This window comes from Tamandua tetradactyla, chromosome 8 (genome assembly GCF_023851605.1).
Source record: "Tamandua tetradactyla isolate mTamTet1 chromosome 8, mTamTet1.pri, whole genome shotgun sequence".
Classification (NCBI taxonomy): Eukaryota; Metazoa; Chordata; class Mammalia; order Pilosa; family Myrmecophagidae; genus Tamandua; species Tamandua tetradactyla.
The window spans coordinates 101,435,864-101,507,952 of NC_135334.1; the positions used below are offsets into that span (position 1 = coordinate 101,435,864).

The 72,089-nt window shown below is 35.3% G+C and overlaps 1 long non-coding RNA gene across 1 annotated transcript; it reads left to right on the forward strand.

Moving 5' to 3' along the window:
- The first annotated feature begins 1,817 nt into the window (after window positions 1–1,817).
- LOC143643704 (uncharacterized) lies at window positions 1,818–49,215 on the forward strand. The gene is made up of 3 exons (XR_013156337.1): window positions 1,818–1,945; window positions 3,614–3,736; window positions 49,051–49,215. It is a non-coding gene; the product is annotated as an uncharacterized LOC143643704 (long non-coding RNA).
- The last annotated feature ends 22,874 nt before the right edge of the window (window positions 49,216–72,089 follow it).

Below are 72,089 nucleotides of genomic sequence, written 5' to 3' on the forward strand. Positions count from 1 at the left end.
CCTAATCCTCAATACAATTATAGCACTTAACATTTCTAGGAACTTAGCAACAATGGTATTTTATAAACATGATGGCTAATAGGTTCTATATTAAGATAGCCAGCACCTTAAGAGCAGAGACCATGTCTTAACTTTTTAATATCTGCATATTTAGATTGAAATTTCAATCTAATGACTTTCAGTGGATTCTTGATAAGTGAACAAATAAATGCATGAACAAGTAAATGATCTAGAAGGATAAATGGTCCCCCAATGGTCAAAGTATGGTGTCCACGTAGATGGCTGCATCCCATTCAATATCTTTTTCCACATCCAATTTAATGGCATTCCATCATGGAGAGATCATATTCATTTCAGTGACTGTAGAGGCATTAGCTTTTAATATTAAACACAGACTTTTTCACATTTCATCCTTAATCATGTGTATATTATAATTTGAAGATACTGTGATGGGAAATGTTTTGTTTTTTATCTATCCTTCTATTTTTATGACTAGAGTCATGCGTGTGGAAAATGGACTTGGGATACAGCCATATTTTTCTTCAATAGGGCAGGTAAAAATGTTACCATTTATTTTAAGACCAAATATAAAAACAGGGAAGATTATGAGTGCCTTCTCACGGCAGTGATACACTACTGTATGAAAGCTCTCCGTAATTCACCTACGCTTTTTTGTTTTCCAGACTGTGCACTTAAGGTCCAGACCCTGACAAAATGCAGAGTGGGAGCATGTCATTCGTTGAAAGCTTTGGCTTCCTTTCTCCCACTTTGCCACCCTCAGTTCCTCATGGCTAAATTTACCAGTGGACTCTTCTATAAACTCTTATGTTCCATTTAAGTTTCTGAGTCAATCATGACAGAAGTCTCCTTCCTGCCATCTGTGTGTTCTCACAGACTGCCTATCAGGAAGAGCCTCTAGATTCTTGCCCAGCCATGGGGCAGTTTCCCAACATATTCATTGTATCTATAATCTGTTGTATCTACACAGGAATAGCTATAAAGCCTCCCAATAATGGTCTTTTTTGTAAATAGTGATTACAAGTAAACTATTTTAATTATTTTTCATATTGTAGTAATATTTATTATAGAAATTACTGGGAAACAATAATAATAATAACACTGATAGATTTTTTTTATGATTCTTCACCCAAATTATCTCTAATTCTCCTAAAATTCTATGAGGTACATGTGATTATTACCCTCACTTTACAGGTGAGAAAACTGGAGTAGAATAGAGAATATAGTATTTGCCTAAAATGGTGTAGTTAGCTAACACTTACGGTAGGTATCTGTACTGGTTTAAAACTGTTGTGTATTCCAGAAAAGCCATGTTCTTTCATCCTGATTCAATATTGCTGAGTGGGATCTTTTATTAAGTCATCTCCAAGGAGATATGATCCATCCAATCATGGGTGGGACCTTTTGATTAGGTGTTTTCCATGGAGAGCTAAGAGTGGCTGAGAGAAAGGACCTTTATTTGTGAAATAAATACACTGTCCATCACTAGTTGTCTAATACTGCTAAAGCCATTTTCTGAGCTTGGTTTTCAAAGATATAATTATCCAAATAAAAAGCCATCATTTTTTTGGCCAAAGTCACTCAATCTCTCCATCATATTGTCCCACAGTATTCACAGCTATGCTTGGCTTATACTCATAGCATTAATTATAATAGCATTTTCCAAGGCTAAATACAAATACTTTTTTTCTTTTTAATGTCCTACTTTTCTTGACTTAACCAATTACTCTTTATTGCATCACAATGCATCTTTTTAATGATGCACAGGGTAAACTCATTTCTGTTGTCCTTTGCCAAAAGTATTGTTCACAGTCATGGTGGATATGACAATAAAAGATTTTAGCAGTCATTTGAAGACCTCAGTTTTGATTCATCATTCAGTGTTGCGCAAATGCAATTTATTTTCTTCTTTTGGTGTCTCCCAGAGGTATGTAAAAACTTTTTTAGTATTTGAAAATATTAAACTTTTAAGAAAAGTTTAAATACATGGATGGTATTTTTGAAGTCTTTTACATTTATATGATATATTAGAGCCTTCTGCAGAACAATTTCCTTTGGGATTTGTTTAATAGCTTCTCAAATTATTCCATTGTTAATGGCTTACTGATACACCAGATACAATAGGAAGCCATTTTATCATTTGTAAAAATAAAGCTCTTTAGGAGCGTATTATAGATGCGCTGAGAACTTTTATATGAAAAATGTTCATATGTCTCTTGTGTAATATTATTTGAGCTTCAACACACTTTATATTTCTAAGCCTTATTATCATATAAATGGACATAAAAATATCTAATTCAATGTAGTGCTATATTTTCATCTGTGTTTAACACATTACTCCTGCCTCTACCTCCCCAATAAAAGTGGAAATCATCTCCATAAAGCACATCATTTTGCACATGAAAATCTAATTAGTACACAAAGAGCTTTACCAATTTCCTAGTAATCAGATACATGTTAATACAAAATAATGATATGGTTTTAGTAATATATTAACTTTGAAAATATTTGTAAATAAATCATCCATCTTTAAGGAGACTGATTTTGCTTTCTGAGCTTCCCCAATTGGATTCCCACTGTAAACCTCTGTCCTGGAACTTGATTTGACTTCCTGTGTCACTCAGTCTTCTTTGATTACAAACAACAATAACAACAAAAAACTAACTCTGACCAACTTAGACACAGGGGGTTATTGACAGAGAACATCAGAGCTCACGAGTTCAAGGAGGGGATCGGAACAACAGGTCTGGGAATAGACTGGAAAAAAGGTGGCTCTACAATTATGAGAAGAAGAAACATAAGAATGGTCTTATAAAAGGAAAAATTGGGGCAAAGCACCTTATAGGAATGAATGTGAACCAACTAATTATAACTTCTGCATATTCTGCTAAAGATTAAAATTACATGGTTGCCACACAAAACCTCTCCATAAGTGATTTTATCAACTTTCTTCATGATTTCCCGCAAATGAAGCCAACCAAGATGCCAATAGGTGAAAGCATAAACAAATTATAATACATGCACAAAATCGAATCCTGAGCTGGGATGCCGAATAATGAGCTATGAAATCATGGAAGAGCATGTATGAAACAAATGCACATTGCTAAATAGAAGAAGCCAGTCTGAAAAAAAGGCTACATGCTGTATGAGACCAATATAACATTCTGAAAGGGAGAAAATTATAGAGACAATAAACAAGGCGGCAGTTACCAGGAGTTGGTTTGGAAGGGTGGGTAAACAGATGAAGTGCAAAGGAAGTTTTTAGGGCAGTGTAACAGTTCTGGGTGATCCCATAATGGTGGACCCATGCCACTATGTATTTATTGAACTCATGGCACATTACAGCAAAAAGAGTGAAATTTAATGTAAGCAAATTAAAAAAGAATAATAATATAGAAGGTTGGGAGATCCCAGGATGTAACTCAAACTGTGACAAAATAATCTGTCCTACAAATGTATGAAACAACTTTACTGAAGGAGATGGAAAATATCCTAACCTAAGTAACTCTAGAAATAAATGGAATCTCTAAGACTAAAAGGAAAAGTAACTGTACATCAGCACTTTACTGTAGTTAATAACATTGTTTCCCACCAGCATACAGGTTAACACATCTGAAACCACTACACACGTACACCAGAAAGGAACACTTAAGTAAATGAACAACCAATGGTGGCAGCCAGGTTTCTCACTATGGAGTAAGAAGTTATGATAAGCAAGGTGAGAAGGCTACAATGATCCATGTGATGATGGCTTAGAATGAGAGACGTATGTATGAATTGATGTTGACCTTACTATAGATACATATGGATACATGTACACGTGTTTATAGCTATGTTTACACTTACAGGTTAGTATACAAACATGTATTTCCTTGTTCTGTCAGCTGATAGGACCCAGAACGGCAGTGAGCAATGAGCAAACCTATCATCCAGATTTTGGTTTCTAATACTATTCTCCAATAAATGGCTCCCATATACCTCCCACCCAGCTTCTTAGAGAAAGGATTGAGTTTAGGGCTGAGACAGGAGATGCAAAAGATTATCCTGGGACACCTTGTAGTGCCAGAAGTTAAAGGTGTGTTGAAGAGACACAGGAACCACCTAAAAGAGCTCCCAATGACTAATGTTGGAACAGGTTGAGCCACAGCATAAATTAGGTAGTACTGGACCATAATGCATAAATAGCCATACATTCTTACTGATATAAATAATTAAGTAAATATATAAATAGTGGAAGAGACAATTCATTCCATTCAAATCAATTCCAAATAATTCATGATAATACTCCCCACTTTTTGAATGTGGAATGCAGCTAGTGATGCCCTTCCAAAGAGTAAAATATGGAAAGGGTGGGGGAATAACTTTACAGTAGAGCAATCTGGCAAACACTACCTCAGCCAGGAGATCAAAATTAACACCAATACTGGTTGGTTATATTGATGGTATATGGTATGTATCCTTGAAGTGATATGATGACGATGGATTTATCTATGTATTCTTTCTTCCAAGACCCTAGATGGCAGTTTCATCATAAGAGAAATTAATATTAATAACAATAATCAGACAAATCCCAGTTGAAGAGAGTTCTACAAGATAGCTGACTAGTATGCCTAAAAACTGTCAGGACCATCAGAAATAAGGAAAGTCCACAAAGATGTCCCAGAGGGGTCTTAGCCTATTCTTAGCCAAAAGAATCCTAAAGTGACATGACTTATAAATGTAATGTGTTATTGTTGATGAGATCTTGGAAGAAAATATAAAAGGACTTTACTTAATAGGTAAGTAAATATTAATAATGTATAAACAGCAGTTAATAATGATGTATCAATATTGACTCATTAATTGTGAAAAATTACCATGTTGATGTTACATGTTAATAAATATGGAAAGCTAGGTATGAGTTATATGGGAAATCTCCACACCATCATAACAACTTTTCTGTAAATTCAGAATCACTTTAAAATAAAATATTTATTGAGATAATTCCTTTGATTTAGCTAGGTCATTTGCCCATATGTAGGATAGAGTAGAATAGGGGATGAATGTTCTGTAACCATTGAGGAAATGGTCATCCTTCAGAAGGAAATGAGCATATTGTGGGAAAGGTAGAAGATATGATGTGGAGACAAATTGTAGCAGAGTTTATCTCCAATTACCAGGACAATGTTGTCCTACAAGGGCTGCTTAATGTTTGCTGATTTTACTGATGGTGGTGGTAATACAAATTTCTATATTTTGACATCATTCTTCTAACCATAACAACATTCATTCTCTTTGATTCAGTACTTAATTGTAACTGCTTCTTTTCAGAAGAATATCCTAATTAATTAATCTAGAGTAAAAATAATACTTAGTACATGATATGTCCTAATTTTAGCAGAAACAATGATGAATAAAGCAAGATGTTTTCCCTTCAGTCTCTCAGGAGAGTCAGACAAATAAAACGATGATTATGGTGATAGAAGGTAGCACAGAGGTTGATACCAAGCAGCCTGATGCTTATCACAGTATTAGCTATGATAACCCAAAGCTGAAAACAGCCTATATATTTCAACAAGAGGGATGATTTTATACATTTCCATGAATAGATCCAAAGAAATGGTGCTGGGGATTGAATCATGTCCTCCACAAGACAGGTTCACTCCCGGAGCCTGTGGGTGTGGACTCATTTGTAAATAGGATCTTCTAAGGCCCTATTAAGATGAAGTCATACTGAATTGGGGTGGGTCTTAATCCCATATGGCTAGAGTATTTATTAGCAGAGGAAGTTCAGATGCAGAGCAGTAAAAGGCAGGGGAGGAGAGAGGAGACCGACGGCCACGTTACACAGGATTGCTGAGAAATCAGCACCAGAACGCTACAAACTCCAGAGAAAGCATAGCCTTACTGACCCCTGGATTTTGGACCTCTCATCTTCAAGGCTGTGAACCAGTTAATTCCTGTTGTTTAAGCTGACCTTTCTGTGGTATTTTGTTAGTAGCCCTAGCTGACTAAGATATACAGTATTCAGACATTTAAAAGTATGTTTTAAAAAGCATATATGTAGGGGGGTGCAACAGTGGCTCAGTGGCAGAGTTCTTGCCTGCCATGTCAGAGACCGGGGTTCAATTCCCACTGCCTGCCCATGCAAAAAAAAAAGAATATATATATATGTATGTGTATATATATATGTATGTATATATATGTATGGAAATTATATATTATATGTAATACATATGAGTGTATGTAATCAAAGCATGACAAATATTTAAAATGTGTAGTAATATGTATAGAAAATAGAATGGACACTATAAGGATGACTAAAAAATTTGCATACATATGCAACAATATTAGTTCCCTATTTCTGTAGATGTACTTCATTTTTATCTCCATTTTAAACACTTTTAGCTCACCCCTTGGTTACCTTCTACCTTTTTTTTTTAACAACTCTTTACTGTTTCCACCCTGAATTTTTTTCTGTTTCAATGTTGCCTGCATGCTGCCACCACTTCCTGTTTGTGAGGTCTGAAATGATGTCACGCTCCTGTTTTGAAACGTCCAAGGGTTCCCCTTAAATCTTCAATAGAATACACACTGTGCAGTTGGATTTTTGAAATACCTTCCCACCCTTGCAGCGTTATCTTCCATAAGTGCCCTATGCTGCCCTCTACCCAACGTATTGGCCGGTCTGTTCCACGATCACATTACCCATGTCTCGGTACTGCTTATTTTACTCGGAATGCCCTCCCTCATCATGCCATCCTCACTCAGATTCCTACCTTCCCTTCAAAAATCATATCGAAGTCGTCTCTTTCATTGATGCCTTTCCTTTGTATCCCAGAGAGATTGCTATCTACCTTTTCAATTCGAATACAATTCTGCTTATACCCTCTTTTATCATCTGGATCTGGTTAATAATAAATTTTTCTATAAACACAAAGGACGGCCTTTCTTGGTAAACAATATTTTTTTCTGTAAACACAAAAGCCAGCCTTTCTCTGTACCCACCAACAGCCTCTACCTCAGTGTCTTGGCTTTTTGGTGTCTTTAATTAAGGGACAACTTCAAAAATGTTGACGGAAATTTAGTATCATCAGAAGAAACTTTATTTCCAATTTAAATATCAATAAATTCAGAAGAAAGGTATAAAAAGGAAAAAAGTAGCAGCACCCTGCAGAAGGAAGGAAAGGATTAGAAGAGGAAGCAAGAAAGGGGAAAATATTTAGTGCCTTCTGGGAATCCATGAGTGAGTTTAATTTAGAAAAGATTAGCAAAAGGGGAATATGTCTTATTTATTTATTTACTTATTTTTACCTAACATTAACAAGTGTGAATTACTTTGTAAAAATCTTTCACTGAAATAATGTAAGTTACTTTTTTCTTGCTTCCTTGGGATTTTGCAAGGAAACATATTACTATTATTATTATTGTTTTAATTGTCCTCGTTTATTTTTAAATGTCCTTTTAGTAGAGACATTTTTTATAAAAAGGTTTACATTCTAAGGCATGTGGTTGCTTGTGAGAATCATGTAGTTCTGTGTCGAAAGTAACACTGGTGGGAAAAGCCTTGCAGCTTTTGAGTCAGCGGGTCAGGTTTTGCCCCTGAATCAACCACATATTTCTGGGTCTCCAATGGCTCAAATTCTCTTCTAGAATCCACCAAGGATCCACCGTGATCAAAATTCAGATCTCAGCATGTTAGGATACTGACTTTCCTTTTCTTCTGTCTTACACCTGTTCCTCCACCAACTGATAAGAGTAACACCATATTCAAAGTACCTCCAGCAAATGATGAGATAACACCATATTCAAACCACTCTGCTTAAGAAACAGTAGCTGATAGCTGGCTATGTTTTCCTGTGCACATATATTTCCTGAGTTATCTTTTCCTTTTCAATGTACACGGACATCTCCTTTCACTTCCATTCTGGGGTGCATCTCCACCAGGGTCTTACCTTTTCCATGTTTAGCAATAGCTTTTTACCCCTTTCCCTCACTTTTATCTTAACAAGACTAAAACATTTCATTATAAAGTACGTCAACACTAGAATTTGATACTCCTGTGTGTAGTGTGGGTGTGTGCATGGAATCAATCACTCATTCTTTGCTGTTCATTCTGCCTACTACTCTTTCTAATATTTTCTTTTACCTTCTTTTATCAAAGACTGAGAGCACCCCCTCAAATTCTTTAATGTATCTTCTTTTTGCCACTTGCAAACCAGTTTAGTACTTATTTTCCACAATATGTAGATAGTAATACTAAAATATTAAAAGCTAACATCAAATTATCATTTAATATTTCCCAAGTTTTGTGATCTCTTCATTTTCTCTTCTCAATAATCTAGAATGGATGTACTACTTTAATGTAATCTCAATTGTGCCAGTTTGAATCCAATATGCATCACAGAAAATTCATGTTTTAATCCTGATTCAGACTTCTGAATCAGTCATTTCTTTTAATTCTGATTCAATACTATAGTGCAGACATTTTGGGGTAGAATATCTCCACAGAGACATGACAAACCACTTGTGGGTGTGACCTTTTGATTAGATGGAGATGTGACTTCACTATTCCAGGTGGGTCTTGATTAGTTTACTGGAGTCCTTTAAAAGAGGAAACATTTTGAAGAGAGCTTAGAACAGAAAGATGGATACTGGGAGATGCTTGGAGCTCAGCAGACATTGCTGTATGCCTCATCTAAGCAAGCCAGAAACTGGAAGGCAAGAGATGAAAGCCAGCTCTGGAGAAGCAAAGTGAGGGACCCCCCACTGGAATAGAGGTTGAAAGTAGCAGAGTTCAGGAGCAAGAGACCAGCTGATGCCAGCCATGTCCCTTCCCAGCTGACAGAGGTGTCCCAGACCCATCGGCCTTTCTTGAATTAAAGTTGCTTTCCCTGGATGCCTTAGTTAGGTATTTCTATAGGCTTAGAACTGTAAATTTTCAAACTATTAAATTATCTTTTTAAAAGCCATTCCATTTCTGGTATATTACATTCCATCAACTTAAAAAACTAATACACCAACATTAAAAAGAAATCAACTAATAGGTCAAAATTCTGCATATTTGCCTCTAGCAATCAAGCCAGTACTGATGGATCCAGAGTTCAATGCCTAGCAGCCTGCATCAAAACTTGAATTTTAAGGCTCAGATTAGATAAAACAAGAGAAATCAGTTCTAAAATTTTATGAATGTGAATAACTCATAAATTAGTCATAAAACTTGAAATCATGAATCAAAATCAAAAGTGTGCAAAATAATGTAACCCTCTGGTCTCTGTGGGGACATTTAGGGAAAAGAGACAAACTGAAGTCAAGCAATCAAATCCTTCCCATGAGATGTTAAGCAATCAGTTTCGCCAATCAAATCCAAACAGGCCCAGAACCACATAATCTATATTTGTTTTTCCTGGGAATAGTGTTATCCAATAGAAAGATAATGAAAGCCATGCAAGTAATTTTAAATGAACTAAATTTAAATTCATTTCATGCCAAAAAAAGAGTAAAATTGCTGAAATCAATTTTAATATTGTATTTTCTGTAATTCAATATTGAAAATTTCATTATTTCAACATATACATTATGTAAGAATTATTAAGGCAGACAAATAGGATATCTCAGTTTACTAAATTTTTATCTGCACATTTGATCTGTATTTACATTTAACAAAAATTAAAGTAGAAAAAAGGATTCTGATGTTATATGGACCTAAATATTCTAAAAAGTTTTCTGACAAGTAAACTATCAGTTTTTAAATCTAAATGCATTATAATTTAACAAAATTTAAAGTTCTCTTTCTCATTTGCACTAGTTTTTCTGAAAGTGCAAAATAAATGTATATGCCTAGTGCTACCATACCAGAACTCTAACCTCTGTTCTAGTTCCTCTGCATCCTAGATTCTCTGCATCCCGTGTTCTCTCCTTGCTGCCTCCACCCTTTGAGATATTTCACACAGCTTAAATGGGGGGGATGCCACAGACAAAGTCAAATCTACACATCACTCAGTCTTTTACTTTCTCATCAAAAGTAGACCTGTCAGAGACTTACGTAACTTCAATGATGGACTTCGTACAGTTCAAAGATTATATTAAAAATGAGAAATCAGATGTCTGGTTGGGAAAGCAACTTGCTGGAGGACACACAGTGAATCACTGGCAGAGCCAATAATACAATCAGGAGTTTTGAGCCTCAGGACAATGCCAGCAGGGCTAAGTACCACCAGCTGCTTCTGAAGAGTAGCGCTAGGAAAAGTGCTATCGGAAAATAATTTTCAAAGTAATTATGTGAGCAGAATTTCTAAGCCTCTCTATTAGGCTAAATATTTGGGAGTGGACCTATATCCTACTCTAACTTAATTCTTCCACGCCTGGAACTCCTGAGACAAGGAAAAAGAGAAGTTCATAGAAAAAGTTATACCATTGCCACTCCAGTGCTACTCCTGGACTTTTTATCTGGTCTGATCATCTAATGCTAGAAATGTAAATCAGTCATATTAAGTGTCATGGTCAGGTTCATGTGTCAACTTGGCCAAGTGGTGGTACCTGTTTGTCTGGTTGGGCAAATGCTGGCCTGTCTGTTGCGATGAGGATATTTCATAGAATTAGATCATGGTCATGTCAGCTGCATCCACAGCTGATTCCATTTGTAATCAGCCAAGGGGAGTGTCTTCTTTAATGAGTGATGCTTAATCTAATCACTGAAGTCTTTCAAGGAGGATTCAGAAGATACAGACTCTCTTCCTGCTTTGACGGGTGATCCTCTCCTGTGGAGTTCATTCAGACCCTCCGTCGGAATCCTCGGCTTCACAGCCTGCCCTGCGGATTTTGGACTCTGTGTTCCCCCGGTCACGTGAGACACTTTTATAAATTTTATATACGCAATAAAGAGTGTTTCCTGTTGATTCTGTTTCTCTAAAGAACCCTAACTAATGCATTAAGTAAGTCAATAGTTTTTCCCTCCTACCTCTATAAGGAAGATGAAAATCCAGAAACAGATATTTCAAAAATAGAATTTGTATGAATCCCACATCCTACCCTCCAAATTATACTTAGTGTCTTAAATGTTAGGATTAATCATGGCTAAAGTGTCAAGGAATTTTGAAAAGCTCTTTTCAAATAAATACAATGATATTCCAGAGAATTAGAATTAGAAGTTTCTTTTTCAGCGTAAATCCATTTATTTCAAATTAATTTACATTAGTGGTCAGTGTTACTCACTGTTTCTCAACTCCAAGGAGGGTCAGTCTATATGCTGAGCTCTGCCCACATCTTGAAAGTAAAACTTCAAACATTTCCTTGGTGGTAGGGGGATGTGGTGGTAAGGAGTGAGAAACTTCCTTCCACCCTCTGGAAGTCAATGTATTTCTTCAAATTGTGTATATGTGTACATATGTTTGTATTTTCTCAGGGGATATCCATTACTTATAATTTTAAAGTTGTCCAAACAACAAACTACTTACTTAAAGAGACTAGCATGCTGTTAATTTACATGCTATTAATGTACAGAAACCAGAATGGTCCATATAACTAGTGCATTCTCTATAGTTAAGCCTATTATAGTGTTTGTGGAATTAAAGCTAGCAAATATGGAAATCTCAATGTATTGTGTCAAGCTGCACCATTAGATGCATATATTTCACTGTAAGACAAGATCTACCAAGAGAATAGGGTTGTTTTCATCCAATGGTCATCACACCCTCTCACTTGAATGAGATGGAAAATTTGCCTTTTTTCTTTTCTTTAAGATTCAAAAAGGGAATTTGTTGTAAATCACAGCTTGATTCATTAGTACATTATAAGTATGACTAGGATCACTTTTGTTTATTTTCATGAAATGGCACAGATCATTCTTTCCCTAATTGAATATATATATATATATATTTGAGCACTGACTATGTCCTAGGTATTCTTGGGCTACAACCATGAAAAAAACACAGTGAATTTGTGATAGCATCATTTATGCAAAGCATTCAATCCTTTTTTTTTTTTTTTTTGGAATGTATTTCACTGAACATCAATGGCTTAAATCTGAATATAAATTATGCAAGTATTTAATGATCCTTCAACCCATACAGTCCAATGTCTCAGATGTATACAATGTATACTATAGTTTCAGTCTTTGCTCCTGAGAGCAATGAGATCTTTCAAGTTGAATTAACACAGGAAGAAAATCTATGTACCACTCTTAAATTGGAGATTACTTTAAAAAGTGTTTAATGGCACTCAATGTGAAAGCAGTGGCATAAGTATTTTTATAATGCTAGCTTAGACCACCATGAAATGTTCTACTTATTTATAATGTGTACTCTCCAAGGATTTTGCCTTCACGTGTGAGAGAGCAAATGCTTTTTGGATGTGAAGTGCACAGGTGTCTCTTTAGGAGGTATAATCAGGCATTTAGGGCTTTGCAAAGGTGAGCTCTCAGGGAGATGAGCAGTGAAAAGAAGCCTCAGCAATCTGCTCATTCCTAAATCCACTTCATGAAATCTATGGAAATAGGAGGAAAGCAGGATGTGAAACTGTAATATTCTCCCAAGTAAATAAAATCTGCATTGCAGAGACATCAAAACTAGAAGAGAGGTGGGTTTTTTTTTTAACCTTGAAATGATAATAGAAAAGGCTGTTTTTTGTTTTTTTTGTTTTTTTTATGCAAAGCTGAACCCTGATGGTAGTTTGAGTTTTGGGACTTTGGGTGATTCAGGTTTGTAGGCCTACTCTGCTTGGAATTGAGAAAGAACAAATAAGAATGATTACATCGAATAGATTCAGCACCACTGTTTCAATGCAGTTTTCAAAATTGAAACAGTCCACTGACACAACTGGTGCTTGAAAAGAAATCAGGTTACTGCAAGAAGAATGAAACAGAGAAATCAAATAAGTTGACCAATTTAGCCTCTTTTTTCTTGTGTTGGCTGCCAAAGAATATTTTTAAAGCAATTAAAATAAGTGGGCCAGAGATCGTGCCCTAAAATCTCAAGTATTTGCTTAAGTACATCAATAATGCAAGGTAAAGCATAAGGTTAAAAAGAAGTACACATAAAGTCCTTCACAGTTTAAAGGAAGGCATAATTCACGTCTTATGGGGAGAAGAAAGCAGGCAGTAAGGAAGCCTCTAAAGAGGAGGGAACAGTTGTGCTATACTTTGAAGCATAAGTGCATCTTTGACATCATGAGCAAATGCACAGACGAGAGACTTCAGGACTGTGTCCAATATGGCTATAATATAGGGTATATGAGAAGGTATAGCAGAGCATGACATAAGGATAACGAGTGCTTGTCTAGTTGTAGAGTGCCTCTGTAAGCTAACGAGCTTGGAGTAATTAGGGAGACAAATTTGTCAAAGGTTTGTGTGCAATTTAGCAATATGGCTAGAGTTTTGATTTTGGGCTCACAGCTCGCAGCTTCGTATGAGTGTGACCTGTGCAACTGTACAAAACAATGAATTCAGAAGGCCCATGAGCCTCTGGTGCCACTGTCTTCACATCCATAATAAATTTGTCTTGGAACTTGTGTTTTATAAGTGAATTCCAATGGGAGGATGGAGCATGCATGAGAGGAGAAAACTTACTCACAATATATACCGTTCTTTGCTGTCCCATTTGTCTACCCTGTGATCACAAAATTCTGGTAGGCCAGGATATCCAAAGTTCAACAAGAATCAAAATGAATACAAAGTAAGCATGTTACCTCTGTGACTGAATGAGAAGGGGCATTTACAGCCCCAAGATGACACTGTGCTTTCCATTCAACCAGATCTTATTTCAAACACAAAAAGAAGGCAATGGTTTACAAAGAAACACAAAATATCGAGGTATACTGTCATATCACTTCTTATTCATATTATTTTGAAATGTCTAAGCATTTAAGCTGAAAATGATGAAACAGAAGGAAAGAGATAGCTAGGGGAACTCAAAGATATTTTTAATTTCAATCTTTCGTTCCTCACCAGTAAGTCAAAAGTACAATATGGAGTTGAAAGTGTGTGTGTTAAGAATTAAATAAAAACATGTTTAGAAGATTTTCACTAATATAATAAGCATGAAATACATATGCATGTACGAAGTACAAAATATCACATGTATACTTTTAATGAATCTGCATACATGTTGAATGCTTTCATATTTGCATTTAGAATGACATTGCACAGTAGAAGTCATGCTAATTATTCAAATTGTAACTTAATTATATAGTAAATTGGAAACACCATGAGAAGTGAGAAGATGTAATAAATGTTCATTGCCCTCTTCCTCCTTCTGAATACACCTAAAAATCCTACTAATTTTATTAACAAACAAGAATATTCTGAAATGTAGGAAGATAAGCAGACCAGCTATGGGCCTGAGGACTCAAGAAACAACATGGTGGTGAGTTACCCAGGTTTTCTTTTTGTCTCATATATTCTAGATTTGAAGCTATAAAAAACAAACGAGCAAACAAACAGCAAGAACAACAAAAAAAACTAGAAGCATAGAAACATCAAAGGATGCAGGAAAAGGAAAAAAATAAATAAATAAAAGCCCAGACAAAAGCCAGCTATTTTATTCAAACAAAGTAAAACAAAAGCCAATAAAAGGTCAGTTTAGCAAAACAGACAAATTTATATGTAACTTATCTGGTTCAACTGAATACCAGGAAAAAACAAACAAAAAAACAAAAAACAAAAGATGATTGCTGTCAAAGATGGCCTAGGGCAGATTCAGAACTTTACCAATGACCCAATGGTAACCAGGCCACCCCATCTTTCATGTCAGTATATACCACAATGGGAAATATGAACTAGGAAATGTGAACTGGCTTTCCTGGCTGGGGTGTCATCAGCAGACATGGAATGTGGAGACTGAACCCCACTCCCACTCAGAAGCAACAAAGAACCCTTCACCACATTGGATGTCAAAAGAGATCAAGTGGGAGCATGCTTCTACATTGGAAAGTAATGAGGTTGCACTCACCTTCCACCTACCAGAGCAGTGTGAAACGAAGCCAGCTAAAACAGAAGGTTTAAATAAGATCCAGAAGCTCATACTATAATACCAAAAACATCCAGGTTTCAGTCAAACAGTGCTCATCGTAATAAGAACCAGGAAAATCTCAACTTGAAAGAAAAAAAAAAGATGATAGCACTACAAACAGTGAACTTTAATGCATGCAATTTTTTAAAAATAATAATTTAGGAAGGCAAGGACATCAGAGACAGGAATACAGAACGCTACAGAGCAATCAAATTGTATTATAAATGTAGGAAGCACTCTCACTGAAAAGGGTGGGAGAAAAAGAGAGATTTGACAAGTCACTTTAGAAATGAGTGGAGTCTATAAAACTAAAAGCAAAAGAAACCATACATTAAACACTGTGCATAAGTTGACAAAGTTATTTCCCATGGAGGTATGAGTTTAAAATTCTGAGCGGGGAGGGCAACAGGGACTTACTGCTATATAGGTGCAGAGTTTCTGTTTGAGATGATGAAAAAGTGGGTCTTGCTGTTGGTCGCATAATTTTGTGAATGCAGTTTCTAGCCTCAATTGTGCACTTGGAAGTAGTACAAATAGGAAGTTTTGAGTCATAAATATTTTACTATGCTTTTTTTTAAAGCTTGAAACTGCTATACAAGTATAATAGAACTGAACAATTAAGTGAATGGATGGTGCATGATTAAAGCCAGGTTTCTCACTGCTGGAGTAGGAGGTTAGGGATAAAAACGGGGAAGAAGCTAAAATGATTCGTGTAGTAATAGATTTAGAGTTCAGCATGAACCCATTCATGCTTAGCTCAATATAGAAACAGATGGTACTACATGGAAATATGTGTACATGTGTGCACACATGAATTTCTGTACATATATATATTTCCTTGCTCTGTCGGCTGAGAAAGCATGCAAGCAATGAGATGCCAGCAGCAGCAAACATACTTAGCATGCAGATCTTGATTTCTAATACCATTCTCAAAAAAAAAAAAAAAAAAAGATCCAGGATTCCTTGTACAAAATGACTGATCGCAGGACTGGGGAATAAAATATTCATGATAAGACTGGTCATATGACAGAAATATTTTTAAAGTGCACGAAAGATATGTGATGTTAATGGAGATTATGAAAAGAGGTTGGAGTAGAAATCTCCAGGAATCAGTACTCTACCAAAACAAACATTGAATAGGCAGGCATCCTCTGAATTAACTATTTCAAAAGTCAAGAGTCCAGGAGAGAACTGTACAACATCCAAGGAAGAGTAAGAGTAAGAGCAAGAGGTAAATATCAGTGAATTGCTCCCTTCTTTCAGCAGTTAAAAGTGACCCCCCCCCCCGACCCCCGTTAGAGCAGTGGAGGACAGTTTGAAAGGCTGAATTGGCTGAGTACGTCAAGAAAGCACAGCTTTGGGGAGCCAAGAAAGAATCGCCAGCAGAGTTTGAAGCCAAGCTGAGCTGTGATCCTTTTGTGGGTCCTTGGCCCTGTTCAGGTTGGGAAAGAATAAATTGCGAAACTCCTTTCCAGCGTGCCTCTCCTCCTAGAATTTGCCTTCTGGAAAAAACCAGCTTGAGAAAACTGAAAGCAGTGTATGAAATAATTGAGATAGTTGACCTGGGGCAAAGGTTTACCTTCATTAAACCCAGTAGTGAAACAACTATAAGAGGGAGAAAGTCTGTTTCCTGGAAAATAGAAGCGGCACTCTAACTCCCATTAACAGGGCAACTTCTAAGCCACCAGCAAGCACAAGTCCAGGACAAGACACAGCCTCAGAAAAGATAAAAAGATCCTGAACTTTGGCCTTGAGCACACCTTCCCAAGGTGGGACTGGGACTCAAGAAAATCTCTGTTAAATCACCAGCTGGGTACAAGTTCAGGAAACAGACATCTCAGGGAATAAATAACAGCTTTAACATTTGAAACTATTGAAATGGACAGTGTGAAACCAAAGATTACAAGACAAACAAATATGAAATGATGATCCACCCAAAGGAAGAGGATAAAAATAAAAATAAAACACCAGTGAAGACAGGACTTGAGCACATAACAAACACAGACTTAAAAAATATCTTCAACATAATAATCTTCAATATGCTCATGGAGATGAAGGAAAAATATAGAGAAAGAACTAAAAGATCAGGAAAGCAATGAATGAACACTATGAGTGTTTTAATAAAGAGGTAGAAATTTTAGAAAGGACCAAACAGAACTACTGGAATTAAAGACCATGTAACTGAAATGAAAATTCTTAGGATGGTTTCAGCAGAAGACTGGAGCTGTCAGAAGAAAGAATCAGCAACTTGAAGAAAAGACAATTGAAATGATTCAGGATGAGGAGCAGAAAGCAATAAGAAAAGTGAAAATAGCCCGAGAGACCTCTGGGACACCATCACGTGTACAGATATAACACATTTTGGGAATCTGAGAAGAGAAGGGGACAGAAAGAATATTCAAAGAAATAATTATAGAAAACTTCCCAAATTTAGCAAAAGACATGAATATTCACATTAAAGAAGCCCAGAGAATACTCAACTGGGTAAACCTGAAGGAAAATATGCCTTGCCACATATTGATCAAACTGCCAAATACAAAGGACAAGGAGAGAGCTCTGAAAACTGCAAGAGAAAAGCGGCATGTTATGTACAAGGGCATCCAATTAGAGTGGGTGCTGATTTCTCATCAGAAACCATGGAGGCAAGAAGCAGTGGGTTGAAATACTGCAGCACTGAAAGAAGACAACTGGCAACCAATAATTGCATATCCAGTGAGAGTTTTCTTTCAAAAATGAGGGAGAGATAAAGATATTCTCAGATAAACAAAAACTGAGGGTATTCACTGCCATTAGTCCTGCTTCATAAGCATTGCTAAAAAGAGTGCTTGAGAATGCAAGGGAAGGATGCTACACAATAGTTCAAGGCACTACAAAGCAATAAAGACTTCTAGTAAAGATAACCATACAGGTAATTGTAGATCCTATAATATTTGTATTGTGGTTTTTTTTTTGGTATGTAATTTTACATCTTATAGGTGCTAAAATGTAAATGCATAAAAGTAATGATAAATCTATGGTTTAGGACATACAACACACAAAGTTACAATTTTTAACAAATACAAAAGAAGTGGGAGTTGGAACAGTGCACATATATGCTATTGAAGGTCAGCTGGTATCAAATCATATATGACTATTACAAATTTAGGATGTTAAAATTTAACTCCAGAAAATACATTTAAAAAAAAATCCAAAAAGAAATGAAAGGGAATTAAATATGGTACAACACACAAAAAAAATTCAAATAAATATAAAAGCAGGCATGATGGAAGATTGAAGAACCAAAAGATCTAAGACTTCCAAAGACTGAATAAGAAAGATAGAAAAAGTCCTGCATTATCAGTAGTGACTTTAAATGTAAAGGGATAAAATTTCCAGTCAAAAGTATGACTCATCTATATACTATTTGCAAGAAACTCACCATAAATTAAAAGACATAGTTTGAAAGTAAAACAAATGGAAAAATATATACCATACAGGTAAGACACAAAAGAGAGCTATTAGTCATTCTACTAATATTAGATAAAATAGGTTTTAAATAAAAAAAAACTATTATGAGGGGCAAAGATCATCATGATGTACTGATAAAAGAGTCAATTCAAATAGGAAATGTAACAATTGTAAATATATACGCATAGAGCGGAAGAGCCACAAAATATATCAAACAAATATTAATAGATTTGAAGGGAGAAATTGGCAGGTCCACATCAATAGTAGGAACTTTTAATACATGATTTCAAGAACTGATAGAACATTTAGATAGTAAGTCAATAAAGAAAAAGGAGCCTTAAATGATACTTCAAAGCAACTAGACATAACACATATATAGGACATATATATATATATTACAGACATATATGTTATATATGTATGTTATATATATATAACAGATATATATATATTATTCATCTAATAACAAAAGAATGCATATTCTTCTCTAGTGTACATGGATCATTCAAGATAGACCATATCTTAGGTCACAAAGCAAGACTTAATGAATTCAAAAATATTGGAATCATGCAATATATCTTCTCCAACCACAATGGAATGAAGCTAGAAGTCAATAATGGAGGGAGAAATGGAAAATTCACAAATATGTGAACATTAAAAAAAATCTCTTAAACAACAGATTTGTTAAAGAAACAATCACAAAGCTAATTAGGAAATATCTGGAGGCAAATGAAAATGAAAATGCTTCATACCAAAACTTACATTTATTGAGATTCAATATGAGAGAACTATCTTAGATGAAAGAAAGAAAAAGAGATCAAAACAACTCTGAGATCCTTCTACGGCTGGTGTCAACACTGGTATCTTCACATGAGAGAATCACAACAGAGATCTTAGTGAATAAAGAGCCAAAAGGGCCATTTGTTCACTGCTGGTCACATCTGAGACTAAGTCATTCGCTTTAGCTTTGAACTCCAGAGAGCATAAATTCAATTTCTTCTTCTGCTAATTCCTAATGGTGTTATTTTGGGCAAGCTGCTTCATTATTCTCAATTTCTCCTCATCTACAAAATAGAAAGCCCTGAATCTCAAACTTTATGTGCTTAAAATTTACCTGAAAAACATGTCTTAAGAAATGTGCAGGTTCCATTCTGTCGCATTAGAATATGGTAGGCCTGGGATAGGGCTCAGGAATATAAATATTTTTAAGAAAGAAACATTGATCATTCTTCCATAAATTTTTTATGGTCGCATTGCCATTCATAGCTTTCAAACTTATTGTGATGATTTTATACAGCATAGTTACTATTATTAGCTCCATCTCACAAAAATCATGGCCTGAAATTTTAATATTAAAGATTTGTTTGATGGTTTGAAGCTGTATCTACCTCCGGAAAGCATGCTCTTAAGCCTATTCCGTTCCTGCGGCTGTGGACGCTTTGTATATTGGACCTTTTGGTAAGTAGGGTCTTAAGTTGAGATGGGACCCACCTTATCCAGAGTGTGTCTTAAACCTCTTACTGGAATCCTTTATAAGAGGATAAAAGACAGAGAGAACATACAGAAAAAAGACACAGTGAAGTTAATAAAGAGAAGCCAGAAGTCAAAGCAACCCAAGAGAAAAGGGCCAGTAGATACCTTGATGCAGGGGAGCCGAGGATAGCCAGTAGTTGATCTTCAGGGAGAAAGTATTGCCTTTTGATATCTTGATTTGGACAAGTTCATGTCCTCAGAACTCTACGCTTGTAGGTGAAGAAATCCCCATGGTAAAAGCCACCCCGTTCCCTCTATATTGCATTTTGTTAGCTTTAGCAAACTAAAATAATTTGCAAACCATGGACAAGGTTCTGAGATTAGTATCATAGACCATACTTACTCTTAGATACCTTCCTAGGTTCTACATGCTTCATGTACCCTCTTCAGGACCAGCAAAGAAATTTACAAATTAGCCTTGGTCCTTTGATTCTTTTTAGGAGACTTAGAACATTTGAATGGATCATTGAGAGCTTAAGGGTATATTACCTTTTCAGTTTGAGGTGTGTTTAAATTACTTTAAAATGACTTGTTAGTCTCAGAGCTTTGCTTAAATGATAATATTGAAATCAAAGAAAGAAAGAAAGGAATAAACCTGATCCATCCCATTTTCCTTCAGCTCATAAATGTGTCTCATATTGTATAACAGCATATCCACAATTAAATAAATTGTATTTTTTAATTTTAACTTAGGGATTAAAACAAGGATCAATTTAAGCAGGGTTTGCAATGTTCTTAACTCCTAGATGCAGAAAAAATTTAATTTTTATTTAATGCACTAGGAAAACGAAAAGCAACAGTGGGCTTTGCTTAGCACTGAGAGCCACTCTCAGTTTCCTATTGTCACAATAGCGGGCACATCCCAGGCCAGAGAGTTTATTCAACAGCATGGTACATTCTGGGGTAAATGAAGTGAGAGAGATTTTGTAGAAAATAATAAGTCCTAGAGCAAAGAAGAGAAACTTCTGCCAACCTTTTCAAGTTAAAATTGAATTTTGGCAGAGAATTGTGAAATCCTAGTTTGCTATTATTTTCATGTTTATATTATAGCATTTGCAAGCTTGAATGAGTTGTTGGCAGATGTGTTTGGTTGAAAACAATTCTCTAGGCCATTTGTGCTTTGCTCTGTGGGGCACAGGGACCACATACCATCTTTACTCTGGGCTACACTTTTTAAGGCCATCTGAATAAGTTGATGGCATACACAGCATTCTCACAACTGGCATGTTTTCAAGAAGCAACTGTTTTGCCTCCAGATATTGCAGACCTGATAGATTGTTTCCAAGGTATTTGGATCAATTGCCATTTTCCCTTCAGATATCTATCATTTATCACCTTAATTTAGAGTATGTCATAATGTTACTCTAATTTTATTTTCTCATTGGAAACGAAGGTTAATTTAATTTGGGGGAAACATTGGAAATATGAAGTATGCTTAAATTTATGGTAGAGAAATGGTCAAAGCAGTTATGTACAAATATGAAACCCCACTTGATGTGTGGTTGCCTACATCATTAAACCACCCCCCCCACCATAAAAATATTAGATCTCTCCTCTGTGACCCTATAGTCCTTGGTATATGCCAGTAGTATAACCAATACCACTTAATTATTTTTTATAAGATTCCTCTTCTTGCACTAGATTGTTAGCATTTATGATTAGTGACCATGAACATTATGTATTAACTTCAGCTCCTAGCAAAATATTTGCCTCTAGCATATATTCAGTATTTGTTAAGTAGAATTACACTATATTCAAGGTACATGGGACTGTAGATTGTAACAAGTTCAAATCTTCCACTTTACAGATGAGAAAACCAAGGATCAGAGAATGAGTGTGATTTGCCTGTAGTTACCTGGACACTTAGTGGTGAATCTGCACCAGAACCCAAAGGTCCTGTACTACCTCTGATTCTAGCACTTGTACTATAGGGGATCCATAAATAGATGCAGTTGTTTCATAAATAACTGCATCTAGTACTTCATCTTGTGATTTTTCTTCTTCCTCTTCATCATTTGCCAATTTCTGATTGCTTTTCTGAATAGTAAAACAGTATTAGATCAGTGATTTTTCATAAATATGAAAATCCTATTTAGGATACAGTGGGAGTGTCAATGAAAATTTTGCTCAAAATGCAAGCATATTTCTAAGCAATAAGGTACTTGATTCCAATTATTTTCCTTTGGAATATTCTTAATATTGTGTTTTTTGTCTAGCTTCCAATCTCTCCTATTTCTTCATTAAATGAAAAAGGGCACTGGAGATTTTCCTGACATAGATAGTTCTTGCTGGTAGAAATTTTGTTTGCTTGATTATACACATTATATGCTGAGATCTTAAAATGTATTTGAGAAAGTTCTTAAGAGGTTAAATTGATTTCTTTCGCAGTGTAGAACAGACTGATAAATATCAAAAACAAGATTAGGACAGTAGATGGTCTAGAATCAAACTCAGACAAGACTTGGTATTGGATCACTAAAACAACATTCTATTTGCTTTATTTAAAAACCAAAAACAAGGGTGCATGCGTGGTTCAGTCGTGGATGCTCGTCTTTCATGCTGGAGACCCAGGTTCAATTCCCGGACCATGCACCAAAATAAAAAAACAAACAAGCAAAAGACAACAGACAAACATTAGTTTTCATTTTTAAAGGATGGGAAAAAAACAAATGAAAATGAAAGAACCAATTAATTGGTAGAAAAATGATTTCGAAAAATGAGAAACATAAGAAAGTAGTGATTTTTCTGTGAAGCCCCCTCTTTTTTTCTATGCTTTGAGTTAAGATGTCCTTTCATTTTTTGAGATATTTGTAAAAGATGACAATTGATAAGATATGTGCTTATTGTTTTTATGTGAAATTTCAGAGTTAGCCATTACAATATTTATTATTCTTGTTTAATTTTGTTCTGTGTTCATTAACTTACCCAAATTATTAGAGTGGGAAGGATGTGGAGCTTGGCACAACTCCAAAGCTTATTTCATTCCCCCTCAATGGAGTCTGATTGGCTGTTAGGTCCAAGCCCTTATGCTAGCATTTGTATTCATCACTTCACTGTTATTTTCTATGCACAGAGTACTAGCCTCATCTACATACATTTATTACATGGCTTTTCTTGCTACCACTTTAGCACATTTTGGTAGAGGGCAATTAACTGCCGTAAATATACAGTAATAAACTGTTTATTCTTATGTCACTGGTGAAAATGTGTATGAGAGAGGATATGTAATCAGTTCCTTAAAAGAAGCATAAATGGATCATCCCATTTTATGGTTTACAAACCCAGCTGAATTCATTCTGGATTCCTTCTGAAATTTCTTCAATAGCTGAAAAAGCAAAAACAAAACCAAACACAGACAGTGCCAAATCCTGGCAAGTATGTAGGGCAAAAGGGACTCTAATCTGTTGCTGGCAGGAACGGAAAATGGCACAGCCCTTTTGGAAGACAGTGTGGCGTTTCTAAGTTAAATATATGAACAACATCTGCCCAGCAATATTACTCCTAAGTATTTTCCCACGTGAATTGAAGACTTCTGTCCAGACAACAACCTGTATGTGATTGCTTATTATGGCAATTTTATTCATAGCTCCAAATCCTGGAAACAACCAAGATGCCCATCATTAGGTAAATAGATATATCTATACAGTAAAATGCTATTTATCAATAAAAATAAAGGAGCTATCGATTCACATAATATTGTAGTTTAATTTTAAATGGATTTTATGAAGTGAAAGGAGTTAAACCCAAACCACCACAGGTGTTATGATTCATTCATATGATATCCTGGAAAGGTAAAAATTATAGGGACATAAGACAGACAGTGGTTGCCTGGGTTTGGGAAATGGGGAGTGGTTGACTACAAGGCATCCACATGAAGGAATGTTTAGGGTAATGTAATTGCTCTGTACAGAACTATAGAGCTGGACATATGAAACTATGCATTTGTCAAACTGTAGGACAGTATATCTCAAAAGTGAACTTTAATGTATTCAAATAAAACAAAAAAACAAAAAATGTAGAGTGTCCCGGGGTTGAATGCAGACTATCACAAATAAATCTAATGACATTACAAACTTACGATATAACCTCAGTGAAGGGGATGAGGTAAAAAAGCTGAATTAAGTAAGTAACTTTGGGGAACAATTTTAGATTGCAAAATAAAGGCTAAAGACAACAAGAATTGTGCAAAACCCTGTTCTCTGGTTGTTGAATTGTTTCTCACAGGGGTAGTGGGTAGCAAATAAGAAACTATTTTACTTGCATGTTAGGGTCGAGCAAGTAAGTGAATAAATTGTAGATAATGAGAGAGAGTTTTATTGCAGTAAGAGAAAAAAATCACAAATAAATAGAGGAGGAAAGCTACAATGAACCCTGGGGTTTTGGATTGGAGTCTGAGACATCAGTATGAAATCATGTTTTATTTAATATACACAAATGGATATAGTAGTAATTATAAATGTGTGTATACATAGGCTAAAATGTGTGTGTATACACACACACACACACATATTTATACACACACATTTTAGCTGATGTATATAGCATTAGATCTGTCCATTAAAAGGGTCTTGAATCAATGTCATTGCAATGTTAACTTCTTGGGGGCAGAAGAAGGAAATAATTATATCACATTACCACTCACTGAAACTATGCTAGAGAAAGCGTACAAAAAATTTTAAACAGAAAACTACCTAGTCATAGTATCAAGAAAGAGGAAAGAGACATTTCATTTCTTTCAAATTATAACAAGGTGATGTTCTTATAATTGGAAGTTGTGTCATAGTTCCTAGGCTTGGGTTTCTTTTGAAATCTCTATTCTTTTGAAAACCAGCATAAGTTCATGAGGAAACCAGATTATGTTTCGCTTAATTTGGTGTATGTTTGGGGGTGGTTTTGCATGGCCCAGAAATCAGACCCGGGCCTCCTGCATGTAAGGCAAGCATTTTACCACGGAACCACCCGTGCACCCACAGTTTTGGTGAATTTTTAAAACAAATCATTTCAGTGCTATTCTGTCTATCTGTATGTTTTAAAACTATATTAAAGTTAAAAGCCCTCAGATGAATACTGTTCTAGTTTGGTAGCTGCCAGAATGCAATATACCAGAAACGGAATGGCTTTTAAAAAGAGGAATTTAATAAGTTGCTAGTTTACAGTTCTAGGGCTGAGAAAATATCCCAATTAAAACAAGTCTATAGAAATGTCCAATCAAAGGCATCCATCCAGGGAAAGATACCTTGGTTCAAGAAGGCCAATAAAATTCAGGGTTTCTCTGTAGTGAGAAGGCACATGGCAAACACAATCACAGTTTCTCTCTTGGCTGGAAGGGCACATGGTGAACACGGTCAGAGTTCCTCTTTCATCTGGAAGGGCACATGGAGAACACAGCGTCATCTGCTAGCTTCTTCTCCTGGCTTCCTGTTTCATGAAGCTCCCCAGGAGGCGTTTTCCTTCTTCATCTCCAAAGTGCTGGCTGATGGACTCTCTGCTTCATGGTACTGCAGCATTCTTTGCCCTATCTGAATCTCCTTCATTCTCCAAAATGTTTCCTCTTTTATAGGACTCCAGAAACTTCTCCAGATCCACCCAAATGGGTGGAGACATGTCATCATCTAATCCATTTTAACAATCACTCTTAATTAAATCACATCATCCAGGGAAATAATCTGATTAGTTTCAAACATACAGCATTGAATAGGGCCTATTCTAACTTTATGAAATGGGATTTTGATTAAAACATGGCTTTTCTAGGGGTCATACATCCTTTCAAACCAGCACATATACCTGTATCTTACAGAATGAAATGGAAGTTCTCCATATGCTTCTTGCCTGTATCCCACAAATTTTATCTAAAATCTAAGGTGGTTTATATAATTCTCCTACGCTATGAAGCATTTCAACTAATACTGTGATGATAGATATGTCCAATTCAAAATCCCACTCAGATACTATGAACACCAAATTCACTAGCCTGTATAGTAGGGAATTATTGTTCTTTTTCAGATCATAGAATATAATCCCTATTACTCTTCCCAATTTGTGAATCAACCATCCTAGTTCATCTATACATTTCCTTCAAGGATAACAATATCCCTTATTGGATCAACCAGTGGGAGGTGATTATTAAAGGTATATATATATATTTTTCAGTGTTCTTCAGAGGCCATACTGAGCCTGGCTCTCAATGTGTTGTTCTAATACTTGAGGTCAAACAGTTACTTCTCTGTGTAAATGTGTCTATGCATTTAGTAGTGCCTCTGATTTAATGGAGGAGATATAGCATTTAATGATTTAATGGTTTAATGGAGGCAGTATAGCATCACAGTTCAGTGGGAAGCTTTGAAGTCAGGCTGCTTGCATTCCATTCTTACCTCCTGCTTATTAACTGATTAATCTCATGGAAATTTCCTAAGTGTTCTCTGCCTCAGTTTCCACACCTATAAATTGAGACTAATAAGAGTGCCTGCCTACCTCATTATAATAGTAGTGACTCCTTTTGTGGATTAAATGAGATGATGAAGGAAAAGCCCTGGGGATATTATAAGCCTTCAATAAATTTTAGTACTTGCGGTCATTAGCAGGAGCTACATTTACATATGCACACACACACACTTGCTCCCTCATGTAGGAAAATAATACACGGGAATTCACATATGTAGAGGTTTGAAAGCAAGCACTTAAATGAACTTGGCTGCATGACTAAGACAAATGCGTGTATGTGCCTATGCCCTGCTATCTATTCAAAATGCGCATATGGGTAAACAAATATTTAAGAACATATATGCACAGACTTTCATATAGTCAGTATAGTCAGCAAATAGTAGAGTGTGTAGGAAGGATAAGAGCAGAGCTTAATTGTCTTGTCACCAAAGGAACCATACCAGTCTTTATTTTATGACATGCAGAAAAAAGCCTGAATAAGTCTATATAGTTCCACGCTGCATTCATGAGCATTTTTTTTTTGCTTCACTGAACTATTTTATTTCATAAGAGGAATGAATCAAAGACATTATGATAATCCTTTATAACCCCTGGGATAGTAGTAGTGTTTATTCAATTGTTTTTCAAAGCCATTTTTCTCCCACACAGATATCATTTCTGTCTCCTGTTGTAAATCACAAACCCTCGTTCTAACTATGAGGTTTTGCTTATTTTCCCAAGAATTTTTAAAAAATAATTTTTCAAACTCTTGTGGGATAAGTTAGTTTACCAGATATATCCCTTTCTTATTATAATATACAATAAATAATATTGAGGGAAAACATTTATTTCCCCTTATTTGAGGACATGATATTTTAATAAGATATACTTCAGACTACAATTCCAAAGAGAGATGAGAATTTTTTTGATTGGTTAGATATAGGAGCAAAATTTTAAAATTATATGCTCCATTTAACATTTTTAGGGAAAAATAAACTGCAAATGTTTCAAATGGCTTTACTGCCTAGATTTTATGATGCAAGTACAGTTCCCAGTACTACTTTTTCTGGGACCTTTAACACACCAATAAAAAATTAATCAAAACAACCATATTTCCATTTTTTTGGTCAAAGGGGATCTATAGCTTCCATATCTTTTTCAAATAAGATTTTTCATTCTTATTCGGGAAATTAAATATTAACATTCCTTTTCAAACACCATCCCAACTTCAAAGCTTCAGAGCCTAGTAAGCTTCTTTAATTTTTTCTCCTTTATTCAGTTTTTTTAAAGGACATTTTATGGCTAGACCCCTTCCTCGTGTGTATTAAACTTTCTCTGAAAAGAATAAATTAGATAGGGTTTTGTGAAAGTTTTGGAACTCACAAAATCCATCGAAACTTAAACTGAAAAGTTTTTAAACATCTTGAACTACTGAAATGATCTCTTCAATTTTCATTTTATTTCACCCTTACACCTTTAATCTATGCACACATAAAGTCATAATGACTCTTTGAAAACATATATCAAATCATGGCACCCTCTCCTTAAAACTCTCCAATGGCCTCCCGTTCCATTGATTCAACGATCCTTCTCAGGGCTTGCTATGCCCTACTGCACATCTCATGACTTCACCTACTATTCTCACGGTGGCTCACTCAACTCCAGTCACAATGCCTTCCTTTCTCTATCTGAAACTTCCACAAACCTCCTGTCTTAGGGTAATTACAATCTTCTTTCCCCTTGACTGCTGGAATCATGCTGGAATTGCTTTAAAATGCTTTCAGTCCAAGCCCTGGCTTTGCCCCTTGCAGGGTAATTAGCCTTGTGAGCTCAAGCAAGTTACTGAGACTTGCTGAAATTATCCTATCCTGTAAACTGAGGAGATCCTTATCTACCCTCCTTACTTCATAGGGTTGCTGCAGGTAACAAATGAGTTAATAAACATGAAAATGCACTATCAACCTCTCACCACTGTTCTGAAAGGATTAAATTAAAAGGCATGGTCAATGACATAAGTACAGCTAAGATATGTATGTAATCCAGTTTAGTATGAGATTTAATGTCTTTTATTTAAATATAAGAAAGCAGTGAATAATTTTCTTAGAAGTACATTTTTTACACACTGATTTTCTGGATGCAATTGACAGTAACATTTTTTTTTTCTGGTGTAATCAAAGGTTATTTTGAGAAATACATGTAGCAATTTCATTGAACATTGGCATCCTGAAGAGTTAAAAGTCACTGGAAAATTATCATAATTATTTATTTGCTATCCTAAAAGTCATTGGAAGATGTTATGATGCCTATCATGTACCATCTAAATTGTGCTATCCTTTAAATTGTAGCTTCTAAAGTGAATTTACTTTTAACTTTTGTTCTTCACTGTGGTTTACTGTATGCTAAAGAAGTTTTGACATGGTATGGATTATTTTACTAAAAGTATTTTAAAGTATAAAAAAAGTCTATTTTGACATGCTCGGTATTGTAGCAGATTTTATTTTCATGTGTGTGTATGGGTGTGTGTTTGCCAAGTCCTGTTCAAATAATAAAAAGGTCAGATGTATTCACAATAATAGTGGATTGACTTGTTTAAAGAATGCAAGGTCACAGGCCAATGGCAAAAGTAGATATATGTATGACAAATGGACAAGGAAGGGTCAGAAAAGTGGTGGGTGAGAGAAATTCAAATTTAATATGTTATGAACATATGCATGGTGGCATTTTATTCTCAATCTTTAAATCGCCAGAATATTCCAGATGAGGTATAAATGTAAATGAACAGGATAAAAGAGACTGAATGCATATAAAATCAAAGAAAGAAGAACTATGCTTATCAGAAAGACGCAAGGATTTGAAGTATGGATAGGTCAGTTTTAATAAATAAAAAGTACATAAATATATATGAATACATATATATGTGGGTATACACACACACACATATATATATATACACACACACACACACACACACACATATTCAAGTTAATCATACTACTCATGTCACCCACCCAAAGAATTTAGTTGACTTATGCAAGGTCACATTAAATTAGAATTGGGACCCAAATGGGAAAATCTGTATTCTCTTTTCTATGATATCATTGAAGAGTTAGATATACCACCTTCATCTAAATAATCACAAGTTAGTATTAAAAATATAGATTTGGGGGTCATGCGCTAGATTTACTAAAAAAGAATTTTCTGGGGCTAGATTCTAGGAAGCTACATTTTTATTATAGACTCATAATAAATCCATGCACACTCATTTTTAATAATCACAGCCTTATACTGCCATACTTCCTATGTAATTATTATTTTTTTAAGTATTTTCCTTTTTTTATGCACTCTAATTTTTTACACAAACTTTTCCCTGCTCCCAGGAAAAAGCAGTGGACTCACAAGCTTTACAGAAAAAAAATTTTATATGTATTTTTTCACTTCTCCTAGTACAGGCAGTTTTCAGCCAATACCAATGCAAATTTTTTTCACTTCCCTCTCCTGGTTTTACAGAGCAAACAGCAAGCCAGACTGTGTTACCAAATTTGCAAATTGGCTACATAATGGGCTTTATGTTCTCTTCCTGTCTGAATGTGTAGTAATATTGAAGGTGGTAAATTATGGCTGAAAATAATAATAATCATTCTAATAATCATCTAACTGGGCTTCATCCAAGACTTTGTGATGAGATCCCCATAGCAACGGTCCCTTTTGGAAGCTCTGGTTTCTGTCACATTATTGTTTTTGCTTTTGTAAACCATAATGAACTGTGATTTTATTTCACATCCAAAATAAAGGACTTTGAATTTGGCATTGTATTTTATTGCTTTTGCTTTGAGATGTCTGTTTGGGGAGAGAAGAAGGAACTGCAGCGCTGATCATGAAAGGTGAATCTGAGGACTATTAAAGTAAAATTTGTTAAATGCTAAAATTCATTGCACTCATGCAAATATAAGATGAATACCTGAAAAGATTTTATGTAATTCATTGATTAAGAATCAGTAATATATCATGTCCAGTTCAAAGAGCACTGCAGAAGCTAAATATGCATAGGATATTTAACAAAGAAGTATTAATTGAGAGTTCTGGCTTATATACAAATTGGGTTAATGTCCAACAGGATCATAAACAATAATCTCCAATGTTATTTTATCTGTTCAAACAGACAGACATTATTCTCATCTCCACCTGACAAAAAATCTGCATGTTAACATCTGTCCTTACACAATTGCAAAGTAGCCCAGTCAATATAAATTCAAAGCTGCAAGCCCAGAATTGCAAAGGAAAAAATACTCAGTAATCTCTTTGTTTATTTCCAAGTTTCAGATAATTTTTCTGACTGGAGTAAATCAGCTGCGGGAGCCAAATGTTTGCCTTCATCTAATTCAGAGAGACTTGTGAAGTAACAAGTTTGGCCAATATCAGTAGTTGTAAAGGGATATGCAATGACAGGTGGCAATGAGCTGGCTGTTGGATGGATCATCAAAGGACCTGAATTTGGACAATTTCTTGAATATTGTATATAATGTTTGAATCAGGCCTCTGTATCTACAAGGAAGATTAAACAGTGCACCTGGACTGAAATTTAGCAGAGAAGTTCTGTTTTGATTCCTTAAAAGAAACACAATTTTACAAGCAAGTCTTTTTTCAACCTCAGAAACTGAGGAACCATACATATGGACAATTCTCAGTTGAAACATTGACTTAAATCTTTAAAAAGGGAAGGAAAATTAAAGAAAATATTGTGAAAAATCAATTGATGTTTCTCTTGGTTTTCATTCTTCCACTGGCTCCTAATTACTTAAACTCCTTCCCAAGGTAGGCACAAGCTTCTGCATGATTTGGCTTCTGGCTGTTTCTTGATCACTTCTCTTGCCACTAATGGCTCACTGCTCTCCAGCCATAAGGGCTAGACTCATGTTTCTAAGATACATAACATAGCCACTTCAGGATTATGGATAACATGCAAAAGTTGCTATGGGCCACGAACTTTTCTAAGCACATTGTGTAAACTATTCACCCAAATTCTACTACAACACAATGACACAATGCAATAATTTGTTACTTCCTCACTCTATAGATGAGGAAATGAAGCAAAGAGAAGCCAAGTCGCTTGCCCAAAGTTACACACACAGTAAGTGTCAAAGCTGGGATTCAAACCCAGGCAGTCTGAGTCCAGAGCCACTGTGCCTCTCTAAAAATCAGATCATGGCCCTCACTTGCAAGACATAATCCAGTGGTTTATCATCTGATTTAAAATATAATCAGTCCTCAGAACAGTTGAGAAGGGCCTTTTGTGATTGGGCCTCTCCCTTGCTTTGGCATCATGTCTTGTTATTCTCTTCTATACTCACCAAGATCCAGGCACATGATCTTTTGCTTTTTCTTGTCCATTGAAGTCTGCTTCTGCCTGGGGCTTTATACTTTAATATTCTGCCTGGAATGCTCCTCTCCCAGAATCACTTACCTTATTTCTTCACTTCACTGGCACCATGGCTCATTTGTTACTTTGTCAATGAAGTGTTCCTCAGAAGCCATACCAACATCTGCCCTCTTACCACTTTTGCTTCTTAAACTATTCTTCAGTGTCAAGAAGATGCAGAGCTGGGTTCAGACCAAAGGAGCATGAGGAAATTAATGAGACAAGAACAACAAATAGTAGCATTTTGTTTATATGGGAAACCCTATGTGGCACTCGAAATGTATCAGGCATTGTTCTAAAAACTGCACATAGCTTAGTTAATACTCACCACAACTGTATTTTGCAGTTATTGCTATCCAAGTTTTCTGATGCAGATACTGAGGCATAATGAGGTTAAGTGTTTTTCCCAATATCGAAAAGTTAATATGATTCCCGGCCCATACACTTCCCCAAAACAAACAAACAAAATTTCAATAGGACGAGCCACGGTGACTCAGCAAGTGAGAATGCTCGCCTGCCATGCCAGAGGACCCGGGTTCGATTCCCGGTACCTGCCCATGTAAAAAAAAAAATTCGATAAATGGTGCTGCGATAACAAGATAGTCACATGAAAAAAGAATGCAATGTGACCCCGCCATACAGCATACACACACACACACACACACACACAAGAAATGGATGCAGTCAGTATTCAAACCCATACAATCTGGTCTCAGAATTATAGTGCAGGAAATTAAATGATAAATAAATAAATAAACACAAAATAAATAAATGATGGAAAATGAAAGAGGATTTAACTGAAAAATATCTTGAATTTGGATACTGTTCGGTCATATTAAGGTAAAGTTGAAGCTTCAAATTAGAATTAATTTTAGGAAATCAGTTTAATACAAATCCATCATTCTAATTCCTTGTGAATATATCATTTATATTTTCCTCAATAAATGGTCATTTTGTGCCTCAGAGGCTCATGTTACCTACCTTAGTCATGATAGCAACACGATAGAAACACCCCTGCAACAGGCATAGCTCCCGTCCTTCTAAATGCCCACCTACACTATGACACAACAAATGAGAATTTAGTTAAATACAGTCTCAGTGATCCAGGCAGCTTTCTTTCCCTGAGCTGAGGTGTCATTTATTATTTATATTTGGTATAAGGGTATTAAATACCAACATGTTCTATTAACCATTAAATTAACAAGATTTAACATCAATCTCTTTAGCTCAGTTTAATCTCTATTTTATCTAGATATTTATCAATCCCTCTCATTGACCTTGTGTTTAATTATGTTTTATTTTTTAATTGACATGGCTCCCGATGTGAAATGTAAGTTAATAACATGAAGATACCATGAAAAGGTCTAATCTACAAATTAGTGAGGACTGAGAGAGGAAATACGTAGTTCAAGGACCCTAATGTTTAGTCCACTGAAAGGAAGTAAAATGACTCCTAGTGAATTGTTGTCTTCATTGAGTAAAATAATTCATAATAGCAACTATAATCACCATCACACAATATCTCAGTGTGTGTATTTAATAACAGACATCGAAAGTTCAAACATGAATGAGCTATTCCTTTTGCTTTGAATACAGTCAGAGTAAAAAGTTAGCCTGTGTCTTAACCTGTATAGGAGGTACCCAGTAGATGTTTACTGAATGAATGAAGTAAGATTGAACAAATAAAATTAAAAATTCTTTTTTCCTTTTGTTTTTTCTTCAGAGTCAATTACTGACTTGAATAGGAGGTGACATTGAATGGCCAGAATCTTGCCTCTTCACTTTCCTTTGTTCTTTTTATTTCTAGCTTCTTAAATTATTTAAAAAACCTTCCAGGTTTCAGAGCTGGTTTAATCCTGGGGAAAATAGGTTTCAAAAATGAAAACAAAGAAATATATATTTTTGTTGTTATTTTATGGTATATAAAACTAAGGCACAGTGAAAATGGGGGAAAATGAAAATAAAGGAATAATTTATGTTTCGTTGTGGTTTTATCTCAGGCACTTGAGGATATTACTGTAAATGGACGAATTAGGGAGTAGGGGAAAGGCCTAAGTGGAATATTAAAAAAATGAGGGTAGGCATTGAAAAGAAAAAGCATCTTAGGCTCCTAGGATGAGGACCAAGTGGGGAGATAATTTAGCTTATCTTTCCTAAAGTTTCCATCCACCAGGAGAACAGCTTTTTGCTAAATATGGCAACCATAGGTTAAAAAAAAAAAATCCCATGGAGGACTTTTCTCTTGCCCTGAGTTCTACTCAGTTATGACAACTTTAGGGCTATTTGGTAAATTCAGTGAAGTAGCACACCCGTTTATCGGTTGTTGCCTCCAAAACCCAAATAAGCTAAAAAAATTCTGTATAGACCCTCTCACCAACTCACCCAACTGGTATAGGGGCAGGGTGAGGGAACAGGGGCATATCATTCCAGCAAAAAAGATAAGACTTGTTTAAAGCATATTATTACAATTTAGCCTTACTGTCTTTTGAAATCATACTTAGCACTTATTCAGTACCTGCTAAGAAAATCTGCTTTTTTACCATGAGCTTGGTGGGAGACGTGGATCTGTACAAGTGTTTTTCTTTGGTTAGATATAAGGAAAACATTCCATTTAGTGTTTTCGATAAAAATGGGTTGTTGAAGGCATGTGAAGTATCACTCTCAGAATCTTCAGGAGGCTATAGTCCCTGTCTGTGGAAAGGATTGTCAGAGCATTCTAGAAATAAACAAGCAATAAAACTTTTTAAATATTCATTTATTCATCATTATGTTTATGAATCAACTTGGTATAAGGAGATAGATGAATGTCTTTGCTAGAAAAAAGAACATGCAGTTATTAAGGAAAGTAATATTTATGGAGAGTATGATTGAGTGCACTAAAGTGTTAGGATAAAACTTAAGGAATACTCCTACAGTATATATATATATATATATATATTTATTTCCTTTTCTATCCCATTTTCTCTTTTCCCTTCTTATTCCTCCCCCCACTTTTTCTTTCCCTCCATTCTTTCTCCATCCTTTATACTTTTGCACAATGTAACACATTTTACAGGGCAAATTAGATATTGGATGCAGGGCAATGACTAGTGAAACAAGTTTAGTGCATTACAATTCGTTGAGAACTGACTCTATGCCAGGCATTGTGGTGCAAAAGAAGAAAAAGTTTGTGATCTAGTTGGGAAGGCTGAGATGTATTTTTCTGAATGATCCATGCTCCCCTGTGCCTGCATTCAGAACCATTTCCTCTGCATGGAATGCTCCTACCCTTGACTTCTGCTGTTACTCAAGTATTGATTCTTCCAGGAGACCTGCTCCGACTCCATCAACGTATGCCAGGCTCACTTAACCTAGGCTCCTGTTTTAATTTATTTATACATCAACAACATACATGTTTCTTTTGATCTACATTTGTATTCTATGAAGAAAAAAAATCAGTCTCGTCATACACGTCTATCCACGTGGGTCTACGTTGTCAACCAGTGTCCCAGATTATCTCCTGCACTAGAAGTTTTTTTTTTAAGTACAGCCCCTTTTTAATATTTTAATATTTCTGTGAATCCATCCTTGGAAATTTTCTCATAGCCATCAGAATCCATTCATATGAGAAAAGACAAATATTTCCTTCTGTCCTTCATGCACAATCTTGACCTCCACATCTTAACCACATTTGCGTTGCATTTAGGTAATAGTTAAAATGATGATGTACACTTTTTAAAATTAAGAGTCATGTCACCAGTAATACAATGAAATCCATGCTCTATTTCTTTGAATGTATTTTTTATTTTGTAATATTTTGTATACAATGAATATTGAATAATATATTAAAAATCCATCTATCTACCATCAGATTTTTAAAAATAAAACATAGATTTAATTAAAATGCATGTTATTTTTAGTTTGTAATATTTTGCATACAACAGAATATTGAATATTATATTAAAAATTCATAAATCTACCATCAGTTATTTTAAAAATAAAACATTACAGACTTAATTAAATGTACTTGAATTATACTGCATTTATCTGTTTTCTTTTTCTGAAGTCATGGATTACTCCCTACTATTATTAGTCATTCTCTTCCAAGTCATAGCAGTTTTGTGGGCATCAGATCCAAATCTTGAAAATTGCTGAAAAAAAGAATGCAACACAATGAAAATCTGTGGTCCAGCAACTAAGCAACCTGCAGTGGTAATTAGAACATTATAAAATAATTATTACGTTGATGAATATATAAGGAATACTATACATTTAAAGTGTAAGAAAATACATTATGTAGTGTTAGAACTTTATTGGTGAATTAAAGTTTCTGTATAGCATATTTATATATTTCTGCTATATCACTTCTTTGAAAAGGCACAATTATTTGAGGAGATTTTCCCCATTGCCTTTTCCTCTTTAATAAGTTTGAAAATGTATCATAGAAGGTGAGGACATCATTAAATGGAAAGTAACTGAAATGCAAGGAAATAAAGCTATTACGTGTGGGGTCCAAACAAATATGTTTCTGTTCCTGATTTAATAGAGTTTTGAAAATATTGTTTACGTTAACAGAAATGCACCTACAATTACTACATACTAGTCTTCAGCAATTACTTTAACATCAAGTCACAGGCAGTTAATACAGAGGTAAGGAACATATCCTGCCAGTAAGCTACATCCTACCTTTCAACAAATTTGATAGACTATTTCAGTTAATCCATTTAATTATATTAAAATATTAATTAATTAATGGATAAATGAATGAATAATAAAACAGACCTATTATTTACTCTAAGATTTAGAATAACAAAAGGGATAGGGAGGAGAGGAAACTACAAATTCTTCATCTAAACCATTCCTTATATGCTATTGAATGAAAATACTGTCCATGGACAATCCTACAGAGATCCCTCCATTATGTTTTGATGTCTGTGTATTTAAGTGCGATGCCAGCCTTCCATTTAGATAATCATTTCTTCAGCTCATTTCCTGAGCATCTCTCCCATGTCCTCTTCCAGATTTAGGCTCGATCACCTTAAAACACCCACTATAAAAGCAAGGTGTTGCATGCTGCTGCCAAAGACAGGTGGGAAAATTTTAGTATTAATTTTACCCTTCTATCTCTGTACTTGAAATGTGTCGAAACTCAGGGTTTCAGGATTTATTTATTTATTTTTTATCCGATAAGAAGGGTAAAGTCTAAAATATAAAATTGTTGCACACTTCACATTTTGTTTTTTAATATCTAGCTCCTCAGAAGCAATAGGTAACTAATTCGTGCTTGCTGCAAAGCCATTTCCCTTTGCTTTTCCTCAGCTGTGTTTTTCTCTGAACTCATCCCCCAGGCTGTCTTCTATCCTGACAGAGCCAGGAAGTCTATTAGCATGGCTTGAATAAAACCGCTGTTCTCTGAAAAATATCTCCCAGGTGTATTCTAGGTGGGATCTAAGGAAGGGCTGTGAGAATCTGAAGTCATTCCCCCATCATCTTGGAAGAGAAGTAATTAATGAGTTGTAGTCCCCTCCAGGCCATTCACAGTTGTCTCAATTCCTCATGCTGAAATCAACCAGAAGGCCCGAAGAATGACAGAGACTAATGGCCTTGTCTGAGCCAGGGCTACATGTTGCTTTTCTGATCTTTGGAAAAACATTGTTGTAAATGCAGTGATCAGGGCTAGGCTAGACATTATCCCTTCTCAAAACTCTTACTCTTCTAAATCAAACCACTCCTCCAATACTAGCAGATTACTTAATTCTAGAATGCCTTTATCTGTATCTTCACTTCTATAGTTTCTAGGTATCTCTTGTTATCACAACTTCTATACCTGTTACTCTAGCTATAAATGTTCCCCTTGCCATGTGCATGGCTACATGTGTATGTTTGTGTGTGCCTGTGTGGTGCATGTGTATGTCGATAAACCCACAAGCACCACTCAGAAATACTACACACACACAAACACACTTTCACTCTATCTATCTATCATCTGTCTATCTAAAACACTTTTGTTAAAGTGGAATTTATAATCAAGATGAGCCTTTTCTTCTATGGTTGTCATTTGTTATCTTGGGAGTCAGAGAACCACACCTGGCTTTGCTGGTCCCAAGTGTTGGGACTCGGCCAAGTCCCTTCATGACTCTTGGCCTTGGCTTCTTGACCAGCCACATGAGCAAGCTGGACAGAATGCTCACTAAGACCCCTTCCAACTCTAAGCTGCTCATTGACCCTGTTCAGCAACATCAAAAAGAAGCATATTTTAGGAGGGAAATTCCTTTAAGAAGGGAAAATATCCACCAGACCAAAGTAACTCCATCATGTTCCTTGGTCTATGCTGTCATGAATCCTGTATTCATTTTCATTTTTCAACATTTGAAAATGTAATCACAGAATTTGCTATAACTCTTTCTTAAGGCTGATTATTCAAATATGTGTGTGTTATGCTATTTTATCAATAGCACAGCTTTAAAATCTTCCTCTCAAGGGAATATGAATCTATTTGGAAGTGGACAAATGGCATAAGAAATGATATTAGGAAGAAGGCATGAGCTGAGAAGACGTGTTATTGATGGGTGTGGTAGTCGGATAACCATCAGGAAAGAAAGGGCACCCTCAAAGGTTTACTCTGAAGAAGGTCTCATGAAGGGATTACTAAAATGTAAACAAGGGTAAAGGCTAGAAGAAATCACTAACCTTATTTGTAAACTAGAACAAGGAACTAACAAGTGATGGGGGCAGAGACAAGCAACATTACTCCTAGATGTAGTAATGGCACAGGATTCCAGTAGCCAGGAGAGAAATGATGGGGAAGAAGCCAAAGCACAGTAGCCAGTGCCTTAGAACACTCTCAGCAGGAGGGGACTGGCAGGGCATGGTAATCAGGACCCTAATATCTACCTCTGACATCCTGCCAGCCTCTATCATTGACTCCCTGGAAGGCAGTTGATGATGTTTCTCAGATAATGGTGGGAGGTAAACAAATTTAAAGGGTAAACAGAAAACAAACTAGCACAGTCTCTTTTGCCACTGTGTCCATTCATAGTTTCTGCCTGGAAGAAGAAACTTCCATAGTGTCCCATCAGAAAAACAGGAAAAACACGAAGTCCCATCAGTCACCACATTCATGATGGAATGATGTCAGTCCCATTACACTTACAGCTGGAATTTAAATTGTAAAGTGAGCTACCACCAGTACCTTTCATAAAAGACAGCAAAGAAAAATATTAAAAATAAATTAATGATACTGATAATAAAAATAACAAACAAAACATAGCTGTTACAATATGTCACCTCTAGCAGGGAATTAGGCTGAATTGGATTATGAGAGTGTCCTTCTTCTACAGCTCATTTCATCTTACTCTTTACCTCTTCCAAAACCTCAGTAAGATTGGCTTTTGTTCTTCTGATTTTCCTGTTGAGGTAACCCCTATTATCGTGGAATCCTTTAATTAGTTGTCCTGTCTTTTGTGGAAGTCTGTAGTTTTCACTGACATTTATTACTGGAAATAACAGTATTAAGATACAAGCAGTGAATCCTATAAAGTCCAGAGATAGTCCTCCTTGCCACCACTGTGGAGTTGCAACCACCCCACTTTGATAATCAGAATCAATTACCCCAGGCAGTACAATAGCCATCATCAATGCCTGTTGATTCAGGTGCATAAAGAAGCTAAACTTATATGCATTCTATCCTTTATTAGATTCAATTCAAAGCTTAAGATTTCTTTGCCTCAACTTCTTATCACTTCTGAGTCTTTCTTACAAATTATCTACACCTTACACTGCTAAGCATTCCTCCTCTAGCTTCTCTTACCTAAACAGAATTCAATTTCATGCAGTTATTCCTAATAACAACAATAACTTTTCTTAGGCTCACGGTAGTATGTGGTGTATTATCTTAACAACTTCTAATAATAATGACTTTTCTAGCATCATTTTATAAATTGTATTCATGGAGATAGAGAATATTTGACTCATAGTAGACACTCATTCATAGAAATTTAATGAATGAGTGGTTTTATGTATTTTATATGATCGTTAGCATCAAGGGAAGTTGTATATTGTAAAATGATTACAAGTCAGGAACATTTAATATCATTTGAAAATGATGATGTGATATTCATTGTTTAAATTTAATTAAATATCATTAAGTATAATCTTGATATATTATTGTGAAGAAAACTGAAATTCAGAGAAAACAAATTATACTTCTTAGCTGCAATACTTAGAAATGGTAACACAGTTTCTTGAAAGCAGTATCTCATGTTGCAAGTTTCATTTTTTTTAAATGACACAAAGTTTCCTACCTATACAAGAATTGATTCTTGCTTCTCTGAGTTATACACATAACAGAACTTTGTGATTTAGAGGAAATTTTATTTAAATGATACTTTAATTCTACCATCAAAGTGATCTGGAAATTTAAGAGAACTTGAGGTTAATGAACTTGAGTGTCATGTTGGACTAAGAGTCTTTAATCACTATAATTCCACACAGGGGAATCTGAAATTGCCTGAGAGTATAAGCTTGATAGTCAGAAGATGTACTATAAAAAAACTAAAGCTATAAATGAGATTTCAGATGTGAGCCAGTAAAGGTGCAGGTAATAATTTAAAACTGTATTTTAAAAACTGTATTCAGGATAATTTGTTAAGAATTACAGTCACTTTTTTAGAATAACTTTCATACAACAAATTATTTTGAAATATGTGGCTAAGAAAATGCTTTTTGTCTGAGCTTGTATTATCTACGCTTTAGTGGAAATTGTAAAAAATTAATGTTATTTGGGAGAGTAGGACCTTGTATGAAATATTTCCACTCTGCATTTGAAAGACTGATAAAGCATAACCTATTATCTGAATCAAGTCCGTGCAGAATTGAACAACCCAAGGCTAAATCATACCAAACAGAGGACACTCAACCCGAGTGATGGAAATGATTTACTTCTATTGTATGAGCTGTATTTCTTGATTTATTTTCTTGGTTCTGAGCAGTTCAAGCTCTCTCAAAGTACCTGCATTACCTAATTCACAAGTAGAATCATCCAGGGAGGTAAATGTGGATAAATCATCACGTTACAGATAACAAATAAAAGAACTGTTGGGAAGTACTGCCACTTACTCAGAAGTTTTGGGTGCTCAGAAAGAGATTACAAATAGCTGACTGAAGTCCCACAGCTGAGAGACAAGTTTCAGTCAAGCCACAGCTTTTTCTATGAAACTCTTTGAGTTTTTCTATCAGAAAGATTCTATTCTGCACAGACAAGCAGGATAAATGGTGCATTCAGTCACATGGTATATTTGACGCCTTTTCTGCATGCCACTTATATTGCCTTGGAATATTTGTAGAAATAATAATGGTAATGAATAAATGACATCTGTTGCTTTTATGTCCCACTCACTGGCTAAGACCTTAACCTGTGAAGAGAATCTTTTTATCTCTTATTTACATATAAGGAAAAAGAATTTAAGAGAGTTGAAATAACTTCTTCAAGTTATCTTTGGAACAAAAGGTTATATTATAACCTTTTGATTATAATTAGATAATTTTCCTAATTCTGTGCGGATTGTGTTATTTGTTCCTCTTTTACCCATTTTAGAGTAAAAGAAACTGTAGCGTGAAGAAAATATTAGTTCTCATGTAGAAATGTGATTATATCATTTAAACAATTTTAATTAGTAGACATATTCTGAAATGTGTTCCAGAGAGTTCCCCACCCTGTGAATAATTGATTCATTTTTCAAAGTGAAGATTAACTCTTAAGATAACTCATTCTTGAAAGAGGAGAAGGCCTCTTAATCTTCAGAATTTGAGTGAATGCTGAGCTAGGATTGAGAGCCGTGAATGCATTTTTATCACGCAACTGAGCCTCAAAAGCTATAATTATTAATTATTAGCATTGATTAGAAATGATGTTGGTCTATATATTTTGGAAAATTGGCTTTAGTGTGCATCATGTTGAGCAATATTATAATGTGAATTTTGAGAATATTAGTTTTGTTTCTACATGATAAGGGCTATAGATTCTAGAGTAGAGTGAAATACAAAAAATTAAACAGGGCAGGATGTATCCTGCAAGCCATGGGAGAAGTTGTGGACGATACCCTGTTGGGTGTAGACCACACTCTGTCTGGAGTAAACAGTAGGATTAAACCTACTGTTGCTGTGAACAAGGGAAAATCAAATCTAACCTAAACCCTGTCTGGTAGGAGAAAGACTCCTTCCTATAAGAAGGAGTCTGGCAGTTTTTACCATCATAATATTCATTGCCAAGGGAACATAACTTTGGGAATTTGTGATTTATTCCATAACAAGCAAATATACCAGGGATTTGAAATAATGGAAACAATTTCAGTAGTGATATATTAAAAGAGCATATAATTGCAAATATTGACTGCCATCATGTACCTACTATATTTTAATGCCCAGTGTAAATTTGAGACAGAAAGGATTACATTTTTATTTTTTAGATGAGAAAACTAAGGCTCACATGAAGTTAAGCTGTCCCTCATTGGTAAAACAGGTATCATTGCATTGATCAGGTACGTTTGAAAGACAGAACCATTCTGTAATTTGAATGGGAAAAGTTAATACAAAAGTATGAAATAATAACAGGACATTTATTAATAAGGTATGAAAAGAAATGTACAGAATACAGAAATGGTAGATATGGGGCACCAGTACCTCCATGACTGAGGCAGAGTAGAACCAAGGATGAAACAGACTTGGAAGAGGACCCCATCAAACCGAGATGCAGGCACTGGTGGGCAGCATTTGCCCACTGGGTAGGGAATATCCAGAAGTGCCCAAGGCAGGGGCTGGCAAGCAAGAATCCACCCATTTTGATGTCAGAAAAACTCTCTGAGAATCCACCTCTGGGATGCCACTGAAATTTTTTAGAAGAGATTTCCAGTAGGTACTCCATACACTACTGGCTGCTGCATCCTGCAGGAGCTAAAAGAGAAGAGGAGCACACCTGAACCATAAGAGAACTCTTTTTTCTTTTTCATTATCCCTCTACCACCCTCTTGTGACAAAGCAAAAATCTGCAGCAGCTGGCAAAGAAGAAATGTTCCTGTGGCCCAGTTCTGTTTTACCAGAGAGCAACTTAAAGGATACTGGCTTCAGAGAAGGAGAAATTGATAACTACTACCCATATTTTAGGGTGTTTTATGAATAAAGGATACTAATATATTTTGAAGATTACAAGATCTTCAAAGATCTACAAAGGAGGGGTATAAATATAATATGGCATGTTATAATTGCTCTTAGTGTGCTAAACTAGTTTCTTCCTTCATTCGAAGTTTTAAGTTACTTCATTTATCAATTTACTCATTTCATTAATCAGTCTCCTATTCAACTGCAAAGCCTATTAGCAAACTAATAACACTGCTTTTTATTCAATAAGGCCACATGACAGAAATCCATGCATTCCTTTATTTTATTCATTCATTTTTACTCATCCATTCACTTGTTTACCCATCAATTAATCAAATTTGTTTATTTTAGCAACAGCAATGTGATATTAATTCATTGATTTGATCATCAGTACACTGATTAACTCTTTAATTCCACAAATATTTTTATTCAACTATTTCGAGGACATTGTCCTGAACACTGACTATTCACCAATAGACAAAATAAATTTAATAAACAAATATGGTCTCCATGGCCAAAAGGAACTGGCATTCTGACAGGTAATAACTATGAGGAAAAATATATAATATATGTATAAATTGAAGTTATGTGATGCATTAGAAAAATTAAGCAGGAACAGGGCATAGAAATTCCAGGAAGTTTTGTAGTTTGAATTCATTGGTCAGGGAAGTCCTCACTAAGAAAGGAATCTTTGTGAAAAACCAGAAAGGAGGTGAGTGTGGGAACAAGCCACAGAGGTATGCAGTAGATTGAACTATATCCCCCAATTCAGACATTTTCTTAATCTCAATCTGCATTCCTATGAGGGTGATCACATTGTAAATAGGATTCTTGAAGCTATTATTTTAGTTATGGTATGGCCCAAAAGAATGAGGGTGAACTATAGCCTGGATTCCTGGAGTCCTTTATAAGCAGAAGTAATCCAGACGTCGAGAAACCACAAGAAGGAGCTAGGAGCTGGAAGTTAACTTCACTGGGAAAGGAATGGAGAGGATAGGATCGGGTAATGGGAAGCAGGTATGCTTGTTTGAAACTATTATGTGTCCCAGAAAAGCCGCGTTTGAATCCTGATCCAATCTTGTGGGCCCAGACCTACTGTTTAGGGTGGACATTTTGGGTTGCATTGTTTCCATGGAGATTGACCTACCCAATTGTGGACGTGAAGTTTGCTTAGATGGATATGTGACTGCCCACTCAAGGCGGGTCTTGATTAGCTTACTGGAGTCCTTTAGAAGGGGAGGCATTTTTTTTGGAGAAAGCAGAGAGCCAACACAAGACCCAGACATGTGGGGATGCAGAAAGTAAATGCCCCAGGAAAGCTGTTTGAAACCAGAAACCAAAAACCTTATCAGACCCGAGACACATGACTTCCCAGCTGACAGAGGTATTTCAGACCCCCGTCAGCCTTTCTTAACTCACAGTATCTTTCCCCAGATGTCTTTTGGACATTTTTATGGCCTTAGAACTGTAAACTTGCAACTTAATAAATTCCCCTATTAAAAATCATTTCATTTCTGGTATATTGCATTCCAGCAGCTTTAGCAAGCCAAAACAGCCTTGGCTTTTCACAAGCCAAGGAGCCAACTGGCAGTACCAGATTATTATAGACTTAGGGGAGAAACCATTTCCTTTCTGGCACCCCAGTTTTGGACTTTCCCTATCAAATCCGTATATATAAACCAAACTATTGTGTGGCATTGTGATAGAAGCTCAGGGAAACTAAAATAATATATTTCCAGGAAGAATCATCCCATCACCAATTACAGGAGTATGACTAGCATGTTTCAGAAAAAGCAGAGCCAACTCTTGTGGGTTTCGTGGAGGAAAAATGCTGATATATAAAGCCGGATAGGACTTGAGGGATGAAGAACACGTAGATTATCATTAGGTTTCTCTTTCTTTTCTAATATCCTCTGAGTGAGCCATTAAAATATTTTGAGAAGAGTGACATGATTTATATTCTAAAACAGCTACTTCATAGGTTGCATTGAGAAAAAACTATTGGCGATCATAGGGGATATGTTAAGAGGCCATTATAATAATTCAGGCAAGAAATGATAGGTAATTGGACTACGTCAGTAAGAGAAATTTAAAGTTTTCTTTGTTGTTTTAGGTTATATACTGCTTCTCTTGTACTCTAGTAGGAGTCACTATTAGTTAAGAATTTTTGGTGATCCTTATCTTAAATAAAATTAAATATTTATTTATCAAAAGAAATGTTAGCTTCTAAAGCAGCAAATTTTGTAGCCTAATAGGGTCATTCCTCAAAATAGTTTTGAGGGCGGGCCGCGGTGGCTTAGCGGGCAAGAGTGCTTGCCTGCCATGCTGGAGGACCCCGGTTCGATTCCCGGCCCCAGCCCATGTAAAAAACAAACAAACAAACAAAATATAATAAAACAAGAAAATGTTTAAAAAGATGTTTCCCTTCCTTCCATCCTTCCTTCTCTGTCTTTCCTTCCTTTCCTCCCTCTCTCTTTAAAAAAAAAAAAAAAAAAAATAGTTTTGAGCCTTTTTTTTTTCTTTTTGGTAATTAGCTTTAGAATTTAAAATCGTAAATACTAGAGTTGGATTAAAGACTGTGTTTTATATCACACCATTGTGGTATATGTGCCAGGCACTCATCACAAATTAGCTTATACAGAAAAGGAAGGAGAGGACTGTCATTTGAAATAAAGTGTTCCAAGGGAAGAGCCAACTTTAGGCACTGCCATTTCAGAGCCCCAAGGATATCATGTGATTTTTATTTTCACCCTTCCATGTCATGGCTCTCTGTGTTACTTTACCCTTTATTGACTTTATTCTCAGGCATACTCACCAGAGTTGTGACAAAATTGTCCAATAGTTCTACAAAAAGTTCTCACAGCCTTTATAACCACACAGAAAATGGGCACTTTTCTCCTACCAGTCCCAACAAAACTTCCAAGATCGATTTGAATTGGCCTGCTTTGGTCACAGCCACTCCGGGATAAAAAGATGTGACCGTGGACATGGAATTGTGATTCTCCAGATTTGAGTCATCTTTGGCATCAAAAAAGGGGTCAGGATGCCCAGTCTCATACAACCAATTAATTAAGAATTGGAGAGTGAATTCCCAAAATAATGCTGCATGTTTTGATGTCAGTCATCAAGGTTAAATACAAGGAAACAGAGGAACAGAAAGATGAAACCGTTTGTTTCTGATCACAAAGTGAGTAAGTGATGGAACCTGGATGACCTAATGACATCCAAGCTACTTCTCTTTCCATTATCCCAACCTTCTTTAGTACAGGTTTTTAAACACCTAATATCACAATAAAACACCATTTTTTGTTTGGGAAATGTGGTAGTTTATAATCAACGCTTTTAAAGCAATTCAAATTAACTTAAAGCAAAAACATTGAGAAGGTTTATGTTCAATCTAAATAAGTCATAAGGAAAGAGGCAAAAAGAGTTACTATAATTTCATGAAAATATCTTTTTATGTCTTAAAAGCATCTGAAAGACATTTCAAAAACATCAATAGACAGAATATGTTTATAATTTTAGATATATTTACCTATATATTTATAGATACTTTTATATTTGTAGTCATCAACCCTAAACATAAACAAATGACTTTTATCTCTCAAATTTATATTCACACAATTCATTTTGCCATCAAAAATAAAATATTCCAGTATTATCGAATTAAAATGCAATGATTTCTCTCTGTAAGGAGATATTTCAAACTTGAATGATGAAGACTGCCCCCAAATCTAATAAAGGAAACATTGTGTAAATTGTAGAGTGCTCTCACCTATGGATATTGTTACAGAAATATAAAATAAAACATTATCAAAGATTTTATTGGTCATCAGCAATATAAAATAAAATACAAATATTTCAAAAGACTTAGAGGAATGGAAAGCAAATCATATTCCTGGAAGAGAAGGTTAACTACTGATGTCTATAAATTTCTTCAAGTTCCTTAATCAGCATAGAGTAATACAAGTCTAGTCATAATAAGTTATTTTTAAGACTAACCCAAAAAATGATGATTAATTCCCTTTGAAAAATTAATTAGAAAAAAGTCATAAAATATTAAAACCAAACACAAAGCAAACATTTTTAAATTGATGACTAGCCTCAATATAATTTTTAGATAAATCATAGAGAAGATATAATAAAAATATTTGGAAAAAGAAAAATCTAGATAAATGCATGGCCATTATTTCTATATTTGCATTCAAAAAGATGTATCCTAATGAACTAATAATTCAAAAGAAGAAATGTTTTTCATGAAGAACCTTGTAGTGGACTTTTTTTTAACTTTTTAGATTTAATCAGAGCACACTTTCAGAATTATCTTTGGAATGATTCTGGTAAAGCCATCTAACATGGACAATCTCCTCTGCTCTAACCCCACATGTCTAAAACCTTGATGAGGGTAGCTAAATACCAGAATTGGGGGGCTCTTCCCCCTTTCCACGTGGTCTCTGGGCCTTTCATGTCTCTTTTTCAGGAGAATAATCAGACTTTTTTACATGGTGGCCCAAGACTCTTAGACAGTTGGAAAGTGCTAATTTCCTTAATGGCCAGACCTGGAACTAATATAGCATCATTTCCACCACATTCAATTGATCAAAGTAATCACAGGACAGTCTAAATTTAAGGAAAGGGGGAATAGTTTTGATCCCTCTATGGGAGAAATGTTTGAAAATGTACAGCCGCTTTACCCTGACACCCCATTTTCTTAAGAGGGTGTTGACATTGGGGTTGGACATGGAACTTGCTTTAGCTGATGGGATGTTGGGAGAAGTAACTGTCTCAGTTATGACTCTAGGACTGAAAGGCCACCCTATATAGTCTGTCACCCCTCTGAGATTGTGATCTTTCTTTAAGAAGTAAATCCTCATCAATCTGGGCCCCACAGTGTGCTATATAGAATAGATGTGAGCTCAAATCCTACCATAGAGTCAATTCCAATCAACTGACAGGCTGAATCATAGCCACCCTTGCTGACCTACAGAACCATGAGCAAGAAAAATAAATGATCATAGATGTAGACCACACATTTTAAGAAAGCTTCTTATGCCAAATAATTGCAATAATGGTTGATTAATAATAGTCTCCTAATATAATGTACCTCCTCTGTTGGAATGCTTATAAATCCTTGATACAGTGTTCTAAAACTCTAGTTGACCATATGCTCCAAAAAAATAGGGACCCTGTCTATATATTATAGTATTGTAACACCAGATATTAGTACATTGCCTGTTGGAAAAAGGGAAAAAAATGAAAGCAAAACACAACAAAATAAACAAAGCTGAAAATTAAAAACCAATGTTTTTCATTGTTGCAGGAGTAATACTGCGTAGTTTGGGATAGAAAACCGATCTGGACTTTTCCTGCTGCATTATTATTCTTAATGAATCAAAGTGCTTTCAAAAAGAATTTATCAAAACATGAGTTCTATGGATGAAGCCAGAACTGACAATTTAACCTCAGCTTTTATAAAATGAGAAAAGGCCTTACAATCCTTCCAATTTGCCTTTAAAAATATGGATAACCTATCCAACCTCTAATTTCAGACATTACTTTTGCCTCTAAGAAGTATATCTACTCTTCCTGAATTTACAAAATGGAAAATGATTTTTGACCCAGGCTATGTTGAATAAGCACAATAATTATTGAGGAAATATGATAGAGGGTAGGCTGGAAATGGGAGAAAAGCTTTTCTTTAACTATGAATGCTATCATTCTATACAATACAAAGGTCACTATTGCTGATGCATTCCTGAACAAATTACTTAACTCCTCTGGGCCTCAGATTCCTTGTATATATATATATATATATATGTATATGAAGAGCTGACATATGAAACCATTATAGCACTGAACTTCTGATTATTAAAACAAACCAAATTTATCACTAATGACAAGAAACTTTTCCTTCTCATTGATATGTGTATGAGTGTGCAGATGTGTATCTACATATTTTTTAAAACATATATTTCTTGTGTTTGGTTTAAAAATTCTTTGATAATAAAGAATATACTTTACATCTAGTTTGGAACAGGAATGATTTCATAATTGAATGCTTCTACATTAATAATTTTAACTATTTTTATTACTTTTCAGGAAAGCACACAAGAAACCAGGAAGTTCATCCTAAATAAGAACTATTTCCTTTAATTCTTTTGGACAATGGCCTAAATCTTGTAAACAAAACAAAACTTCTTCACCAGTGGTGTTATTCATCATTACATACTACCAACTATTAATTATTAAATACCACAAAAAAAAATAATCAATGAATGGCAAATGACTTTCAATGGAGATCACTAACAATATTGATATATCCATGGATAAATTAATGGCACATTCCGTTCTGGGAAGCCAAACATGAGTGGCTCATTTAATCTTCAGAGCCCACAGTGGATTCATTCTTATTGTTTCAGTGAAAAGAAAAGAGAAAATTGCCCACAGCTACTTCTTGGAAGTGGGAGGGTAGAGTGGAGGTGGGTCATAAGACTGGCCACGAGATAATATTTTGAGGCGACTCTGTCTAATGAGAGGTACAGATAAGCAAATAGACAATTACAGAATAGTGTCCTACATCTTCTGAGATGTTTTAAATATATATAAAATCCTGAAATAAACACATGCTAGTATTCAACAAATATTATCATTTGCATATTTAATTTGGGGTAGACTAAGGTGACATGTCAATAAGAGGCATTCATGGTTCATTTATCACTTGGAACTGAGCACTCACTGCATGCTAGCAGCTGTGTCACACACTGGGCATATCTCAGAGAATACAAAAGAGAAAATCCTGACATGGATGTGAATTTCAGCATGTTTTGAATATATTCATATTTCATCATTTCCACTGCTACAGCCCTAAACTAAACCAGAGTCTTGTGTAGCTGTTGATAACCTCCTAACTTATCTTCCAGGACTTTAACACAAGCCTGTCTCTTATGTCTTGTGTGGGAAGAGCTCAGTGGATTGATAGGTACACTTAGTTTCCTTATTCTATCTAACAAAAGAAAAGAAAAAAAAAAAAAAAAAGAATGTTGCAGCGTCCCAAATGACCCTAAAATGATTTGAATTTGGAGATGCGTGTCAACAATATTTATTTATTACCTTCCTCTTTTCCACACCTTCCCTTCCTTAATTCCTTCCTGCCTCCCTGCCTCCCCCATCCCTTTCTTTGTTCTTCCTTTTCACTCTCTGTCTTTTTTTCTCTCTCTGAGGTTTTGTTTCAATTCCACAGGCAGTTTTCATTTAATGCAGCTAAAACCGTAATTTCTTATATTCAAATCTGCTGTAGGCCAAAAGACTAAATAGTTTGAGAAATTAGAATTATTTCCACAATAAGACTAAATAGGTTTTTAGTAACCATTTTTGTGATGGCTCCCCTCATGCCATCTACTGCCTGATTGGAAGATAGTTCTTACTCATACATGGATCTGAATTTCCTTTCAGATGAGAGATGTAATTGGAAAAACAACTTTCTTTTTGAAAAATATGAGAGGTTGTTTATGTAAATTACAGAGATATATTTTCTTTATAAATGGATACATTTGCAGCATGCACATACATACATACATAAAAACATGCATAATGGAGTCCATTCTTGAACCGATTAGTTCACTGTTTATTTTGGCATTTCTGCTCCGATTCAAATTATTTAACAATAGCTATTAGAATTATAATAATTTTATTCAAATTGAGGCATCATTTAATGTGGCACTTAAGTACAATCAGATGGATTATCAAGAAAACAAGGGTTAACATATTCAGTTTCATCCTAAAAATACATTTTATAATTGGGAGCTTACTATAGCTAAAATGCTCTTCATTTAGAGATTTCATTGTCTGTAGGGTTTTTTTTTTTATTATTATTATAGAAGTTGTAGGTTTGTAGAAAAAAATCATACAGAAAGTATAGAATTCTCATAAAGTAACATCCCCATGACATACACACAAATACAATTCTCCCTATTATTAATACTTTGCATTATTATGGTATTTTGGTACAATTGATTAAACAATATTATTATAATTACACTGTTGACCATAGTCTATAGTTTACATCAGGGTTTACCATTTGTGTTGTACAATTCTGTGGTTTTAAAATCATTTTTTAAAGCTTTATATTAGCCAATAGCTGTTGGGACAAATAAAGTCGATGTATTCGGGAATCAGGTGGCAGTTGGAAGGGAAGAAAACTGTACATAAAAATGACTTTCTGGTTATAAGTTCAAGATACAGTAGGTATATATATTATTGACACTTCTCACCTAATAGGACGGGCATCCTAGCAATAAACTACATACTGAGACACTGGGGTAAGAAACACAAAAACTGTGAAAAGCTCAATGAAAGTAATTCTGATTCCTTGGTTTGAAGGCACTGGATACTTTCTCTCAATCTCTCTCCGTTTCTCTTGTTCTCTGTTTTTTTGTTCTCCTTCTGTTTTTCTCTCTCTATGTATCTCTCTGTTTTTCTCTGTCTGCTTCTCTTTCTATATTTCTCTCTGTTTCTACATTTTTTTCTTTCTGTTTTTCTCTATATATTTTTCTCTCTGTGTTCTACTCTTTTTTTATCTCTGTTTCCCTCTCTTTCTGTCTCTCTCTGTTTGTCTCTCTCTGTTTTTCTCTCTCTGTCTTTCTCTCTGTGTTTCTCCTTCTCTCCTTGTTAATCTCTGGTTATCTGTCTGTCTCTCCCCATTTCTCTCTCACTCTTTCTCTCTCTCTCTCTTTATCTCTATCTCTTTGTTTTTATCCCTGTATTTTTCTCTGTCTGTTCCTCTCTTTCTGTTTTTCTATCTCCATCTGTTTTTCTCTGTTTCTTTTTCTGTCTTTTTATCTATTGCTCTCTATTTTTCTCTTTCTGTTTCTCTCTGTGTGTTTTTTTTCTTGCTCCCTGCATTTCTCTCTGTTTTTTTTCTCTCTCTGTTTCTCTTTCTCCTTTTATTGCTATCTTTGTTTCTTTCTCTATTTTTCTCTCACTCTGTTTTTTTCTCTCTGTTTCTCTGTCTCTGTTTCTCTGTGTCTCTGTTTCTCTCTCTGTCTCTGTCTCTCTCTCATTCTTTCTACCCCCTCCCTCCCTTGTCTTCTGTCTCATTAATACTTGTAATGTGAGTGACTTTGAGGGAAAAATACCTCATATTTGATTATTTGCTGACTGGTTTATTTTCCTGTAATCAACGCTTATATTATTTCTATATAGAAATAGACTGAGTCAGGCTGAGAGTTAATATATGTAAAATGACCTTAGTTAAAGCTTGACACACTGGAGCACGTGACTGACTTCAGGATTGTGCGGCTAAGTTTCTCACTCCAAACGTTTCCGTACTGCAACCCTTGGGGGGTTGGTTATTCTTCTTGTCATTACTATTTTTGTAATACATCTTCTTTAACTACGGGTTTCTATTCAAAGACACCAATTATCTGGAGGTTGCCATGGGTATTGGAGAAAATAATCACATGCTTCTGGGACCTTCCTCCTCACAGCTGAGCTCTATCCTTAATTAGCTGTGAGTCTTCAAGCAAGTCATGTAACACCTCTGGGCTTCAATACCCTCATCTGTGTGAGAAGGGACGTGCCCACATGGTTTTCACTCATTTCACTCATTTAATGTTTTGTGTCAAATTCTATGACTGCAGGAAATTAAGTGATCGCTACCTCTGTTTCCCCAAGGGCCAAATTGACTCTTAAGTAAAATATTCCTCATCCACCTGTGTATGTACTTTAAATCAGAGGGATTTTGAGAGATTTGCAACTACTTCATGTAGTTTCTTCTCAGTATACATACTTTCATCTTATTTATAAGTAATAAAATATAAGTTCATGTTGAGGCACTTTCTCAGTTCCACTTGCAGACCAATTTAAATGGAAAGGACTTGAAAGAAAGAGAAGAGATTCATTGAACTATCGACTATGTATAAACATATTTTATATATACATAAAGAAATTCAAATATACATATATTCTCATTAGCAAGGTAGGTGGTTTTTCCCCTCAATTTGTAAATAAGAAAAAATAATTTTAAAGATTATTACTTTACCAGATCTTGGAATATTTTGCAACTGCAAGACTTGACTCCAGATTTGTATGTTACTCGAGTCTGCATTTCCTTATCATAGAATTTCCTATTTCTCTATTAGGAAAAGGAATCATTCATGGCTGCAATAAGAAGTTGGATTTTGCTAAACCTTTAACCCATCCAGCTAACTACCCTAAAGTTCTCTATTTCCCAAAATGTATCAGAAGTTCACAATCTTTCTTTCTGTAAAAGGCCTCAAAGTGAATATTTTTGGCATTGCAGGCCACGCACCCTGTCACAAATACTCAACTCTGCCATTGTGACCAGAAATGGAGCCATGGAAGTTGCAGCAAATGGAACCACAGAAGGGTAGAAGCAATCCAGGGAGAGAGAAAGAGAGTTAGTTTATGTCACTCAATGCTTAACTTCTGGGATGATACAACCTAAGGCACATGTGTACAGAGTAAACAGAGAGTAGGTAATAAAATTCATTGTCACTGTAAATATATCGTTATGTATTTAAATTGCTTAATAATATTAGTAATTCTTTGATTTTTAGCTCCCTCTTTTATAGAGTTAGTGAAGTATTTAAATTGCGAATATGGAACATTATATTCCCCTAACAGTATAGTTAGTCCATAAGTTGATATGTGCGTAGAGAGTTCCAAGTTTTGTTAAAATTCTCAAATGAAACTTTTCTGTAAACACCTACCTATCGGTCTTAAACATTCATTATAACTTTGCAAATACCACTACCTTAAAAAATTCCCTTCCTTAACCCTGACTTTCTCTATAGGGTAAAACCTGTGCAATGATGACAAGAGTCCCGTGTTTGCTCTGAGGCTTTGTCTTTGAATGCTTTCCTCCTTCTGCCATCCAGGAGCTCGGTGAGTGACTATGGGACCTTCATTGAAGAGCATTTTTGGCAAGATTCCTCCCAACAACAGTGATGGAATCCCGGAAATATAGAGGTGGCGGAGACCTTAGTGTGCACTGTCTACTCAAGGAACCTTAAAACAGAGAATTAGGATTTGAATCCAGGCCTCCAGGTTCCCATTCTGTCTGTGATAGTCCTGCCCTTCATTTACTGTCTTTCCGAAACCAAACCAATGTGTTCACCGTGAGGTCAGGCCCAGTGGAGTAAAATAGAGATGAGCATTACTAGTGCCTGTGCTGCTGCCAAGTCACCATTTGAATTAAAGTTAGACAGTTCCTGTTGTTGATTTCCTGTTGCATATAGGATCATGCTCAGTCTCCACACCAGGGATTCTGAATTTAAGCTCCTGTGACATATCACCAGACTTGTGTGTCTCAACAGCTGACTGTTCCTTATGAATCACACTTCTGTGAACACTCAAGAGGAGACCCAGAAATTTTCATCCACAGGCTATTGTGATTGTGCAGAGGGAAATGTTCTCTCGGATCCACACGTGGGACCTCTGGCTCTCCTTGTCAACTAGAAATGTAAATTGCTGTACTCAACACTTCATAGTTATCTATCTATTCATTTAGTTTGAGGTAGATAATTAGTTAGCTAATTAATTAGCTACTATTCATTTATTTTACTCTTTTCATATATTGTTCCAATTTCCTCCACATCTGCATAGTCTGCCTATTTCTCTGCTGCAAATCATCAAGAGCCTAAATTGCTCTACCTGTGATCACACCCCCAGACCGAAACATTGTGCTGCATTGGCGTATTAAAGACCTCTTCGAACAATCGATATGCAATGGCAGGATAGACTTACGTATCTCTCAATGACCCCAATTCAATTAGACTGTCCTTTCTATCCACCCAGGCTGGGTTATGTTGAAATTTTATTTTTACAATGATTTAAAACTTAAATTCTTCTACCACAGTATCCACTTTTGATAGATCATCTTGGGCTTCTGAGACATAGAACTGCATCAAGGTTATTCTTCTAAAACGGTTTTATGACAGTCTCCTTCTAAAGCGAATAGGAAGATAGATGAGATAACGAGAAACTATAGGAATTGATTTTTCTATGATTGACATCTGAATGTAAAGGAAACACAGTTTCATTTCTTCCCTGTATGGCAAATTATGTCTGTAAACCTGATTATTCCTAAGGTGACTTTGTCTTTCATCACCCTAAAATTAGAGAATGATTTCCATTTCTAGTATAGGAAGCTACCTCCTTTCCTAATTTATCATGATTTTCTAGACAGCCTGCAAGAAGTCCAGTAATTTATGCCATCCTTTCATTCTCTAATAATTAGTTGAAGCATTAGAAACAGATGTCGAGAATGAGAACATTTCTTACCATTTTTTTGCAGAATTTAAATCATTTTCCTTTTTTTCTTCTCAGCTCTCTGGAAATGATTGGTGAAGATTCTTTGAATTTTAGTTGAGTTCATAGCATTAGGGATTGAACTAATTAACAATATTAATTATGACATTTTTTCATTCTAACTTGAAGTCTCAGGGTAACAGAAAGGAAGACAATTAGTTCATTAGGGATTGAACTAATTAACAATATTAATTATGACATTTTTTCATTCTAACTTGAAGTCTCAGGGTAACAGAAAGGAAGACAATTAGTTATGTCTAATTTGTGACAAGTTTTGAAAATAGGTAACTGGTCTGGAGACAACCACAGAGGTAAAGGCTTCTTTGAGGGGAATGTTTTCAGTGCAGCAGAAACTGTGTTGCATCTTTAGAGATCAGGTTTAATTTGCCCAAACTAAATATGAGTTAGAGTCCACATGTTACTTAAGGTAAAGTGCATAGACATTTGTGTCAGTAAGATTTGTACAATAGAGCCCCCTTGCATGTTTTACAGGGAAGTGCTGAAACTTTGAAGGCCTTCCTTTACAATGGCCAGAAAAGGAATAAAATCACAACAAAAGCCTTTGGAAGTTAAATAATGTTTTAGTGTCTCACCCGCCAAATGTAATTTGCAAGAATTAATTTGGCATGGAAGCATGCGCCAAATAAAAATCTCAGTAAATAGTTTCACTTCAAACATACTAAACAAGGCCAAGGAACAGTTATACACCATGGCAGTATGAAGCTGTAGTGTACTCCAGAAAAGCCATGTCCTTTTCCCTGATCCAATCTTGTGGGGGCAGCCATGCTTCTTTTAATCCTGATTCAATACTGTGGGGTGGAAACTTTGCCTGGAATACTTCCAGGGAGATGTGATTCACCCAATTGTGGATGAGATCTTTTGATTAGATGGAGATGTGACTCTGCTCATTCAAGGTGAATCTTACTTAGTTTACTGGAGCCATTCAAAAGAGGAAACATTTTTGGAGGAAGCTCAGATGCTTGGAGAACGTGAGTCCCAGAATTTGGAACAGAAGCAACAGAGCCAACATCAGACCTAGAGTTCGGAGATACAGAGTGAAATTGCCCCTGGGGAATCTTTGAAACCAGAAGTCAGAGGACCAGCAGATGCCAGCCACATGCATTCCCAGCTGACGGGGGTATTCTGGACCCATCAGCCTTTCTTGAATCAAGGTATCTTTCTCTGGACACCTTAGTTGGGGCATTTTTATGGCCTTAGAACTGTAACTTACAACTTCATAAATTCCTTTTATGAACGCCATTCCATTTCTGGTGTAATGCATTCTGGCAGCTTTACCAAACAGAAACACACACAAAATGAAACGATACTACAAAAGGAACCAGGAGAAAGTTTCTGAGCACCATTTACAGTCAAAGACAGCATGCATTTTATTTATCTATTCGTTTGTAATTTATTCATTCATTTTTAATTGGTAAAATAAAATACAGTATCCATTTTATTTATCTATTAGTTTGTTTAAAAACAATTGTTTTGTTTTGTTTTCACCTTTTGGCTATTGTGAATGATGAAGCTGTGAACATTTGTGTACATGTAACCGTCCATGATTAGTATTCACTATCTTTGGGTATGCAGCTAGGACTGGAAATGCAGAGTCATAGGGTAACTCTATATTTAACTTTTTGAGTAACAATATGTATACCATTTTACATTCTCACCAACAAAGCACTAGAGTTCTGATTTCTCTGTATCTTATCCAACACTTGTTATAGTTTATTTAAAAAAAAATAGCCATCCTTTTGGGTGTGATGAGGTTATCTTATTAAGCATCTTTTCATTTGCTTATTCGACAGTTGTACGTTGCTTATAGAAAAATTTCTCTCAAACCTCTTTTAATTGTTTTGTTGTTGTTGTTGCACATAAAAGATATGTATGTATTCTGAAGTTTGTCTTTTTTAGATATGTGGCTTGCTGTTGTTTTTTCCCATTTTGTAGCTGTATTTACATATTTTTCATAAGGTCCTTTAATGCACAAAATATATTAATTTCAATGGAGGTGAATTTATCTGTTTCTTTTGTTGCTCATACTCTTGGAGAACTATCTAAGATTCCACTCCTGAATATCATGCTATAAAGATTTGCTCCTATATTGTCTTCTGAGGTTTTCATGGTTTTAGATCTTACATTTAGGACCTTATTACATATTGAGTGGTTTGGTACACTATATGATGTAGGGGACCACTTTCATTCCTTTGCATGTGGTTATCCAGTTTTGCAATCACTATATATTGGACCATTTTTTTTTCTTGCATGATTACTCTGACTAGAACTTCTAATAGGACATTGATGAAATGCAGTAATGAATGTAAGCATCCTTGTCTTCTTCCTGCTCTTAGGGGAATGCTCACAATTGTTTGGAACTGAATATGATGTTAGTATGGGTTTTTCATAAATGACTTGTATCTTATTTAAAAATTCACTTTTTTCCCATCTCCCATATCTACTTTTTTCTTTTATTTTCATTAGAGAAATTGAGGGTTTACAGAAAAATCATGAATAAAACACAGAATATTCATATATCACCCTATTTTTAACAAGTTGCAATGGTATACACAAACGTTTTTAATTTTGATGAGGTCCCATTTATCCATGTTTTTTCTTTTGTTGCTTGTGCTTTGTGTGTACAGTCTAAAAGAAATTACCTAGCATACTCCTGAAAATGCTTCCCTACATTTTTTCTAGGATTTTGATAGTTCTGGCTCTTACATTTAGTCTTCGATCCATTCTGCATTGATTTTTGTTTATGGTGTGAGGTAGGTGTTCTCTTGTTTTCAAATGGAGATAATTGTTATGATTTCCCCCCAAATCCTAAATATTACTTGCCAAAATTTAAAAATAGCTATTTTAATGAGTTTTTTTTACAAATCCCTCCAAATATTCGTAGAAATATTAACTTTATTTAATTTAATTGTGTTTATGTGTATATTAATTTACTTTAATTGTACAATTACAATAACAGTACAAATGACATAACTATCATTGGAAAAGTGCAATTAAACCATTGGTGTAGAAATGGACGTAAATGCTAAAGGGTAGCCTAATAACCTTAAATATTTGGTATGATGTAGACGTTAGTCACTGTGGTATAGAGATGGAAAAGAGTTAGTTCATCAATTAAAACAATGTGTCAGTTAAGGAGGAATTCTTTTATAACAGTTTTCTATTGTACATCTGAAAATATTGAAAGCCAAATAATAATTTCTGAAAATACTGAATACCAAATAATAAGTTGCATATCAAATGATTAAAATCCCATACTGAACTTAAGTCACACCTGGTATGAATAGAGTACTTAATCTGAATCCATAATATAAAAAAATAATTTGCCTCTCATAGTACTTACTTGAAATTACTAAATATAGTAGATTTACCTTGAATTTCTTATATTGTATTCCTAACTGTAATACTTTTCACTGATGGTTTATGTTGTTTCTGTATTTTGAGAAAAAATTACATTTACTTTTGAAATGTATATTTGCTATAGGATAAATTATTTTCTTATCTCATCTATATGCATAAGGAAAGTAACATTGGATTAGGAGTGAATCAAAGTATGAATGAATCACTGACTTCACAAAGTCTTTTTCTATGTAAAGCACTAATATATGTCCAAATCCAGCTGGGCTTATAAGACTACATGTATAGAGAAAGGCAATGAACATAGCCATTGTTTCTTAAAAATTAATGACAAATAATGAAAATATGCATTTATGTATATATAGTTGTTCATGATAAACTACACAATGCCTTATCTTGTGGTAAATGGAACATGAAGTTTAGTGAGCTGGAGAAGTTCAATTTTAATCATGTTTCTGTATATATTTATTTGCATCATTTCTTTTGAAGAAAGAAAGAAAAGGAATTTTCAATATTTGAATACTCCTCCTTATACAGATGAAAACTGAAGGCCAGAAAGATTTAGGATTCTTTTGAAATCCCATAGCTAGAAAGAATTAGAGTTCTTCCTCAACTCACATATTTTCAATTATGCTCTCTCTTCCAACAAAATTGAAGGAAATAATTTTAAAATAATTATTAATAATCCATTTTATATCACAGTTTCTCACTGAGTGCCATCTGAAGCTTGAATGGTTTCATCTGAAGTGACTTTCTGAATGTTTTCTAATGTCTTTCTAGGATTCATTGTTATAAAGTATCTTGAGCCTAAGTCTGAACTTTTGGAGAAAGCGTGTGATGATAAATTAGCAATGACTGCCATTGGCTAAAGATTGAGAGCAAATACTGATTGTCAGTTCCTGAAGATTTGATCCCAGTTGTATTGGTTTGCTATTGCTGCTATAACAAATAAAATAACATCCATTTATTACTTCTATTAATCTGTAAATCAGAAGTTGGAGTAACTTTCTTTAGAATTTTCAGGACTAAAATAAAGGTGTTACCATGGCTGTATTCCTTCCAGGTTGTTAGTAGAATTGAGTTATTTGTTGTGATCCCTGTCTCCTTGCAGGCTGTTATCCATGGGCCTTTCTCAGCTCATTATGGCCACTTATATTCCTTGCCACATCTCTCCCCTCATTGTCAAACCAGCAACTGTGTTGGGTCCTTCTCACTCTTGAATTTCTTTGTCTTCTCTTACCTCATCTCTTCTCCCTCCTGCCAGTGACACATCAATGCTCATGAGGAATCATGTAATTGGATAGAGCTGGATAATCAAGGATAATCTCTCTATTATTATTAAGTTTAGCAACCTTAATCATCACAGCAAAGTACATTTTGCTATGTAACACAACGTATTCACAGATTCCAGGGACTAGACTGTGGATATCTTTGGGAAGTCTAAGATGTCTCCTTTCTGTGTACAAAACTTTTGCTAGAGTCAAGTGATTGTTTGGAAATCAAAGCTCACATGTTCAAATCATGCTTAGTTACTAATGATGTTTATATATCAGCCAGCAAAGAAAACACATCTTAATCCATTAGTACCCAAAGAAGAGCATTTCAATTCACCGATTTTAAGAACTTTTATGTAGGATATTATGTCAAAATGTTAATCTCTTAGGGATGGGGTGTTGATGGCACAATACATCAACTTCAAAAAAACATATTAGACTGGAAGAATTAGTGGATTCATAAAATGGAAAAGCCTTCGTCCAAAATTGTTGCAGTTCGATCAGTTATGGTATTGAGTTTAATACAGTGAATTTTAAAGGAACAAAGGAAAGAAACACTATTAACAGTAGTTGCCCCCATTAAAAAGGCTGATAAATATCCATGACTTTAAATAACCAAGATTTAAGACACTCTAACTATATACAATTTTGAACATCACACTTTGATGAGAATTAAGAGGGTGAATTTCAAAATAGAGCAACCAAGTTTTAAGGAGATTAGATGTTATGACATGTAAGTAATGTAATGGTTGAAGTAACTGAAGAAGAAAAGAGTAAATGAGCAAAGAAAGCTATACTTGTAAGTAAATAAAAGGGTATCCTGAAGGCAAAAGAGGGACTGGACACCATTACTAATGGGATCTCTTTACACTTGAAAAGTTTCCCTACATAAGGATTTCACATAAAGTGGAAATATTATAGTAGAATTGGGCAGATGTACTGAGATATTGTGCAGCAGTGATTCTCAAACTTTAATGAACATACCAACCACCTGAGGGATTTGGTAAAAATGCAGATTCTGTTTCAGTGGATCTAGAAAGTGACCTAAGACTCTGAATATATAAAAAGTCTCATGTGATGCGAAATGCTGCTGATCACTGAATACACTTTGAGCACTATGAACCAATGATCTAAGCTCCTTTATACCCCTGCTGCTTTACTAAATCCTGCTGAGCATACGAGGAATGCAGTTGCTTTCCTATTAGGAGACTTTCTAACCCACTTTCTACCTTTGTCAAGAAAAATAGAAAAACAGTTAAAGTGACAAATTAGTCAAAGAAAGTGAGATAAACTTTCTTAAAGATGCAGATATCTGGTATCCAATGTGTGTTTCTATGTACCCTATAGTATCTGTGCCACTTATATTGAGGTTTTTGATGATAAATGACGCCCAGAAACTTTCTTCTGGTTCCTTTTGTCGTATCCTTTCATTTTGTGTGTGTTTTTGTTTGGTAAACGTGCCAGAATGCAATATACCAGAAATGGAATGGCGTCATAAATGGAATTCATTAAGTTGTAAGTTATAGTTCTAAGGCCATAAAAATGCCCCAACTAAGGCATCCAGAGAAAGATACCTAGATTCAAGAAAGGTCAATGGGTCCAGAATACCCCCGTCAGCTGGGAATGCATGTGGCTGGCATCTGCTGGTCCTCTGACTTCTGGTTTCAAAGTTTCCCCAGGGGCAATTTCATTCTGCATCTCTGAACTCTAGGACTGATGTTGACTCTGTTGCTTCTGTTCCAAATTCTGGGTCTCATGTTCTCCAAGCATCTGAGCTTCCTCCAAAAATGTTTCCTCTTTTGAACGGCTCCAGTAAACTAAGCAAGATTCACCTTGAATGAGCAGAGTCACATCTCCATCTAACCCAAAGGTCTCGTCCACAATTGGGCAAGTCACGTCTCCCTGGAAGTATTCCAGTCAAAGTTTCCACCCCACAATATTGAATCAGGATTAAAAGAAGCATGGCTGCCCCCACAAGATTGGATCAGGGAAAAGGACATGGCTTTTCTGCGGTACACAATAGCTTCATACTGCCATGGTGTATAACTGTTCCTTGGCCTTTTTTAGTATGTTTGAAGTGAAACTATTTGCTGAGAGATTTGTATTTGGCTCATGTGTCCATGCCAAATTAATTCTGGCAAATTGCATTTGGCGGGTGAGACACTAAAACATTATTTAACTTCCAAAGGTTTTTGTTGTGATTTTATTCCTTTTCTGGCCCATTGTAAAAGAAGGCTGTCAAAGTTTCAGTCACTTCCCTGCAAAACATGCAAGGGGGCTCTAGTGCAAATCTTACTGCCACAAATGTCTATGCACTTTACCTTAAATAACATACGGACTCTAACTCATATAGTTTGGGCAAATTAAACCTGGTCTCTAAAGATGCAACACAGTTTCTGCTGCATTGAGCACATTCCCCTCAAAGAAGGCTTTACCTCTGTGACTGCCTCCAGATCAGTTACTTATTTTCAAAACTGGTCACAAAATGAACATCAGAACTAATTGTCTTCCTTTCTGTTATTCTAAGACTTCAAGTTAGAATGAAAAATGTCATAATTAATATAGTTAGTTGGTATAGTCGCTAATGCTATGAACTCAACTAAAATTCAAAGAATCTTCACCAATCATTTCCAGAGAGCTGAGAAGAAAAAAAGGAAAATGATTTAAATTCTGCAAAAAAATGGTAAGAAATGTTCTCTTTTCAACATCTGTTTCTAATGCTTCAACTAATTATTAGAAAATGAAAGAGTGGCATAAATTAATGGATTTCTTGCAGGCTGTCTAGAAAATCATGATAAATTAGAAAAAGAGTTAGCTTCATGTACTAGAAATGGAAATCATTCCCTAATTTTAGGGTGATGAAAGACAAAGTGACCTTAGGAATAATTAGGTTTACAGACATAATTTGCCATACAGGGAAGAAATGAAACTGTATTTCCTTTACATTCAGATGTCAATCATAAAAAAATCAATTCCTATAGTTTCTCGTTATCTCATCTATCTTCCTATTCGCTTTAGAAGGAGACTGTCATAAAACCGTTTTAGAAGAATAACCTTGATGCAGTTCTATGTCTCAGGAGCCCAAGATGATCTATCAAAAGTGGATACTGTGGTAGAAGAAGTTTAAGTTTTAAATCATTGTAAAAATAAAATTTCCACATAACCCAGCCTGGGTGGATAGGAAGGACAGTCTAATTGAATTGGGGTCATTGAGAGATACGTAAGTCTATCCTGCCATAAATTACATATCGATTGTTTGAGGAGGTCTTTAATACGCCAATGGCTATGTGGCAGCACAATGTTTCGGTCTGGGGGTGTGATCACAGGGAGGGTGATTCCTAATCTTGATGATTTGCAGGAGAAAAATGGGCAGACTATGCAAATGCGGAGCAAATTGAAACAATATATGAAAAGAGTAAAATAAGTGAATATTAACTAATTAATTAGCTAACTAATTATCTACCTCAAACTAAATGAATAGATAGATAACTATGAAGTGTTGAGTACAGCAATTTACATTTCTAATTGACAAGGAGAGCCAGAGGTCCCACGTGTGGATCCGAGAGAGCATTTCCCTCTGCACAATCACAATAGCCTGTGGATGAAAATTTCTCCCCTTGAGTGTTCACAGAGGTGTGATTCATAAGGAACAGTCAGCTTCTGAGACACAGAAGTCTGGTAATATATCACAGGAGCTTAAATTCAGACTCCCCAGTGTGGAGACTGAGCATGATCCTGTGTGCAACAGGAAATCAGCAGTAGGAGCTGCCCAACATTAATTCAGATGGTGGATTGGCAGCAGCACAGGCACTAGTAATGCTCATCTCCAATTTAGTCCAGTGGGCTGGACCTCACGGTGAACACATTGGTTTAGTTTCAGAAACACAATAAATGAAGGACAGATCTATCACAGACAGAATGGGAACCCGGAGGCCTGGATTCAAATCCTAATTCTCTGTTTTAAGGTTCCTTGAGTAGACAGTGCACTCTAAGGTCCCCTCCACCTCTAGATTTCTGTGATTCCATCACTTTTAGTTGGGAAGAATCTTGCCAAAAATGCTCTGCGGTGAAGGTCACACAGTCACTCACTGAGCTCCTGGATGACAGGGGGAGGAAAGCATTCAAAGACAAAGCCTCAGAGCAAACACGGGACTCTTGTCTTGTTATCATTGCACAGGTTTTACCCTATAGAGAGAGTCAGGGTTAAGCAAGAGGCATATTTTAAGATATGGTATTAGCAAAGTTATAATGAATGTTTAAGACCGATAGGTAGGTGTTTACAGAAAAGTTTCATTTGAGGATTTTAACAAAATATGAAACTCTCTACACACACATCAAATTATGGACTAACTATACTGTGTTAGGGGGATATAAGAAAGTTCCATAACCACCATTTTAGATGCTTCACTAATTCTATAAAAGAGGGAGTTAAAAATCAAATTATCAGTACTGTTAATCAATTAAATACATAACGATATGTATGTCATATATATGTACAGTGACAATGAGTTTTATTACCTACTCTGTGTTTACTCTGCACACATGTGCCTTAGATTGTATCATCCCAGAAGGTAAATATTGAGTGACATAAACTAACTCTCTTTCTCTCTCTCTCTCTCTCTGGATTGCTTCTACTCTCCTGTGGTTCCATTTGCTGCAACTTCCATGGCCCCATTTTTGGTCACAATCGCAGAGTTGAGTATTTGTGACAGAGTGCATGGCCTGCAATGCCAAAAATATTCACTTTGAGGCCTTTTACAGAAAGAAAGATTGTGAACCTCTGATACATTTTGGGAAATAGAGAACTTTAGGGTAGTTAGCTGGATGGGTTAAAGGTTTAGCAAAATCCAACTTCTTATTGCAGCCATGGATGATTCCTTTTCCTAATAGAGAAATAGGAAATTCTATGATAAGGAAATGCAGATTCGAGTAACATACAAATCTGGAGTCAAGTCTTGCATTTGCAAAATATTCCAAGATCTGGTAAAGTAATAATCTTTAAAATTATTTTTTTCTTATTTACAAATTGAGGGGAAAAACCACCTACCTTGTTAATGAGAATATATGTATATTTGAATTTCTTTATGTATATATAAAATATGTTTATACATAGTCAATAGTTCAATGAATCTCTTCTCTTTCTTTCAAATCCTTTCCATTTAAATTGGTCTGCAAGTGGAACTGAGAAAGTGCCTCAACATGAACTTAAATTTTATTACTTATAAATAAGACAAAAGTATGTATACTGAGAAGAAACTACATGAAGTAGTTACAAATCTCTCAAAATCCCTCTGATTTAAAGTACATACACAGGTGGATGAGGAATATTTTACTTAAGAGTCAATTTGGCCCCTGGGGAAACAGAGGTAGCAATCACTTAATTTCCTGCAGTCATAGAATTTGACACAAAACATTAAATGAGTGAAATGAGTGAAAACCATGTGGTCACGTCCCTCCTCACACAGATGAGGGGATTGAAGCCCAGAGGTGTTACATGACTTGCTTGAAGACTCACAGCTAATTAAGGATAGAGCTCAGCTGTGAGGAGGAAGGTCCCAGAAGCATGTGATTATTTTCTCCAACACTCATGGCAACCTCCAGAGAATTGGTGTCTTTGAATAGAAACCAGTAGTTAAAGAAGATGTATTACAAAAATAGTAATGACAAGAAGAATAACCAACCCCCCAAGGGTTGCGGTACGGAAACGTTTGGAGTGAGAAACTTAGCCACACAATCCTGCAGTCAGCCATGTGCTCCAGTGTGTCAAGCTTTAACTAAGGTCATTTTACATATATTAACTCTCAGCCTGACTCAGTCTATTTCTATATAGAAATAATATAAGCGTTGATTACAGGAAAATAAACCAGTCAGCAAGTAAGCAAATATGAGATATTTTTCCCTCAAACCCACTTACATTACAAATATTAATGAAACAGAAGACAAGGGGGTAGGGGGTAGAGAGAATGAGAGAGAGACAGAGACAGAGAGAGAAACAGAGAGAGGGAAAAAAACAGAGTGAGGAAAAAATAGAAAGAGAATAACAGAGATAGCAAGGAAAGGAGAAAAAGAAACAGGGAGAGAAAGAAAAACAGAGAAAAGCACAGAGCAAGAAAATGCAGAGAGAAAAGGGGATTTTTTGCTTAGTGGATAAAGAGTGTTTTAATAAAGGAGTAGCTTAGGAAATTTTTTAGAAGCAGTGCATTCTTTTTTTATTGTATCTCTCACTAAACAAGAATTAAAGAACTAGTAAATTGCTTGGATTTTTTTTCTAAAACTATTTAAATACATTTTTGCTGTTATGAATAATGATTTGCATTAAAGAATTGAAGCAGCACTTTAGGAACTTTTGATGTCGATATGCCCAAAGAATATGCATGCATTTATGTTTGTTAATGGTCAGTATTAAAAATGCAATTTCTCTAGAAAATTTTTATTTTAGTCGAGTCCCAAATGTTTGACCAACATTTTAAGATAACAGTATAGCATTTCATATTTGGGATCTTAAAATATTGTAGTTCCCCAACCAAATTTGAGTAATTTTATGTCAATTTCAATCTATTGACTAAGAAAAAAAGGGAAAACATTGATATAACACCTCTTTCCATGAAAACTATCATATTTCCATCGTATTGTAAATCAGGTATATTGTACCCTGCAGAAATCCTGATTCATAAGAGTTTTTTAAAAACGTACTAGCACCATTATATGGTCTCTCATCACTTTTCCTCACAAATGAAATCTCTCAGGTTGCATTAACTCTGGTCAATCTATGGGGCTATAAAAATAATTTTAAAGCAAGTGTTTGTTCACGTGCGTCTGTGAGTATTTTTAAATGATAACTGGTGAAACATGCATATGATTTTGTGTTGATTTTTTTCTGTTCTAATAGATTAATATTGCATCCTTGATTCCTTAATCATTATGCATTTTTAAGATGGTTTCCACATTAACAAATGGAATTATTAACATTTAGGACAGAATTAATTGTCCCAAGATGGCTTGTGCTGTAACATTCCTTTATACTGAATTTCTAATCAAAAGTCATTAGAGAAATGTGATATCTGAGAGTCTTCATTCTAGAACTTGTCATTTGGTTCATGTGTTTGAATATTTCATAAAGGTGGATTCTTCTCAGAATATTTAAGAATTTTTGAGATTAACACACCATGTTGAGCTTTTTAAGAGAATCATAAAAATTATTTCCCTACATCTTTGCAAAGGGATTTTTCTAGAAATCACCTGATAAAGTACAAACACAAGGAAAGAGTATAGAGAATATATATAGTTAAACAAATTCCTTTAGTATATCTTGAAAATTTCTTTCTGTTGAAAGTGAACATTCAGTGATAATATAAATTCATGATAGTAGCATTTCCTCAAACTCATCTTTGACAAACAGCTTAGAAGCAGTTTGGTGCAAGTGTAAAATTCAAAGAATTTTCTCTCAAGTGTTGGCATTGATTCATGTATGCCTTGGTCATTGCAAGTTTGTCCCAGGTCTGAAAGCCATCTCTGTTCTTGGTGTGCTGTAAAATATGATTTCTGACCTCTAAGAATTGTGGACAGCTTTTAGACTGCAGTGTATCCACCACAGTAATGTCCTGTGGAAGAGAAAGACTATTGGTACGCTCTGATTTTGCTCTGAAATGTAATGTATAGGTGTTGCATTTAATTATTTCCTTGTATATCTCCCATGCATGTCCTAACAAGGAACTGTGCAAACTATACTGCAATACGAATGTATTTGGCATATGCAAAATTCTTTCCCCAGCACTTCTTGGCAGTTTTTTTAAAATTAATTTTCGTCTTATTTTCTTACTACATCCACATGTTGAGTCATTGCAGCTGGAGAAATGCTCTCTCTCTCTCTCTCTCTCTCTCTCTCTCTCTCTCTCTCTCTCTCTCTCTCTCTCTCTCTTCAGCAGCAAGGCATTATGGGAAGGCCATGGGCAGTGGACTGGAAAACCTGAATTTGATTCCTATTCTCTAACAGGAACACAACAGGGCAGCTTTCAGAAAGTTACTAAATTTCCTGAAGCTCCTTAAATTAATTATTAAAATGTAGAATACACTATTTAGAAAATAATGATATCATTAATAATAATAATAGTTATAGTATGTCGGCCACCATTTTAAGTGCATTTAAAACTTGCAACAAGCCTCTGGAGTAGGTAGTACTATTATACCCACTTGATGGGAGAGGAAAGTGAGGCAAAGAAATAAATTAAATGTCCAAGATCATAGAGCTGATAATAGATAGTCCTGATATTCGAACTAGACAATCTTGCTGTTCAGTCCGTGTTCTTAATCACTGTATTATACAAAAATACTTAGTATATAGTATGTGATCAATACATATTAGACTTTTTACTTTCCTTCTACTCAGACCAGGAAGCAAACTTAGTTAAGCCACAGAACCTTCCAATTTGCGGAATGTTGGCATTGATTAACCTGTGATGTCTCTTTCCGTATCTGCCAGCTAAGTCTTTTTTCATCCTCTAAATTATAAACCCTAGATATTTTTAACTTTTTTTGTTATATCTTTTTGCTTTCAAGAACTTTTTGTTTGGGGCTTTGATGCTAACTTATTCTCCCGGTTTTCTTTGTACTTCTCTGGAGGGACGTGGGGTGGCTCTCTGGATTTTTAGGTATCATGCCATTTCCCTCAGATGATTCTCTTTCACACTGTCCTTATGTCTCACTAGTGTGTGAGCCATGCTTAGGGTTTATTCTCTCTTAATTTGAGTTCATACATGATTCATTATGATTAGGGAGTTTTCATCTTCAGCTTCCAATGTTAACATGACCTTTATTAGTTTCCTTTTTTAATTCTAAAGACAGCAAACCTTTTATCACAGCACATGCCCCTCTGTGCTCAGCCTCCTGTTTCATCTCTGATTCATTTTTTTTTATTAATTAAAGAAAAAAGAAATTAACACAACATTTAGAAATCATTCCATTCTACAATCTCTGATTCATTTTTGAACGATATGGAGAGCTCCCATGCTCACCACTGTCAATCATTTATGGTTACTTCCTGTTACTGAGATGTGCCTCAATTTACCCACTTTGCACCCACTGTTTTTTTTGTTTTCTCTGACTAGAGCACTCCTCTGTTATATATGATTTGCTCACCTGCTCATTATTTATTTTCCCTCAAATAGAATTTAGGAGTCATGAAAACAAAGACCACATTTCCTTTGTTCACGGACATATCCGTAAAACTTACTGTGAAATTTAGCATGTAGTAGAAGTGCACTAAATATGTCTTAAATGTTTTAAAGAAATAAAGTCACAATGCCCTCATAAATATTATTTATTATTATTTTTAAGTCTATATTTATAACTGTCTCAATAGCTTGACAATGAAAAATACGTATCCAGTTGCCAAGGCAAGCATTATTGTCTTACCAAATTAAGCTTCATTGTTCCATGTGTTTGAGAATATCTCAATCTGATCTCCTGTTAATATTGCTAACAAACTACAGTCGCCAGTATTTAATCGAGGCTCCTCCAAATGGCCCACAGTCTGATAATGACTTTAATGACTTGTGACAGAAATTAATTAGCTTTGATTGTCCTAGCTGTAGCTGATTTTGAAGGGTGATCCTAAAAATGGATAACATGTAAACAGACATACTATCCTTTTGTGCTTTAGTTTGTAAGTTGCCAGAATACAGAAATGGAACAAGTTTTAAAAAGGGGAATTTATTAAGTTGCAAGTTTGCAATTCTAAGTCCATAAAAATGTCCAAACTAAGGCATCCAGAGAAGGATACCTTAATGCCAAAGAAAGGAAAGATGAAGTTTGGTGTTTCTCTGAGCTGGAAAGGCACATGGGGATATCTGCTAGCTTTGTCTCCCAGCTTCATGTTTCATGAAGCTCCCCCAGTGATATTTTCCTTCTTCATTTCTGGGAATGTGGGCTTTGTTGACTCTAAAGCTTTTTCTAAAATGGTTCCTTCTGAAAGGGCTCCAGTAAGCAACACCATCTTGAATGGGTAGAGACTCATCTCCATGGAAACCATCTGCATTAGCTAAGGTTCTCTAGAGAAACTGAATCATCAAGAAATATCTGTAGATATAAAATTTATAAAAGTGTCTCATGTATCCATAGGAATATAGTGTCCAAGGTCTGCAGGGCAGGATAGGCCACAAGCTGACAATTCTGATGAAGGGTCTGGGTGAACTCCATGGGAGAGGCTTGCTGGCTGAAGCAGGAAGAGAAACTGCCTCTTGTGAATCCTCCTTTAAAGCTGTCCAGTGATTAGATTAAGCATCACTCATTGCAGAAGATACTCCCCTTAGCTGATTACAAATGCAATCAGCTGTGGATGCAGCCAATGTAATCATGATTTAAGTCCATGAAATGTCCTCATAGCAACAGACAGGCCAGCACTTGCCTGACCAGACAAATGAGCACCACCACCTGGCCAAGTTGACACATGACCTGATCGTGACACCAGGCACCATCTAATCAGAAGCTACCACCCACGATAGAGTGGATCACATTTTCATGGAAATAATAAAAAAGATCCCACCAGCAATACTGAATGAGGATTAAAGGATGTAGCTTTTTTGCGTTACACAACAGTTTTAAACTACCACACTTTTAACACTAATTTCAAGATTAGAAACTCCTCTGTCATCCTCTCTCTGTACTTCCAGAAAATTCCTTGCATATCTGATGAGGCATTGATATATAACTAAACAAAATACAACACAATTTAAAATTTGGATGCAAATAAGCACCATGAGAGAAAGGGGATAAAGCCAAATTTTAGTTTCTAGCAAAGGGATCCAGATTAACTGTATTTAGGAAGTATATTTAAAGCAGGTCTTTAACATCAAAGAAAAATCAACAACTAATTCATAGAGGGAAAATTTGTCTGTGGGTATAACAAGGGAACCTGTAGAGATATAGTCTCCTACTCTAAACAGCCAAAACCTGGATGACATAGGAAGTGCAGAACTATATCTAAGAGAAGGGGAAAAAATGAGGAAGCCCATATGACCAACCCCATCTTTCTTACTAATGGACTTCCAAACTACATTAAAGGAAGGGAATCCAAGCAGAAGACAATGGTTTCAGTGAATTGAAGAGGGAGGTATTAATGTTTGAGGATTAATACAAACTGAGGTGGCTACAATGCATATGACATAGGACCTCAGAGAAACTATTCCATAGATCTGTACAAGGTTCCTTTTGGATATGTTGATAAATATTATGCTGCCCAAGCATAAATTAAAACTCCATAGGCAGGCCAATATACATGAAGAATCAAAAGCTGAATAATTCCCAGAGATCAAGTAAATCCTATAGATGCTTGAGTTCCAACCAACTATTCTAGAACCTTAAGTTGACATCCAAGAAGAATCTTGTCAAAGTTGTAAGTTTAAAATATCTCTAAATGACGAATACCTGGATCTACTCTTACAAACCTCTTAACAAAATTTGAAACAATAAATCTAATTTGCAAATTACTGAATTTATGGCCAAAAATTATCAAGATTACTTACAGGAATACAACAAAATCCAAACATCTACCATACAATTCAATAACATTTAAAATGTCCAGCATTCAATAAAAAAATTGCTAAAGGTTCAAAGAATCAGGAAAATGAAACTTATAACTAAAATAAAAATCGTTCAATAAAAACGGCCAGAATTGACTGAAATGTTATTAAGAGACACATACTTTAAACACTTGTTATAAATATGCCCAGGTCTATAAAGGAAAACATGGACATAATGAGGAGAGTAATAGGAAGGGATAAAAAGAATAGAACACTTAGATCTGGAAAATATGTTATCTGAAGGGAAAAATGAATTTATCATCAGATTAAACCCCATGGAAGGAAAGATCAGTGAGTGTGGTTGGCAGAAAAATGGCTCCCCAAGGATGCCAAAATCCTAGTTCCTGAAACCTGTCAATATGTTAAATTAGAGGGTAAGGAGGGGATGAAGGTTGCAGATGAAATTAAGGTTACTAATAAAATTACCTTAAAATAAGGAGATTATGGTGGATTTTCTGGGTAGGCCTAATATAATCACAAGGGTCTTTAAAAGAGGAAAAGAGTCTGAACATAAGAACCTGAAATGTGGCATTATAAGAAAGACTAAACAAGTATTTCTGACTTTGAAAATGAGAGGGGGTCA